This window comes from Raphanus sativus, chromosome 2 (assembly GCF_000801105.2).
Source record: "Raphanus sativus cultivar WK10039 chromosome 2, ASM80110v3, whole genome shotgun sequence".
NCBI classification, from domain to species: Eukaryota; Viridiplantae; Streptophyta; class Magnoliopsida; order Brassicales; family Brassicaceae; genus Raphanus; species Raphanus sativus.
Genome location: NC_079512.1, coordinates 8,968,009 through 9,040,097, shown reverse-complemented (window position 1 = coordinate 9,040,097; position 72,089 = coordinate 8,968,009). Strand labels below are relative to the sequence as shown.

Sequence of the window (72,089 nt, the reverse complement as noted above, 5' to 3'; positions counted from 1 at the left end):
CGATAGCCTTTTCTTTTGTAAAGCAGAGGCTAGCCAAGGTCAAGAGTTGATGAGGATCATTGACGTCTATGGGAAAGCCTCAGGACAACAACTGAATAAAGAGAAATCTTCAGTTTTGTTCGGTTCTAAGGTCATAGCGTCCTCAAAACAAGACCTGAAAAAGGTCAATTGGAATTAGAAATGAAGGTGGAATGGGCATGTATCTCGGTATGCCGGAAAAGATCTGTGGATCAAAGAAGCAGGTGTTTGCTTATGTGCAAGATAGGCTACACAACAGGGTTAATACGTGGGAAGCTAGGCACCTATCAAAGGGAGGCAAAGAAGTACTCATCAAGTCAGTGGTACAAGCGGTTCCAAACTACACGATGTCATGCTCTTTGTTACCTCAAGAGATTCACAAAAAGATCACGGGAGCTATCTCAAAATTCTGGCGGGGGACAAAAGAGAACAATAGAGGTCTTCATTGGGTGGCATGGGATCTCTATAATATTATTTGAGAAGTCAGTTTCTTATGTGTCGCACTCACGTTAAATCTTACGATGGTTGATTACACGGATACCCTTAATGAATTAAAATTATTATTGTAAATTTTTTTATTGATTTTTTGTTTAGTTTCCTTTTATAAATTTTCCAAATAACATATATAATAAAAAGAAAGATTTATAAAGTATAAAAGAAAATTTAAAAACGAAAATATATGTCTATATAATATTAGTTAAATATTTTTATTGATTTTTTATTTTGTTTATTTTCTAAATAAGATATATAATAAAAAGGAAACATTTATAAAGTTTAAAAGAAAATTTAAAACGAAAATGTATGCATATATAATATGATTTCATTAAAAAGGAAAGTTCAAAAAATAGTAATATTCCATTTAAAATAACATAAAATATACTTTTGATGTAATAAAATACTTTATTTATATCTATATTTTCATAGATGAAAAATATATATTTTTATATAATTTGATTTCATAAAATAAAATTTCACATAGATAATCTTGATATTAGTAAAATAAATATTATTTATTTTTAAAAAAATATTAAATAATACAATTTCAAAATAATAAAAATATTTTATATATCTATCTATTTTCTTAGATGATTACATAAAATAATTAAGTAACATAAACAAATATATGTTTAATTGGCTACAAATAGTTTATAATTAGTATTATTGAATTTTTTTTATTTTTTCATATATTTATTTGACTATAATATCTTTCAGTTACAGCAAAAAATATCTATAAATTATATTTTTCTCAAATACAATCACAATTGTTTTACTGTTTATTTTAAGAGATATTAGATAATGAAAAATAGATTTTAACAATAAACATCTTTTGACCAAATAATTACAAAATATTTAAAATTAAAACAACACGATATACTTTAACAAGGTAGATATATTATATTTTATGATTATACAATTACATGTCTTCTTAATATTAAATAATTATTACATTTGCTTTTAAATTTTATGTTTTTATGTTTGTCGAACTTAACATAACCATAATCTAAATACTCAAAATACAAAAACAAATCTAAATTCAGGTTGTTAAGATTATTTAAAATAAGTTTCAGTTTACCATTCAATAAATCAAAGACATAAAATAATTTAGAATTTATAAAAAAATTAATTACTGTAGATATTGATATATATTCATGAGTTTCCAAAAATATATCAGTTACTTATGTATGTAACTTCATATTGATCATTGATAAATATATGAAAGTACATGCACATTAAACGATAAATAAAAATAATTTGATGAGACTTAACTAAAGTAAAAATAATTATATGTCAGTTTGAATTTGAAGTAATACATGCAACTTAATATATTCACAACATGAGTAACTCGACTAATCCAACTTATATCTAATATAAATTAAACTACAATAAGAATATATAATTTTATGGTAATAATTAATTTTATAAATATAAATTATAGAATGAGTCAAAATATATTAACAAATGAAAATAAAATATTAGCCAACTATTACAATTTAGTTTTTTTTTTGTAAAATTTATATATATAAGCATGAGACTTCATAATATCATTGTTATATTAATTTATTCAATTTGGAATCCGACACTTTAGTTTATCTTTTATTTCATTCTAAGCACAATATATCTTAATTTATAAATAATCATCCTAAAATATATTTGCATATAAAAGATAGGATTTTTAACACTAAAACCCCTCAACTAAGTTTGTTTTGGGTAAAAACCCCTAAACTAAGTATTTAACGAAATAACCCCCAAACTAATTTTATTTAGTGAATTAAACCCTCTCAGGTCATAATTACCGGTACTACTGGTAAATCTTTAGTTTATGAGTTTTTACACTAATTAAACATAGTTGGGGAGTTTTATCATTAAAATAAAATAAAAATAAAAAATCTAAAATATAATAACACTATCTAAAAATTAGTAACTTTAATTTTCAAAATTAGTAACTTAATTTTCAATATTAGCATTTTAATTTATATAGATATGTGAGTCTGGTTTTTTTTTAAAAATCAACACTATATATGTATAAATTAAAAATGTAAAACCCCAAAAATAGAAAAAAAATTATCTAAAGCTTTACCTGTAATAAAAATTATCTAAAAAATTAAAAATGTAAAAGACAATAAAATATACCAAAAATTATATATTATTTAGTAATTTTAATTTTCACATTAGCATTCTTAATAATTTCTATAAATATATGAGTCTGATTTTTTTAAACAACATTATATATGTATAACTTTAATTATACATTTTTTATTTATACATATATAATGTTTATTTAAAAAAAATCAGACTCATATGTTTTTAGAAATTTTTTAAAATGTTAATTTTGAAAATTAAAGTTACTAGATAAGATATAATTTTTATTATATTTACTTGTCTTTTACATTTTTTTAATTTTTAGATAATTTTAATACAGATAAAGCTTTAGATATTTCTTTTATATTTTTTGGGGTTTTACATTTTTAATTTATACATATATAATGTTGATTTTTTAAAAAATCAGACTTATATCCCCTAGACTATATTTGAGAAGTGATTTTGCCACATGTCTTCTCTACAATCAGTTTCACAAAAAATAATATGACATAGCTACTAAAACTGATGACATGGTTTCCGAAAAATATGACATGGATGATTTCATTTAATGTTGCTTTATATTTTTGGTAAACTTTTTAGAATATGGTAATAACTCATACCTTACATTTAATATTGATATTTATTTCCGGTAAACTTCTTTAAATATAGTAATATCACATACATCATCTATAAAATAAATATATTCATATATAACATTAAAATTTCGAAATTATATTTTATTTTATTTTCTATAATTATACAATTTGTATTACTAAATCTTTAAAAATTGCTACAATTTAAAAAAAAAATTATTTCTAATCGTAAAATCATTAGATTCTTATATATCTACAGATCCTATAAATATTGTTAGTTCAAATTTTTTATAATTATACAATATATTTTTAAATAAAAAATCATTTTATCTTAATTTAATATTTAAATAAATAAAATCCATATTTAAATATCGGTAAAAATAATAAAATCTATAATATTTAATAAACCTTATTTTAAATATAAATTAAAATTTTAAAACAATTTTACTGCATATGGTGCAGGAAAACACCTAGTATCTATATATATTTTTTTAAAAAGCTAATTTTTAAAATTAAAGTTACTAATTTTTAGTAATGTTATTATATTTTGGGTTTTTGTAATTTTTATTTTTATGGTAAAACCCTCCAACTATTTTTACTTATTGTAAAAACCTCTAAACTAAAGATTTACCAGTAGTATCGATAATTATGACCTGAGAGGGTTTAATCCATTAAATAAAATTAGTTTGGGGGTTATTTCGTTAAATACTTAGTTTGGGGGTTTAATTCCAAAATAAACTTAGTTGAGGGGTTTTAGTGTTAAAAAACCTAAAAGATAACCAACCAACCGAGTAACCTAAATGAAAATAATAAAATTAATCAAAATTTAATATATTTAGAATAAAAGATATTATAATTGAATTCAAATAAATAAATACAAATTAATATATCAAAATGATAACTAAATCAACTGTAAAACAACAAAATTGACAACCTATAACATATCTAAAATCGTATGTCTAATTAAAGTAATATAATATTATTAATATAAACTATGCATACAATTATAAATTAATATAAAATTAAAAATAAATAACAATTCATTATTATAGTATTACTTTATAAATACTTATACCCGTGCATGAGCACAGGAAAATCACCTAGTAAGATTTGTATTCCCTATGATCAAGGAGGACTGGGATTTAGGGATTCCCGAGATTTTAACTTGGCTTTACTGGCGAAACAGGTTTGGCGGCTCCTAATCTACCCTGACTCGCTTCTAGCAAGAGTTATGAAAGGACGGTACTATAGACATGCTAATCCGATGACTGTTGGGAAAGCGAATAACCCGTCCTACGGATGGAGAAGTTTATGGACAGCACGTACAGTACTTGAGAAAGACCTACAACGAACTATAGGGACAGGTGAAGATATGAAGGTTTGGGAGGACTGGTGGATACTAGATCACTTGGCGAGACCAGCGATTCCAATCAGAGCAGACCTTGATCGAGACCTTAAAGTCCATCACTTGATCATCCATGAAACTAAAGAATGGAACGAACCGATCCTTCGTGAACTAGTAAGTGCAGCAGACGTAAGTAAGATCCTAAAGCTACGACCGAGCCGGTTAGGGAGGAAGGACAGCTATGTTTGGAAACGCTCAAAATCAGGAGCTTATACAGTACGAGAAGGCTATGTCGCGGCTAACGAGCAAAGGAGAGCAAGCGAAGAAGCTCAGGTCGTAGAACCTAGTAACAAGAGGATGAAGGAGAAGGTTTGGAAATTAAAAACATCCAGGAAAATAAAACATTTTCTATGGCAAGCTTTAGCGGGTTTTGTGACGGCGGCGAGCAGACTGTGTGATAGGCACTGTGCAACAGATAGATCATGTCTTCGATGTGGGGCAGAGGAGGAAACGATCAATCACATCTTATTTGAATGTCCTCCCGCATTGCAATGCTGGGCCTTGTCAGATATTCCTATTTGTCCGGGTATATTCCCGTGTAGTGCTTTGTATACTAATTTCGATCATCTTTTGTGGAGAGCAAAGGAATTGGGAGTTCCAGGAGAAACACTTGAACCTTTCCCGTGGATTTTGTGGTATCTCTGGAAAGGACGAAACGACTTCCTCTTTAATGGAGTGGATACTTCACCAGTTGATACGCTACAGTTAGCGATGGCGGAGGCGGGAAATTGGAAGGTGGCGCAACTTATCCCGAGACTTGAAGAAGAAATAGTAAAGCCGAAGGTGGACAGACCACAAGCTCGGATCCAATAGCGGAGAATGAGAGCCTCAGATGCCAAATGGACGCATCATGGATTCAAGAATGCGCTGTGTTTGGTGTAGGTTTTGTCTTAATGCGAGGCAACAGGAGGATACTCATGGGGACGAAGAACGGCAGGACGGTGCCATCGGCCTTATATGCAGAAGCGGAGTGCTTGGAGTGGGCGATGAAGACGATGATCAGAGAAGGATATACTTCGGTCCACTTTGAAACCTACTGTGTGCAACTAGTAAAGCTGGTACAGAAGGTGGAAGACTGGCCAGCAATGGCTGAGATTATAGAAGAAATCACGATCACCTCTAGAAGCTTTGTATCTTTCTCTATCACGCATCTACCTCGGGGTATGAATAAACGAGCTGACTGTTTTGCGAAAGCAGCCAGGGCTCGGTCTGATACTTTTTCTCTCGTTTTTGTCGAGACTCCTGTGTGGCTTGCTTCAGTAGCTAGCCTTTTGGAGAGCTAGTAGAAACAATTTCTTTTGATGTCAAAAAAAAAAAAGAAACACGCTTAATCCTTGAATCCTCAGTCATGCTCAAGCTTAATCCGCAAAAATGTACCCGTGATAAACCATGAGCAACATGACGGATTAGTCAGGAGAGCTTCGTTGTTGACGATCTCAAACTGCGGCTCCGCCTGGACAAATCTTTACAACAATCCATGTCAAATTCAAGTCATCGCTTCCCTACTGTGGTCGCCATGGTGAGGAACAGAGTTGTGGCTTTTCAGAGTAGCAGCAATGGTGAACTTTTCATTATTTACACATCTGGTCCTCTAACTTTTGTCTATTTTCCAATTTCTCTTAGACTTTTAATTGTGCAATCCAGACAATTTTGTTTTTGATTTTACAACATTGATCCCTGCCATTTTGTTTTATTTTGTTTCTGCCACATATGTTTCTGATATTCAAATAATTCCATTTTATTTGGTCTCATATTTCCAAATGTGCATATATATATATATATATATGTAAATGAATCTTAAAATTATTAATATGAGCTAAATGGGATGATAAATATCTGTAAAATGATAACATATCAATGGTGTATGAATAATTCTTGTGTACATTGTTTCTAATGAAATTTTGATGTGATCATATATGTACATGATACTATGTACACAATTCTTTATCCATATCTACAATAATCACATGTATACTAGTTAATTGGGCAATGATTCATATGTACACATTGTAAAAAAAACTCATAAAAACCATATATTGTATTTTTGTCAGAAACCACAAATTTTGTTATCATTTGACAGTATTCACATATTTAAGTGTGACCCACTCGTATGATGATTCTTGAAGATCTATATGTACATCTCATGGTGTACACAAACATTTAGGTATCCACATGTACAACAATGAATATGTACACGGTTTTTATGATAAAAACATGTACACGGGTTTATTGGTACATTGCCCAAGTTATGATATTTTATGATTTAAGTGTGATCCACTCGTATGATGACTCTTGAATATTTATATGTACATCTCATGGGGTACACAAACATTTTGGTACACATGTATAACAATGAATATGTACAAGGTTTAACGATAAATAACATGTACACGGGTATATTGGTTCATTGCGCAAGTTATGATATTGTTGTTATTGTACAATAAAACATAGAGACTGAATAATTTTTTAGATACATATGCAAGAAATTACATGTGCACCTAATAAATTTGTTAGAAACATTTTAAATTTGCAATATTTGCATGGTAAAAAGTTGTCATCGTGTACACATATATTTTGTATTGTCCACATGTACAACATTTCACCAAAAAGAACAGATGTACACCAAATTGGACATTGTAGAAATAATGATAATTTATGATTCGAAAGATTTTGAATATCTTGTTTTAGTTAATTTAGATAATTTTAAAATTCATTTATGTGTATATATCAAATTTAAATGGTTTTTACCATTTTAATTTAGTTAAATTTTAGACACTCTATTTGATTCTTCTTAATATTTTATGATTTAATGGTACTTACCATTTTAATTTAGTTTGATTTAAGTCATTTTAGGTTCTATTTTGTAATATACATTGCAATTGTGTGTTCATATGTATATACCAAGGGTAAAAATGCATATTTGTAAGTTTAAGGTCAAATAAATAGGACAAATTTGTATGTTGACGAGTTTGGGGTCAATTGACAATAAAACTGAATATGAAAGGCTTAAAATAAAAATTGAAAAAGTTGTTTGGGCTTAAGTTCATGTACCCACTTTTAAAATATTTCATCAAAGCCATGTTTTTTGGGCAGAACCATAAAATCTTATTTTGAAACTCAACCATAAACCCAATTTTACACTATTTTACATATAGGTGTTCACTATATTAAATTTATACAGTCAAATAACAATTACATGTACACATATTTTATTATCCACGTGGATATTATATTCGGATGTCCATATTTACACCAAATAATAAATATCCACATGTATACTGCTTTATGAAAAAGTGTACAAATATGAGGGAAGTGACTAGATTTTGATAATATTTGTATATATTTAATTTTCTTTTGAGTTCTTAATACCCGAACCGATGCAGATCCATTACATACTTGGAAATTATAGATATTTTAATTATATATCTGAATCAACCTGTATCCAAAAGGAATTGATCCGAACCTGAACCAAAAATATTTAAGTATGTAGTTTGGATTCAAATGTTTAGGATTCAAAAGACTCATACTCGAAAAAACCTGAATCGAATCGTATCCGGAAAATGATTGTCCATGCCTATTTAAATTCTTAGTGACCAAAAACATGATTTTCAAAGTTGGGTGTGTAAGAGTAAAACTTTTATCTTAGCCGCGATTCAGTTGGTCAGCATAAGCAGCGAGTTAATTGAAAATTAGAAATTAATTGGGTCTAGGTTTTGAGCTTGTAGGTGTTCGTATATCACTAAATATGTAATATTTTAAAGACACCAAGCCTCATCAGCTCAGATGGTTAGTGGTTTCGTTTTAGTTCAACAAACCAGAGTTCGAAGCACTGATATGCTCTTTTGGTTTATTTTTCTGCTTCTTTTTACTGAAGGATAAACTTGTAATTTCGTCGTCATCTCCTTCCCTATAACCTACATGCGATTAAAAGATGGCAGTATCCACCTTTTTCCAGATTTTTTCACTCGTTTTTATCCCTTTTTAGTCATTTTAGATGAAACTTTATAGATCTAAGTTAGATTCGACTTTTTTTAGGTTTAGTTGTATCAACCAAGAAAGCACCAGATTGATGAGTACAAATGAAACTTTTGAATACGAGTTAGATCCTATCAAGCTTGAAAATCTCAGATGAGATAAGATATATCATGTCTATTGCACTGTTTCTTACCTTAAGATGTCTTGTATACTCGTCGTCGATTTAGATCGGTAATGTCTCTCACCCAAAACTTAAGTATCTAAGAAATCTGGTGAAAGAAAAGAAACAAAGAAAGTTGGGAAAGAAGACGATAAGAAATAGAATGTGGGACTTATTAGTTATAACTTTGATTTTGTTTCAACTAAAAAAAGATTAAATCGAGAAAAAGTGTTGACAAAAAAAAAATCGAGAAAAAGTGTCCGAGTAGTGGAAATTGTCCTATCCCCTTATTATTATTTGAGGAGACGACTTATGAAAATAACCTTTTGCCCATGTGTTTATTACATGTGTGCCATTTCCTATGTGGCATCTTCACATTTCATCTCACACCAATTTTTCAAAAGCCCATCCTTGCCTAGAACATTTACATCTCATGCCATTATAGTGAACATATGTTATAATCAATGCTTTTGATGTGCTATACGTGATGTCCATATAGTTAATGTCCAATGCTTTTGATTCATTCGAAACCATGAACTACCTCTTATATGCATCTTTTATATTTTATGCCCAACAGATTTTCTCTTATATTAAACTTTTTTATGTTTATAAATTCTTGCTCGCAGGAAATGTTCTACGTATTATAAGTTTTATATTATACCCTATGCTTTTGTATGTTTATAAAAAATTCGATCCAAGAACATATATATATATATATATATTTTTTTTTTTGATCCTAGAACATATATATTTATATTTTTGATCCAAGAACATATATATATATATATATATAATATAATGCTCATATTTTCATAAACATCCATCATTTCGTGAAAAAAACTAATTTTTATACTTTTATATTGTTATAATACAATGAAAGCATAATGTAGAGGGACTAAATGATACAATAAATGTCATTATTGAATATGAAATCTCGGTTATGATTGATTTATGTTAAGTCCATAATCAGATCGTACATTATTATTGATTTATGTTTCTTGATTGATATGATAAAGCATGATTGATATGATTAGCGATTTTAATTTTAATGTTTCATATTTGAGGTTACCATATTTATAAAATAATGTAACATCCATCATTTTTATGTATATATATATATTTTATGTTAGTATCAGCTTTATAACTTCTATCCAAGAACATATATATATTAAACTTTTGTATGTTTATAAAATATTCGATCCAAGAACATATATATATATATATATATATATATATTTTGATCCTAGAACATATATATTTATATAACATATATATATATATATATATATATATTTGATCCTAGAATATATATATTGTTAATATAATGCTCATATTTTCATACACATCCATCATTTCGTGAAAATTAATTTTTTTACTTTTGTATTTTGTTATAATACAATGAAGGTATAATTTAGAGGGATTAAATGATACAATAAATGTCATTTTTGGATATGAAATCTCGGTTATGATTGATTTATGTTAAGTCCGTAATCAGATCGTACATTGTTATTGATTTATGTTTATTGATTTTCCTGAATATGAAATCTCGCAAAGCATGATTGATATGATTAGCAATATTTCTTTTAATGTTTCATTTTTGAGGTTACCATATTTATAAAAAAAATTTAACATCAATCATTTCGTCATTAACAATTATTTGATGTTACCATAATTAAAAAAATTCTTTGTCAAATTTGTTATAAAAGGAAAGCCAGGTGAGTAAATTATGTCTTATGTTTTCTTATAAACACTCTTTCTCACATTTCGTTCATACCCAACAAAAATGGATGTCTTTTGTTTTGTGCCTTTCAAAAATATTATAGATGGATCGTGTAATCCTCATATTCTGATTGGTAATTCAATTTTTTTCTGTTCACTCTAGCAGCGTATTTTTGTATAGTTGTCATACTAATCCATTTTGGTTATCATAGATGTCATCGGACATGTTGTGCAAGCGGGTCGCATTCAGATGTTTTCAGTTAATGGAAAAGTTATCCCGAAGATTTCATTGCTAATACGTGATGCAGAGTAAGTTCCGTTTAAAAATACGCTGTTAACAAATGTCTATAAAACTAATATAGACCAAATAATTTAAGTAAAATGTTTTTTCAAATCAGCCTAATTAAGTTCATGTTTTTTGGTTAGGTCAATATATTGTATAAACATATGTCTAAACATATATATAATATTAACATTAGTTGGGTTTTTGGCCAAGATAATATTGTATATATATATTTGTCTAAACATATATATACTTAAGTTTTACGTTAGTTGGCTTATAAGTTATAACTGATTGTACAATACTTTCAAAAAGAAGTCCATAAATTTCATGCAATCACTTAAATTAAGCACATTGACTTTTTAATTAAGGAATCAACATAACTGTTGACACTGCAAAATAATATTGGATGGAGTGAAAGTATCATTAAATAATATCCTATATTTTATTCCCTTTCATATAATACTTTCCAAAATCATATATTAATTAATTTTGTCTCCATTCGATCAGGTTAACTATATAGTCAAATATAATAGTCAATGTTTTCTAAATTTTTTCCCCTGCATATAATACTTTCCAAAATAATAAATTATATAAACTAAACTTTACGAATTTTTGGGGTTGTATTTTCGCGAATATTCGTTTGACACAAAACTTTATAAATTTTTGGGGTTGACACTAAACTTTATCCCTATGTGACTATATATATCATACTAAACTAATGTCTTTTGTTATTTTTCTTAATAGCATTCTGAGCACACTATGTTTATATATATATTTATATATATTTTTTAATAGCATTATGAGGACACTATGTTTATATAATAGCACTCTGAAGACACTATGTTTATATATATAATGAACATTGCGATAAATTTTGGAATTAATGGTTTGAATTTATTGTTACAGAAAATATACATATGTTAATAAAATCATATGATAATAAATATTTATATTGAAATATACTATATATCTATGTCAATTTCATTGAAATTTAATTATATACCATATAAATCATATAATAATTATTTTGATTTATTTACCATAAAAATATTGTAAATAAACAAGAAGTATTGTTTTATTTATGTGATTACTCTAATCCCATATATATATATATATTAATTGAAAAACAATTGATCACTCTAGCATGTGTGATTTATTAATTAATATTTTTTAAAAAATTTAAAAGAGATGGATACATTGAATATATATTTAGAAGCTATTAAATCATCTAGCGAGAATATGGAACAAGAATATGGATTGCAGAAAAATACTTATTTCCTAATTCTAATCCATGTTTCTTCGTCACAACACCGATTGAGAATAATTTGAACTTTAAAGTTTCGATTTTGAAAATCTGAAATGACAACGTTTTTATTTCAGCACACTGGTTTCCTTAAATGAGCGTAGAATATTTTTTAATATTTAACCAAATGGGCTACATACATAGTATAATGTGTTTTGGTTTAAAAATTGTTGCATACCCAAAATCAATGCAAACCATCATCACTTTAGATTAAAATTTTGTTACAATAAAAATATAGGATTGGGCAAAAAATCTGAATCCAAAATACTGAACCAAATGCAATCCGAAGAATTAGTACTTAACTTTAACTAAAATTGGTTAGATTAAAATTTTGGTATCTTAAGAATCGAACCAAATTCGATTTGAACCAAAAAAATTCGGATATCGTGTATATTCGAAGCAGATTTATATACTTAAATATATTATTTATTTTTAAATTTAATATCTAGAAGAATATACAAAATATATAAGATATTTTTAAGTTATCCAAATTCTTAGAAATATATAAAATTAGTTAAAAATACATATTTTAAAATAGCTAAACGGTACTCAAGACATCAAAAGTATTTAAAATATCTATTGATTTCCTATTCAAATATTTAAGATAAACCAATTTTATGTTAATATTATGTATTTGGCATATATTATTGATATTTATATGTTATATATTATTTTTATTTTTATATTTTGAAACATTTAAAGTATGTATGAACTTTAATATTTTTTAAATGATTTTAATGGGTTATCCGAACCAAATCCAAACCGAATCGGCAAAGATTTCAACCGAACAGAACAAAACCGAAGTAAATGGTACCCGAATGTCCATCTCTAATCAAATGTAAAAATGGTTATTGATAATAAAATTTGTGTTATTTATAATATTTAAGCACAGCATTTTTGAGAAAACTCATCCCGCGCAGGGCGCGGATTATCATCTAGTAGTGTTATTAAAAGAGAAATTTTCAGTGTAGGTCACTTTTTGACTTTATATTACAGTGGAAGTCACTTTCTGCTCTCGAGGTAGTTTATTGAGGCAAAATGACAAAAGCGTCCTCGACTAACAACTTTTTCCATCTATTCTTCCATCAATTTTTTTGTCTCGTGAGAAGGTATCTTTTCAAAATTCAAAAGCATCAAAGTATTTTAATTATTTAATTACAGCCACAGAAAAACATCTTTATCTTAATACTTTTTCCTTTCTATCATCTCTTTACTTTCCTTATCTCAAACTTCAACAACCACAAAAACTCTATCTCATTCATCCTTCCATGCCTGGTTTAAGATTTCGATGGACCTGTCACAATCCAGTTTGCAGAATTTCACCCGAGAGATACTCATCCATCATCAATATCACAAGTATTTCTTTTATTTTCTGGTCCCAACAAGCTTCTCTTTTTCCTCAGTCGTCGTTGTATCCGTCAGTTTCTGTATGTATCGAAAACTGTCTTCTTTTGTCTGATCAATTTCTTCTCTACGGTTATCACTCAGAGTTATTTGCTTATTTTTATTGATTCCCGAGTGATTGAGTTTTCTTGAATTTGCAGATAATGCCTCGACAACAGAAGCTTTTGTCATCACGAGTGCTTAAAGTGTGATTCGCTGAATCCATAGGTAAAGTTTCCGTTTAAGTTTATGTTTAGGGCGTGATTTGTTGATTGTGATTTGAAAGCTTTCTTGTGTGGATGCTAGAGCTTCTTTGATGCTGATATTGTGCTCGAAGCTGATTTGTTTCCAGTGATGCAGGGTTACCCATTGCAGGATCTACTGATTATTGGCTTGGCAGAGGATGTGAAATACAAGAATGAAGATTTGAGAGGTATTTGAATGGGAACCGGCTTGTTAGGACAATAAGAATGAAGTTTAAAAACATGGACAGTTCGTAGAAGAACCCCAGCAGTGACAAGCAGTGACATGGATAGTTTGTTAAGGAATCACATCAGTTACACATGGACATGTCTACAAGGTGTACGTGTGGACATCGTTAGACGATGTACATGTGGACGTGGACATAATGGTTTAGCTTCTTGTAACATAATGGACAACAAAAATTATTGTCTATGTGTATGCTTATGTCATGTACATGTTTTCATGAGAGTACTTGTACACCCTTTGTATTGGTTTTAAATTTTCCTAAAGCAAGACTAATGTGTATGTTTTTTTTTCAGTTTATGTGTGCATAAAAAAATAGTATCCATGTGTACATTTTTTTTCATGTACACATCATTATGATGAAACTACATGTACAGCATTAAGATTATCCATATGTACACTGTAAAGAACTATCCACATGTACGCCTTTCTTTATAGAAAAACAACACATTTAGCTAAATTACTACTCACATGACCCTTTTAATCTCTTTGTCCAAGTCATGGGGTATAAACCCTTTCTTCAACTTGAAGTTGGTCTCGAGTTTTTGCCTGGCTTTTGCTTTACTTTCCATCTTCTTACCAAGTAATTCAACTTGAAGTTGTATCTTTTTCATAGTAGCCTATACAAGACCTTGGGTTTATTTTTCCTCTTTTCTTGCTTGGTCGGTCTTGTGTTAGAAATCAACAAGCATAAACATGAGTGAGTCAAATCGTGTTATATAATGTACACCATTAAAATTATCCACATGTACACTATAAAGCTATCCACATGTTTTCTCCGTTTAAATGTACACTTTTTGTTTAAAGAAAAGAAACATATTTTAGGAGTTTTAAAGATGTGATTGTTTGCAATCTCTAAAGACAAGTGAGAAGTCAACTATAGGAACAAAATTGAAACATACACTTGATCAATATAGGAATAATTGTTTTCTCTCATTATTGTATCCTTCTTGCTGCTTCTTAGAACCAGAGACACAGAACACACGAAGGATTCAGAGGCCTGAGACTTGAAACCAAAACAATAGAATCTTATCCAAATGTATCAGAAGTACAACTATTTTGGATCCATGTAGCTTCAGTATCAACGAACATCTCAAAAGCATGGTGAACTTACCAAAAGGAACAAACTTTAATATTGAATCAAAACCCAGAAGTTGGGTTTCTTCCCTAACATGGAAGATTCCAACTCTATGCAACTACTAAGCTAGTTAGTCATAACACCTGCCACAAAACGGGAAATGATATAATCGAGAGAGATTGTTCAAAAAAAAAAAGATATAATCGAGAGAGACAAGTACAAGACCAATCAACCACAAAACTGAATAATTTCCTGTTTAAAATCGTTACTAATCGAAGAGACATCCACCAACAGAACGTCACGCCGTTATCATCATCACCACCAACGACACCGGTTCACACCGCAGCCGTCAGCCGCGAGAACACCTACCGTGAACCCAGCCTTTTGATTTATTCTCTCTTCTACACATTCCATCTAGATTCTCCAGTGTCGTATTCCTCTGTTTCTACATACAGTATCAAGATAAAAAAAATTCAGAAAAAAGAAAACCTAGCAAAAAATAAAATAAAATAAAAGGAAGTCATTTTGCCGACAAAAGTTTGCACTGCTAACTAAAACGAAAAAGGATATATTTGTCATTTGAATAAGCAATGTGCATGATTCAGCGTGCAAAAGTACCTTAGGAGTTAGGAGTAACAAGTGACTTACCGTGTAATATAGAAGAGGAAAAGTGACCTCAGGTGTAAAGTGACTCTCCGTTTAATATTTTCAATATATTATCCTCAAAACCGTAAGGAAAGTCCAAATACATCGAAAATAGTCATCATAGTCCAAGTCAGGTTTTGTTTTTTAAAGGATGGTCAGGCGTGGATCTTCATAGGACGACTAAGGTGATACAGTTAGTCGTAGATCGTCATAAGATAGGTAGTATTGTCGGTTGTCGAATCGTGTATGTAATCTTTCTAATAATTGTAATATCATAATAAATCATTGTTAAAAAAAAGGATAGAGGGTGCTTAGTTTTTTGTTTTGTCAATACATTATTTTAAAATTTCATTAACCTTTTTATACTTCCGGTCCAGATTTGGAGTGACATTTTCTATTTGATTTGGTATGGTTTGGTTTGGATATTTGCGCACGCTATTAAAATATAAAAGTTTTATTCCAAATGAATAAATTCCTTAGCCGAAAAAAACGTATCAAGCCATTGACTGACTATGGCTTTGTGGCGTCAAAAACTCGAGACTCTATCCAACGACCGATGGCTAGTGTTCGTGTGCGCCATGTGGATCCAGTCCGTCGCCGGCGTCGGTTATTTATTCGGTGGCTCAATGTCCCCGGCCATCAAGACTTCACTTGGTTACAACCAGAAACAGATCGGTCTCCTCGGCGTCGCTAAGAACCTCGGCGACGCTATCGGATTCGTCTCCGGTGCTTTATCGGAAATGTCACCGTCGTGGGCGGTTCTACTCGTCGGTGCTGCTCAAAATTTCGTTGGCTACGGTGTTGTCTGGCTCGTCGTCACGGGTCAATTACCTAATCTCCCCCTTTGGATTGTGAGATGATTTTCCGATTCGTATTTGTATAATGATTTCCTTTTATTACATGATGTATAAGTTACATACGAACATTAACAAGACATTGTTTTAGCAAAAAAAAAAAAAACAAGACTCCTGTCTTTTTGTGTTTATTTATCTTTTTAGGAGTATTTTTTTTTAAAAAAATGATAAACCATTTTCCAGAGAGAATGTGAAAATCACGGTGGTCACGCTTGTGGAAATCTGTGGTGCGGATTCGAGGGTCCTTTGGGATCCACGGAACGCCTTGACCACCCGAGACCAGACGCATGGTTTAGGAGTACTTTTTATGTTGGCTTTTATGTTTTTTTTAAAAAAAATGTTTTCTTACATAAGTATCTTGCTTTAGTAATTATAAGCATGTTTCTGTCTATTACACTCTCCTTGATTCTGGATTCTTGAATCTATAGAAAGTTAACAGTTTTGTTAATGCAGTTGTTTGTAGCTATCTTCGTGGGAACAAATGGAGAAACCTACTACAACACAGCATCCCTAGTCTCATGCATTCATAACTTCCCAGAGAGCCGTGGTCCCGTTGTTGGAATCTTGAAAGGGTTCTCTGGCTTGAGCGGAGCAATCTTGACTCAGGTTTACTTGATGTTCACTCCATCTCACGACTCTTCTGTTATCCTCATGGTCGCTCTTGGACCACCACTGGTTGTTCTTGCTTTGCTATTCGTCGTTAGACCCGTGGAAAGAAGCTCCAGAGCGAACTCGCGAGCTGATGATTTGCGTTTCTTGGCTATTTACGGCTTCTGTATCGTCCTCGCAGTGTATCTATTAGGAGTGTTGGTACTTCAGAGTCTTGTTGATGTAACTCAAACAGTTATCACAGCCTCTGGAGTTGTTCTTGTCGTTTTGATGGTTTCTCCGGTTCTTGTCCCTTTTGCATCGGTTTTCCTCTCAGGTAATAACAACGCCACGTCGGTGAAGCCCGAAGAAGGAAACTCTACTAGTGTGGATCCGAATGAGGTTAGAACTTTGATCGAGAGGAGTGAAGTATCGCAGGAAAAGAGAAGAGCCCCGTGTATAGGAGAAGATTTCACATTGTTGCAGGCTTTGGGACAAACCGACTTTTGGCTCATATTTATGTCTCTGGTTCTCGGTGTAGGTTCGGGGATAACGGTTATAGACAATCTTGGTCAGATTTGTTATTCCCTCGGCTATAGCAACACCAAAGTATTCGTCTCACTAATCAGCATCTCCAATTTTCTTGGCCGTGTTGCTGGTGGCTACTTCTCTGAGCTTATCATAAGGTACCACCAACCATTTCACTTTTGACATTATACATAAACGTTTGTAGTCAAATTTATTTTCTAACACTTTCTTCGTCTTTAACAAGAAAACTCTCACTTCCAAGAACAATGGCAATGTCTGCGGTTCAGGCGATAATGTTGTTAGGGCTCATCTACTATGCCATAGACTGGCCCGGGAAGATCTATGTAGTCACCATTGTAATAGGAATGGGTTATGGCGCTCATTGGGCAATCGCCCCTGCTTCAGTCTCTGACATTTTTGGACTAAAGTGCTTCGGTTCTCTCTACAATTTCCAGATTACAGCATTGCCTATCGGGTCGTTTGTGTTCTCAGGTGTGATTGCAAGTAACATATATGACTACTACGCCAGGAAGCAAGCAGGGACCTCCACGGAGACTGAGTCACTCACTTGCACAGGATCAGTGTGTTATTCGGTTACGTGTGGTCTCATGTCCGTGGTGTGTTTAATGGCTATGTTGCTGAGTCTGAGTGTTGTTTATAGGACAAGGAAGTTTTACTTGAGGCTTCATCGAGTGTCCAAGACTTGAAGATAATGTGCACACTGGACCTTTTTAACGTGCTGAAGGTTGTTCTTTTGACCTTTTGTAAGAAAAATGTTTGCAATTCTGAAATTAGGTTTAAATTCGACAAAATCTTACTAGAGTTCACTTGTAATATTAAAAGATTACCGTAAAGAGTTAGTAATATACATTACATAAGCATCCTATATTTTCTGTACACATTTTATTTCTTCTACCATTTATGATTCATCTTAACCGACTCTTAAAAATTATTATTGTAGTGGACACATACAGATAATTGAAAAAATCTTTCACGGAGAAGGGTCATCAACAACCGATGACCAAGCATAGGGTAGAGACATATGACTGCGTTACAAGGCAAGATAGCATGTTTCACCGGTTCCCAAAAACACCTTACTTCCAACCATAAAACAATTTAATTTCAAGCTAACATTTTTTTTTCTTTTCATTTCTTTTATTTCAAAACCAAAGTATTATAGTAACTTATCTTTAAACTAAAACACGAATAAAGAAAATAAGGTCTCGAATATCTGAAATCTGAGATGCAATAAATAAACCTAATTCCCAAAAAGTGGCATTATGCAGATTCCTACTCCTACACTTTTTTTTCCTCGCTTGTACCTGCAATTTGGAGGGATAAACATTAAATTACTCAAGAATGATAAGAAACTACAGACTCATCTCAAACTACATAACACAACAAGTAAAACTCACAAGCTAACAGAAATAAGCATGCAACAAACAACAATCAACCTAGACTTCTAGGACCTAGCGCACGTTCACATAGGTCTTACCCAGCCCATTACGGTATTTCTGCGTGGGCGCCCAAACCGAATTACGATCCAGCAGTTTCTCCCATTGTCTACCAATATTCACCTATGCCCAGACTCGGAATGAATTGGTAAGCCGATAACCTAACCCCCGCATTACCGTGGTCACACATCTCATCATCACATTCATTATTATACATCACTTTCATTCTCGACACAATTGTTTTATCGTTTATCATTAACTAGGTGCTTTTCATTACAACAACACAATCAACAACTAGATCTAAAGTTCACCACATTAATACAAACAACACAATCAAGGTTAGACAATATTAACCCTACACTAATTTCAATGGTATTACAAAACGTGACAATAATTCCCAGCCGGCTCCTCACCTTAGCTTGGTTCGACGGTGTAAATCTGGATCCAGGAGATGAAGGAGAGATGGTCACAATATCAGATTTGTGTTCTTAAATTATGAAAGATGAGATGGGGGTGTTAGGGTTATGATCGGTCACGTCCGATGATTTAGAGGAAGTGGAAGACAGGAACAAAAAAAATCTGTCCGTAAATTTTATCTGAACTTGGATCTGTCTTTTAACTCTGAAATTTTAAACGGATGTGTGCCCAAAAAGATAAGCGCATTTTGGTGATATATGTATCCAAATCAATTTTTCTTAAGACTTTGCATATATCACAACTCGAGATGTTACAGTTTATCCTCTCTCAAAGAATGTAACGTCCTCGTTGCACCCCAGACAGATGTCAAGACACCTCTCGGATCAGAACCGAGATGGCTAACCAGGCTCTGATACCACTTGTAACGCTCCGACCGTCTATGGCTAATGGGCCATCCACGCCCGCTTTATTTGTCTGTGAGCCCCATCCCATTTGACGGTCCGTTAATTTTTTCCAAGGCTCGAAATCATTGTTTACTGATCCTACAATCACTACATGACCTTTTCCCGTGCTTTGGCCTCACTCGCACGGTATCGCGAATCACCTCTCGATAGGTCACCATCATTTCACTGCTCCAGCTCAAGTACGCTTAACTCTGAAGTTCTAAACGGATGTGTGTGTCGGAAAAGATAAGCACCCTTTGCTGACATAGATATTTAAATTAATTCTTTTAAGCTTTTGCATATATCACAACTCGAGATGTTACAATCTGGTTAGAAGCAACAGACTAATTAAAGAAGATGATGGTTAAGGTTACAGGATCGATGGCTTGGGCGCCAGTGATGGTGGTCGGCGGCATGAAAGAGCAGAGATGGGCGGCTAGTTGTGGTGCAAGGCAACTACGTGAGGCTGGCTGGTGGGGCTGTGCTCCGGCAGGACTTCACATGGTCTCTTTCTTCTGTTTCTAACTTAAGAGGCTCCTCTTTTTTTTTTAAGGAACGAAAGGAGAATAAATAGAGTTTCTCCCTTTTGGGCGTACGAGTTTCCATTTGGGCCGGGGTCGGGACATTATAATACTTCAGGTCGGCGCCTTGTAGCTGCTCATCATTCTGAAAAAAATCCCCGGGTAGCTGCCTTTAAACTTAGTCTCAGTTACTTCAAATTTTGGCTCGAGTTATTTCGGTGAAAAGTTCTCATTATACTACATCACATATGGAGAATCTCCAAGTTCTTCGGGTGTCTATCCGCATAGCTTTTCTAACGGTCATGAGCATCCGTTAATCTCTCCTTGAGTAGTTTACTTGCTTTAAGTTTCCTTAATATTTTCCATCTCAAGGTCATGTCTTTCCCTCACTTTGTTCCAATAGTTTTGAACGGTGACATTTCGATGCTCACTGATAACTATTATTGTATGCAAGTTCTAACAGTGGTAGCTACTCTCTCCACTTACCCTTTCAGACCATGTCTTCTATGATTTAGGTTGTCCGTTCTGATTTTCGTCAGTCTAGGGACTTTTGGAAATACCTTCCAAAAGATTTATGTGAACTCTGGTCGATCCAAAACAATATTCACAACCTTAATATTGTATCCATTAATTATTTCTGAGTTGGAGAAGCATTAACGGTGGGATGAAAATGAGATTTTTAATTATTATTATATTATTAAATAGGAAAAGGTAAGAGAAATGAAACAAATGTACGTACAATAGCACCTCTATAAATTAATATTTTATAAATTAATAATTTTTAAATTAATAAATTTTGTCGATCCTAAATTGAGCTGATTCAAATTTGACACAAATAGTTAAAATAATAAGATAATATTTTTTAGAAAATTCTAAATATATGATCCCGTTAAAATTATAAATTAATAATTTATATGTATACATATTTTATATAAGTGAAAACCTATTATTATATTGTTCGTTTTATATTTATAATGGAGTTATCTTTATATTTTTAACACTTAATATATTTTGGATGAGATTCATTAATATTATATCCAAAATCATTTAAATTCTATGCAATATATATTATATACACCATATAATATAATAAAATTAATATAAATGTTAAATTTCAAAAAATAACAATTAATGTTTACACAGTAAATAAATATATCATTGAATAAATATATCTTCAACGAAAAATCTAAATAAAAAAAACTTTTGTAAATTAATATCTCTATAAATTAATAAAATTTCAAAATCCCAACATTATTAATTTATAGAGGTTCTACTGTATCTTAAAACTCAAATTTCCTGAACCCTTTTAAATTTTTAATTGCTTATATGTCCTTTTTCTATTGGTTTTAGTTGCTAGTTTTAATTAAATTATAGTTATCTAATAAAATATAACAAATATGAATACTTTGTAGCTTATATACCAAAGTTCTGTTTCTACCCGTTAATGCTGCTCTGAGGAGTCTGCTCTATCTGTTTTCTAAACAAATGTTTAGAATTGTAAAAGTAGAAGCCAAAAATTTTAAAACAAATATTTCCACCTAAATAATCTATAGATAGAAAAAAATCTTTCAATTGTTAGAAAAGAAAATAAGATCTTTCTTTCTGCGAGAATGGTCCACACTCCTCGAACTTGATTTACACTTACCTTTTAACTTCCAAAATAATAATATCCAAATGGCAATAATATGTCAAAGGACAAACAAAATCCAAAGACTTAAAACAAGGTCTTTGTTGAAAGTATTGTCTTCATCAAACAAAGAAGTAAATAAAACACTGACGACAAAAAATGATTTACTTCTATTTGGATCTTGGAAATGTATGGAAATAATTTGAAATTAAGGATAGAAGTTTTGACCTAGCACATTTGTGGATTTTAGGAAAATACAACTGGCATACAAGTTTTGTACTAATCCTTGACGTGTTATCACTGTACAGTGATGTTTGTTCTATATATAAGATTATCTTGGGATCTCTTACATTCATAACGAATATACATTTGATGATCCGTCATCAAGTAATTTGAAGCTGCTCGTTCTGATTCTCTCCACACAGAGGTAAGCATTACTTTCCAGTACACAACAGCATCTTGTTTATGTATAATTTGCTATCTGGTCTTTTAAATATGCGTTTTGTATCTAGTATTATGCACGGGTGATTTGGCATAAATTATACTCCCTCCGTTCGGTAAATGTTGTCCTTTAAGTGTTTTTTCTTGTATCAATATATTTGACGTTTGCAGAAAACCAAGCAAATTTTGACACAATATGACTTTGTTTACCCTTGCAATCGATAATTATATGAAGTCAATTTTTGCATTAAATCCTGATATGAAAGGTTAATATAGAGATTGCATCATTTTTCTTAATTTATGTGTAAAGAGCCGTGGGACGTCAAATAATAACGAACGGAGGGAGTATGTTTTAGATTATACATATTAGTGAGCTTGATTGTTGAGAAACAAGAGTATTTTTTATTCTTCACAAATTGAAATAATTTTCATTGTCAAACTTTATCTGAATATTGAGCACTCGATCTTGAGTTGTTTGTTATCACTTTTAAGAAGTTTGTTATTAATCTAATACTTCAATATCTGAACATCTAAGATTTAATATATGTTAAGGGAAACATATAGTTGAAAAGAACAATTATACTTGGATCTAACTGCTTAATATTTAACAAACGTTGGGAGCAAAAGTATCTATACAATGATACAAATATTTTTGTACTTTGAGATTTTTGCATTTTCTGCTCAAGAGTTTAGGATCAATTTTTAGCAAAGCTATTCTGGGTCTATGTTTCAGAATTATTCATGAATGGAAACTTATAGTATCTGTGTTTGCAGGGTTTGAGCTAAAAGACCTAAAAAGGATATATTTTGACGAAGAAATGTTGCAATCGGAACGCCTTAGAAACGCAGCTAGAGTACATAAAGAGGCCGCTATGGAGTGCTACAAAGCGGGAAGGTTAGGTAGAGCCAAATATATAGCATACGAAGCTAGTTTTTTCTTTCTCGAGCTTCCTGGTATTCGCCGGCTCAATGCCGTTTGTCAGGTGCTAAACGGGTATGATAAGAAAATCGACGGTAATGTTGACTGGTACGCTGTTTTAGGGGCTTACCCAACCGAGGATGTTCCAACAATCCAGAAACGTTACAGAAAGCTGTTTCTGGACATGACCATGGACGATGGCGAGTCTCTCGATGGCACTTATAAAGCAAACAAAATATTGTCTGACTCCTGGAAATTCTTGTGCAGTAAAAAGAACAAGAAACTCTATGACGAGAGGTGCCTTTACCAGCTCCAATTAAGAGAACAACAGCTCAGGAAATCGTTATTTGTTCCCGTGGTTTTGTCGGCACCTAAACCGAACATGTCTTATGAACCTAAACCGAACATGTCTTATGAACAGATGCTTTACCCTCCTCCTCATGCAGTCAGAGTTAGCGGCGGAGAAACAAAACGAAAGGCGTCATCATCAGCAACTGTCCCTCAAGTTAAGAAGGGAATATACAACATGAGTGAAGATGCTGCAAAAATTAGCTTGGAGATTAAGGCTTTCTTTGAAAAGAAGGAGGCTGTTAATGGCGTGGTGGGAAGTAAGACAAATGTTGCAAGCCATGATGATGAAACAATGAAGAATCTTGGAACGGAAAGTGCTAATGAGGCACAAGTGAAGGATTGGAAGATCAAAGACAAGAAGATGGATTAGATGGTAATGAAGACCAACTCTTTAGAACTCCTGTTTTCTCTCTAAACTTGATTTAATAAACTACAATGAAACTTTGAACCCAAAAAAAAAAACTACAATGAAGCTAAGTTAGTATTGGTATGATACTGATTCAGTGACTATCTCTGCTTGTTATTTTCGTTTTTAAAAGTTGATAGATGTTCCTAGGAACATGATTGTATCTCGAAGCAATGTAATCTTTTCGAATCTTCTATCATTTTGAAACTCATTTCTCCATCAAAGTAGAAGTAGTAATAACATGTGCATTACTTAATTTATCGAGATTACGATATATACTTGAATAGTAATTTTTTATTTAAACAGTAAGAATTTTTACCTGACTTGTATTTAATGTTAATATGATAAGTTGGCAAAACTAGTAACTCCAACTTATAATAGTATTAAGAAAATCATAAAAGCAGGTCCTAGTGTCCATATGATCTCCGCCGAGACTACGATAGTGTTCACTAAGGCTTGCGAGATGTTCATCGTTGATGTAATTATGCACTCATGGCTCCATACCGACTTGAAGAAATGTCATACACTTCAGAAATCGGATATCTCAGCCACAGTGGCTCACACTTTCTGCTTTGACATTTCTCTCGACGTCGTCCCCAGAGTTGAATCTCTCAATGCTGATCCGGCTAACATTTTCTTGCCTCATCCCGAAGATGCCATGCAGTATTTTTATCTACCGGTTATGGATGGAAGTGGAATGTACTCGCCCCAGTTGTGGCCGAGTCCTTGGCCAGCTGTTAATTTGTGGTGACGGAGAGGATGAGGGTGGTAAAAGCAGAATTGAAGTTTATGGGTTTAAGTTTTAGGGTTTGTAACTGGTTTTGTTGTGATTTTTTTTTTGGAGTTTATCTTTTTTTTCATAAACTCAAATCATGCTTTTCATTAAATTTGGACTGAACATACATACTCTTTATGGAGATCTTGAGTAATCATCATTGGAACATATATAATAATGAAACATGAAAAGATGATCATCTGGAATTCTTTGTTTTGCCAATGTGTCTGCAACTTTATTCCCTTCTCGGTTGATCCACTGGAATCTGACATCTTTAAAATTTTCCTCCATTGTATGACCTCTATTTTCCAGTTATATGAATCAAAATGAAGCACTTGATTGTTGATTATATCCATTGCATATTTGCAGTCATCCTTAATTATTATATTCTTATAACCTTGACTCCATTTGTGTTGCATTTCCATTACAATAGCTTGAAACTCACTCTCCAACGCACTCTTAACATGTTTTCTAACACCTCGCAAAGCACCTTTGTATAAACCTTGGTCATCTCGTAGAATCCAACTTGCCTTACTTGTCATTTCTGAATAACAAGTGAGCTATCAAGATTACATTTGATGTACCCTTCTGTTGGTATCTTCCATGTGTTATAATGATGATCAGAATGAATTCCTCGAGTCCTTATATTATCTTGGTGATCATCTTTATTATACCATTCTTTGGATCACTCTTTCCTTGTTGTATTAGGATCCTCCAATTTATATTCTTCTTTTGGAAAATTACTATGTTTCTGCTCTTCCATAATCTCCATAGTATCCCGGTAGGTAGGTCTTGTAGGAAAGCTAAACTTGCTTGTTTAATACATTTCAGACATTCTTCCATTTTTGCTTCAAAAGTAGCATTCAAATTTCCAATGACTGTATTAGAAATACCTGATGATCTCCATACAGCTTTAGCATAGTTGCATTCGAAAAAGATATGAGCCTTAGTCTTCTATGCTTGGATACATCTCTTGCACACTGAGTCTTGCGTAATATGCAGATGTTTTAAGTTACTCCCATCAGCCAGACTTTGTGATAATAATCTCCATTGAATATGCTTTATTTTTGGGGGAAGTTTTGTTTTCCAAATTCTCTGTTTAAGCATATTATCTCCTAGTATTGGTGATATATTTTGACAATACTGGTGGTGAGTTGCTAACCAATACTCTGACTTTACAGAGTACATATGATAAGTGACTATGGTTAGATAGATTAGGATATTTTACAATTAGAGTTTGATAGTTTTCTATTTAATAATTGGTTTTAAGTTTTCCAATTTATGTTAAGGTTTTCTATATTCTAAAAGTTGTATCCCTATATAAGGGTTTTTTATTATTAATAATAGAAAAGAAGCTTCCAAGAATTAACTTAATCTCTAAGAGAGATTAGGTTAAGAGGAAGTAAGCTTTTTGGTTCATATCAATTTGGTATCAGAGCCGAACGATTCGATGGGAGACAAAAATTACTGGAAATCGTTATCTGTGAGTTATAACAGCATGAAAGCACAACTTGGTGAGATAATGGAGATTACAAAGAGCATTCAAGCAACGTTGAAAGAGCTAGAGAGGAAGAAAAAAGAAGAAGCCATGTTAGAGATGGAAACTTTTGCTGCTGTGCATGAGGAAGCACCCGTGCAAACCAACGCAACAGTAGAGAAAGTTCATGAGAAGAATATGGAGGAACCTCGAAAGGATTATGTGACGATCACTCTGAAATCAGACATGCCGTTGAAGGTAATTTCAGAACAAGAAAACCCTAACCATAAGGAAAATAACGACATGGTTGGGAGAGGCATACATGAAGTTATGAAGTTCTACAAAGAAAAGGAGATTAGTATTACTTGTGGGAAGATGCATGAAAGCTGTCATATGCATATGAAGAGTTGGAGCTTGAGGGCAAGCTCCGAGTCGAAGAGGGATGTAATGATAAGTGACTATGGTTAGATAGATTAGGATATTTTACAATTAGAGTTTGATAGTTTTCTATTTAATAATTGATTTTAAGTTTTCCAATTTATGTTAAGGTTTTCTATATTCTAAAAGTTATATCCCTATATAAGGGTTTTTTATTATTAATAATAGAAAAGAAGCTTCCAAGAATTAACTTAATCTCTAAGAGAGATTAGGTTAAGAGGAAGTAAGCTTTTTGGTTCATATCAACATACCATCTTCATTGTAGTGTTATCCTTGTAAGTCCTACTTTGCAGTTGCACATACTTTAATGTTGAGAATTCTATCTACATCTTCTTCTAAAAAAGCTGGAAGTTTAATTTCATCCCACTCTGCTTCTGTGAGTAAAGAAATTACTACCCTTCCCATCATGTCTATCACCTGTAATTCTCCTCGGTGGTCGAGGTGAATGATAAGAAATTCATGGGTCTCTCCAAACATTAATGTGTGTTCCATCCCCTATAATGTATACGTACTCCTTTTAATAGTTCCATCCTATAAAGAATACATTTCCATGCATATGAGGATTTCTTTTTTTAAACCGCAGCAAGTAGAAATATCTTGCTCGTAATACTCTAGCCATTAAGCATTCATGGTTTTGCAGGATTCTCTATACATGTAATCCTAATAGTGTTTGATTAAAGGTTTCCAAATCTTTGAGCCCCAACCCTCTTTCTCTTTTAGGTAAACTTAGTCTCTTCCAACTAAACCCGTGAAATCTGTTTTTCTCCTAAGCTCCACCAAACCTTAGCAAGCACACAATTTATCTTCTCACAAATCTCTTTTGTTAGATGAAACACGTTCATTGAGTATACATGCATTGCAAGAGCCACCACTTTCAGTAAAAACCTCTTCCCCTCCCCCCCCATACAACAAGTTTCTTTGATGCCAACTTTGAGTTATCCTTTTCACCTTATACCTGAACATTTCACTTTTTAATCCAAATTTCTCAAGTAAACCCAGGGGCGGACGCATGTGCTTGATGGGTGTGGCACTTGTCCCACACTCATTTTTATTTTTGCTCAAGTAACTCAACACAAATTTATATAAAACCCTTAATCTATATATTTGTTTTAGTAAGTGGCCCATACAAAATATTTTTCAGGATCCGAACAGGGGCGGATGTACAGTGTAAACAACAGAGGCACATGCCCCGACTACTTTTAAAAACTTATTCAGTTAATTTAATCATCTTTCGTAGTTCAGTTGCTAAAAGTAAACAATCTATTCACTTTTTCCTTTCATCATACTTATTTCACCCTCTTTTTCCTTTCATCATACTTATTTCATTTTCTATCTTTCTTTACGTCCTTCAATTACATTTTCATCTTTAGATTTCTTTGTTCAATTAATATTTAAATAGTAAACAATCTATTCACTTTTTACTAAAACTTTAGAATTTAGTTCTTTCCGATATAAGGAAAATTATATAGTATAAAATGACATATATATTATATATACGACTTTTCTATATATTTAAAAAATATTTTTTTACAGTGTGTTATTATGATTAATATTATTAGTAAAAAAGTAAATTAAAGTATATGACAATATAATATTATGAGTCTAATAAAATTTATAGTTTATATTTACATTTTATAATAATTCTGTTTAAAATATATTATTTATTATCTTCTCTATTAAAAGAGAAGTGCCATTTTTAAAGCAAATACCATTTTTATATACTACAAAATAGTCGTACTAGGTCTATATATTCAGTTACATTTTCTGATTATTTATATTAGATTACTTAATATATAAAATTTCAAAAAATAAAAGGTTATTAATAAAAAATCTGTTTTAACTGTAATTTAGTTTTTGTAATAACAAAATATAATGAGAAAAAAATCTAACAAAATCGTTTTTTTTAATTAAATATTTTTTAATTAATTCACTGATTAGTTTCGTAATTAGTAGTATGATATTATTATGAATTAATTTTAATTAACATTTTATTATAAACAAAATAATAAAATTATATGCTAATTTTATAAATATAGTCTATATTATATTAAAATAGAAGTAATAAATGAATTAAATATTAAAATTATATTAAATTGTTAAACCGATATATTTTGAAATAAATAATCAGATGTAGAATAATAAATAAAATATCATTCGACTAAAACATCATTTACCTTTTAAAATGATTAAAATTCATAAATTATGTAATTAGTTTTACAAAAAATAAAATTGTTAACATATGTTAAATTTTTATATTTATAAATATATATTATCTATTTATTTATTTTTTAAATGACAGAAATATATTATCTAAAAATAATATATAAATTGTATATTTATAAATAAGGTTACCCGCACGGATTTTCGGGTCAAAATATAGTTTATTTTAATTGTAAATCTGTACTCCTATCTAATAATTTATCTAGATCCATCACTGGGTAGACTAGGACTGGGCAAATTAACCGAACCCGAAAATCCGAACCGAATCCGATCCAATAAAAACGAATCTGAACCGATCCGAATCCGACATAAATACCGAATGGATCTTGTTTTATGGTATTTTGGGTTATGAGTATTATCCGAACCGAACCCGAATTTAAATGGATATCCGATAGAATCTGAAACATCCAAAACCCCAAAAAAATCTTGTATCAAACATGATTTCAATTCCTGATATGTATCTAAAATACACTTAGATATATGAAACATCTAAATTATTATCTATTACATAAAGGTCGGTGGTTTTATAACATGGAAATTTATGGTTGAAGATTGCGGTTAAAGTTTGAAGTTTTTATATTTTGGTTTTGTGTTCATTTAGGCATGGGCATAAAATCCGAAATCCGAAATCCGAACCGAACCCGAACCGAAAAACCCGACCCGTTATTCGATCCGAAATGTAAAAATACCCGAACGGGTCTTGTAGGGTGGTATAAAAAATATCCAAACCCGAAGTGTTATTAACCGAACCCGAACGGGTAACCCGAAAAGGCCGAAACTAATAGTTAATATAAATATTTTGAAATATATATATATAAGTATTTCAGTTATTAAATTTAATATTCGTGGTAATATGATATATAATAATAATAAATTTTAACAATATTAAAAATATTTTAAGTACACAATTAGTTATAAATAAGTAATTTATAATTTATTCATTAGAATAACAAGTCTACTCTCTATAATATAATGTATGTTGTTACAAATAATGTTTGTTTTCATGCTTGATTTAACATTTTATTGTTATTTTAGCAATTTTAGGTGTGATAAATTAATTTTTATTAATTTAATTGTTTTTCTTTTTTTACTTTGGTTATATCCGAACCGAACCGATATAACCCGAACCCGAATGATATATGGTTACTTTATGGGTTTTAGAACGCAATATATTTTTTAACCGAACCCGAAGTGTTATTATCCGAACCCGATCCGTACTAATAAAATTTTACTATGGAACCTAGGAGCGTAAACCCGAAAACCCGAAAATCCGAAAAACCCGACCCGAATGCCAACGCATACCCGAACGCCCAGGTTTATGTTCATTGAACAATGCTTCTTATTTCATGAGAAATTGGTTTTCGTTTCATTTATTTGGTTTTATTTCTATCGATAGATATGTTTACTTTTTCGTTTGATTTTGAATGATCAAGGTTGATGTTCCTTTTTGATTTTTGAATCAATCTTACTTATGTTTTGCTTACAAAATTTATACAAATAAAATATTAAAAAAAAAACTGATTTTACTTATGTCTTGAAGATTGAAATTTGAAAAGTTTGTGGTTGAAAGTTGAAGATGGTGCTTACAGTTGAAGCTTGAAGTTTTATTTAAGTTTTTAGTTTTCGATTTCATTGAATAATATGTTTCTCATTTGGTTTTGGTTTTGGCTTTAACTTTCTTTGAATTCTCTCATTTGTTTTGTTTTATTTATATCAATAAATATGTTTGGTTTTCGTTTTAAATTTGCGGCGTTTTATAGTTGTTTTTTTTGGTCAGTTACAAAATTAATGCTTTTACTTACTACTTGTATTGCAAGTTACGATTTATTTAGATTTGTATTGGTTACATTTAGTATAAATGATATACTCAAAAACTGAAAGTCCGTTTGAACCCTAAACCCGATAGTATTTCGGGTTATACCAATACCAAAATAATTTACCAACCCCGACCCGAACCGAAGAGCACCCGAACCGGTCCCGAACCGAAGTTTTAAATTATCCGAATGAGGTTAGTTTTCGGTAACCATAAAAACCCGAACCCGATTAAAATAGAACCGATACCCGAATAGTACCCCGGTTGCCCAGCCCTAGGGTAGACCAAGGTATTTGTAAATGTTGTTTAACAAATCGAAATAAAAGATTTTTCCTCATTTGTTCCCATTTTCTAAAAAGAAAAGAGATAAAAGCTAAGCTCTAATAGACCTTGGGCCACAAATAATATAAGCCCAATAGTGGGTCCTAGAATGATGGCGAGCCAATACTAAATCTGTAAGGTAAGCTGACGTGGCAATTACGTCCACCTGTTATCCTGCCTCGCCTTGTGATTGGTCATCAGAAACTCTGTGACGTTTCTTTCATCGCTTCCTCCGAAGAAAGCACAACAAAAATAAATAAAAAAAAGAGCTGTGAGATTGAGATTTGAGATCATCGAAAGCAAAGCAAAGCAAAGCCATGGACGCTATTGATTCCGTCGTCGATCCTCTCAGAGACTTCGCTAAGGATAGCATTCGTCTCGTTAAGCGTTGTCACAAACCAGATCGCAAAGGTACCATACCTTGCTTCTTCATGATATCTTGCTCGATTTGTGTATTTGGCTTTCGATGGTTTTGATTTTGCGTTGTTTCTTGCAGAATTCACGAAAGTTGCTGTTCGTACAGCGATTGGGTTCGTTGTGATGGGATTCGTGGGCTTCTTTGTGAAGCTCATCTTTATTCCAATCAACAACATTATCGTCGGTGCCACTTAGGTATGTTGCATCATGATGATTTTCCTATTGATCACAATAGTTAATTTGATTGGATCACAGCATTACTTATTGTTTGTGTTACATTGTCAATAACAAGTAATTGATCGAATTAGCATGAGATTATGAATGTGAGAAACATACTTGTAAAGCAGACTTTGATGTTGGGTCTTTCTTGTTTTAGGCCTTAGCAGAGTACATTCTTTGTAACTATTTCAGTTGCTACTCCTGTGGTTCAGTCAATACTTATTTTTGGTTTCTGTTATTGTGTTCTGATTTTGGTTTGGAGAAGAGAGCTTTCATATGGTGTTTGTAAATTAGATAGAACCCCTAGTTTTATGGTATTTTGGGTTATGGGTATTATCCGAACCGAACCCGAATTTAAATGGATATCCGATAGAATCTGAAACATCCAAAACCCCAAAAAAATCTTGTATCAAACATGATTTCAATTCCTGATATGTATCTAAAATACACTTAGATATATGAAACATCTAAATTATTATCTATTACATAAAGGTCGGTGGTTTTATAACATGGAAATTTATGGTTGAAGATTGCGGTTAAAGTTTGAAGTTTTTATATTTTGGTTTTGTGTTCATTTAGGCATGGGCATAAAATCCGAAATCCGAAATCCGAACCGAACCCGAACCGAAAAACCCGACCCGTTATTCGATCCGAAATGTAAAAATACCCGAACGGGTCTTGTAGGGTGGTATAAAAAATATCCAAACCCGAAGTGTTATTAACCGAACCCGAACGGGTAACCCGAAAAGGCCGAAACTAATAGTTAATATAAATATTTTGAAATATATATATATAAGTATTTCAGTTATTAAATTTAATATTCGTGGTAATATGATATATAATAATAATAAATTTTAACAATATTAAAAATATTTTAAGTACACAATTAGTTATAAATAAGTAATTTATAATTTATTCATTAGAATAACAAGTCTACTCTCTATAATATAATGTATGTTGTTACAAATAATGTTTGTTTTCATGCTTGATTTAACATTTTATTGTTATTTTAGCAATTTTAGGTGTGATAAATTAATTTTTATTAATTTAATTGTTTTTCTTTTTTTACTTTGGTTATATCCGAACCGAACCGATATAACCCGAACCCGAATGATATATGGTTACTTTATGGGTTTTAGAACGCAATATATTTTTTAACCGAACCCGAAGTGTTATTATCCGAACCCGATCCGTACTAATAAAATTTTACTATGGAACCTAGGAGCGTAAACCCGAAAACCCGAAAATCCGAAAAACCCGACCCGAATGCCAACGCATACCCGAACGCCCAGGTTTATGTTCATTGAACAATGCTTCTTATTTCATGAGAAATTGGTTTTCGTTTCATTTATTTGGTTTTATTTCTATCGATAGATATGTTTACTTTTTCGTTTGATTTTGAATGATCAAGGTTGATGTTCCTTTTTGATTTTTGAATCAATCTTACTTATGTTTTGCTTACAAAATTTATACAAATAAAATATTAAAAAAAAAACTGATTTTACTTATGTCTTGAAGATTGAAATTTGAAAAGTTTGTGGTTGAAAGTTGAAGATGGTGCTTACAGTTGAAGCTTGAAGTTTTATTTAAGTTTTTAGTTTTCGATTTCATTGAATAATATGTTTCTCATTTGGTTTTGGTTTTGGCTTTAACTTTCTTTGAATTCTCTCATTTGTTTTGTTTTATTTATATCAATAAATATGTTTGGTTTTCGTTTTAAATTTGCGGCGTTTTATAGTTGTTTTTTTTGGTCAGTTACAAAATTAATGCTTTTACTTACTACTTGTATTGCAAGTTACGATTTATTTAGATTTGTATTGGTTACATTTAGTATAAATGATATACTCAAAAACTGAAAGTCCGTTTGAACCCTAAACCCGATAGTATTTCGGGTTATACCAATACCAAAATAATTTACCAACCCCGACCCGAACCGAAGAGCACCCGAACCGGTCCCGAACCGAAGTTTTAAATTATCCGAATGAGGTTAGTTTTCGGTAACCATAAAAACCCGAACCCGATTAAAATAGAACCGATACCCGAATAGTACCCCGGTTGCCCAGCCCTAGGGTAGACCAAGGTATTTGTAAATGTTGTTTAACAAATCGAAATAAAAGATTTTTCCTCATTTGTTCCCATTTTCTAAAAAGAAAAGAGATAAAAGCTAAGCTCTAATAGACCTTGGGCCACAAATAATATAAGCCCAATAGTGGGCCCTAGAATGATGGCGAGCCAATACTAAATCTGTAAGGTAAGCTGACGTGGCAATTACGTCCACCTGTTATCCTGCCTCGCCTTGTGATTGGTCATCAGAAACTCTGTGACGTTTCTTTCATCGCTTCCTCCGAAGAAAGCACAACAAAAATAAATAAAAAAAGAGCTGTGAGATTGAAATTTGAGATCATCGAAAGCAAAGCAAAGCAAAGCCATGGACGCTATTGATTCCGTCGTCGATCCTCTCAGAGACTTCGCTAAGGATAGCATTCGTCTCGTCAAGCGTTGTCACAAACCAGATCGCAAAGGTATACCATACCTTGATTCTTCATGATATCTTGCTCGATTTGTGTATTTGGCTTTCGATGGTTTTGATTTTGCGTTGTTTCTTGCAGAATTCACGAAAGTTGCTGTTCGTACAGCGATTGGGTTCGTTGTGATGGGATTCGTGGGCTTCTTTGTGAAGCTCATCTTTATTCCAATCAACAACATAATCGTCGGTGCCACTTAGGTATGTTGCATCATGATGATTTTCCTATTGATCACAATAGTTAAGTTGATTGGATCACAGCATTAGTTTTGTTTTGTGTTTCATTGTCCTATCATACTTGTCTTGTGTTGATTTATTACATTTGATTGATCAAATTAGCATGAGATTATGAATGTGAGAAACCTACTTGTATAGCAGACTTTGATGTTGGGTCTTTTTTTTGTTTTAGGCCTTAGCAGAGTACATTCTTTGTAATTATTTCTTGTTTCATACATAGCAGAAAATTTTCAATCCATACTTATTTTTGGTTTCTGTTATTGTGTTCTGATTTTTGGTTTGGAGAAGAAAGCTTTTATATGGTGTTTGTAAATTCAGTATCTAAGTCTGAAGCACTTCAAATAAGCGATTTGTAAATTAGATAGAAGCCCTAGTTGTTTGGTTGCATTCATAAGGTACAAGTCGAGAATCTGGTAAAAGTAGAGATTTGTGTTGAGAATCTGGTTTTACGTCTAAGTCTCTCTGTTTGGTATGTTTTCAGGGAGGAAAGGACAGAATGGGAGAAAGGCAAAAAAACTAGTTTTGAGAAATGACGACTAGAGCATTGCTGTTTTCAACAATTCGCACGTTATGTTTATGTGTAATCGGATTTCATTTGTTTCTATCGTTTTTTTTCCTTTAATTTTGTTCACGACTGAAAAAAATTGGACTCATCTTGAATGCAGATCAAACTAATCTAGAAAGAGTTATTCTTGAGTTCACCCCCTAGGGTTCATCAACCAATAGAAATTTGTTATCTTAGATGGAGCATCTTTTAAAAAAGGAATTTAGAAACTTGTGCCCGAAGATTTCATTGAAACGCCACTGTAATAGTGTCCAATATACAATCAAACAGGTTCGATGGATACAAATAAAAAGTTATTGCCAGCTCGAGTTCTTACTTTGGTTCGACCAAAAATAAATGATCCGTTGAGGAGAAGCCACTCTATTTCTATTTGAGTCTTTACAATATTACTAACAATTATCCTTGGAACCACAGTTATCAGCGTTTAGCCAGACCATCATTTTTCATTAGTTTTTCCTTTCATTTGCGATTTAGATCACATATACAACATCATGAATCTTATGTGCGTTTGATCATCTCTATAGAACTAGAAGCAGTTTTATGTTACTTGACATATAGATTCTTGAGACAACTTTGCGCATTTAAAGAAATTTGAGACAAGCATTTGAGTGATCGCATCCGAAAAAGAAGGCTTCGTACCATTGGATCTGTTTAAAATTTATTTAGTTTTTTACTTTTGACATCAAACGAAATATAAGTTAGTTTTACAAGTAGAAAATTACAGCTTTTATTTGGCTAATGTTTGGAAGCTGATTGGATCGTTGAGTTGTAGTAGTCTACAAGATGTTCATTTTAGTGATTGTATTTCAATCAAGCTATCAAAATACAATTTACCTAAGGTTTTTTTTTTTTGAGAAAGAATTTTTTTTTGCCAATTTACCTAAGGTTCCAAAATTAGTACATGTTTTTTTTTCTTTTTATTCTAGAGATTTTTCCGTTGATGTTGATGCAGCGGAACTTACGATAACGCAAAAATATTGTTTAGTTCAGAATTCCCAAAAACCTAAATTTTTTTTCTTTCTTTTTTTTCACAGAAAAAAGCTAAACTTTTTTTTATTTCATTGAAAACTGGCAAACTTGCGCAAAAAAACTAAATTTTCTTATTTCATTCAAAACTGGTAAGTTCTACCCGTGATGAAGATAAAAAGAGAATTTTAAATTTTGATTAATCAAATCATAAAATAAATAAAATTATAAGGCTAAGAGGTAATTTATGTAAACCTAAACCTCTCGATAAAAAAAACCATGTTCATATCCATGTGCACACCTATTACCCATATGTAACACTTTCACACATTATACACGAGTACTTCTCCATACGATATCCACATGTACTATGATATCCACTAGTAAACATATTTCATGATTTGAGGTACCACATGGTTAGACCTTCCACTCCCATTGTTCTCATGATAGCAAAGCGATCTAGACTATTCATTTTTCTTGTTGATTCAAGGTCAAATGATTCTACATATTCTGGTTTGTGTTGATGATTTTGTTATTGCTGGAAATGATCTATCTGCAATACAAAAATTCAAGGAGTATTTGCACACTTGCTTTCACATGAAAGACCTTGGAAGGTTGAAATGTTTCTTCCTAATTGAAGTATGTCGAGGTCCTGATGGATTCTGTTTCTCACAGTGCAAATATGCATTAGATATTATTGCTGAAGTAGGAATCTTGGGAGCTAAACCATCTTCCTTCCAGGTTGGGTCAATGATAAGGTCGCGCCATCGAAAGTCCAGAGGTAAAGAATCCTGAAAATATCATGTCTCATTGTTTGTTTGATTTATCTCACGATAACACATCTGGATTGAGTTACATCATTCATATTTTTTCTCAGTTTATGCAGTTCTCTCTTGACGCTCATTGCCTCATTGAGAAGCAGCCCTTAGGGTGGTTTGATACCTCAAAGGTTCTCCTGTTTAAGGTATACTTCTGCGATGAGATAGCGATCTCACTATCACAGCCTAATGCAACTCAGACTGGGCTGCCTGCCGGAGAATACAATTATCTCTATCTGCATTTTTCGTCTACTTTGGTGACTGTCCAATCTCTTGAAAACCAAAGAAACAAGACACAGTCTCTTACTCCTCTGCTGAAGTGGAGTATTACAGGTCGATGGCATAAACACTTCGAGAACTTAAGTGGTTAAAGGAACTTCTACAAAAAAAATCATTTTTCACATCCTCATCCTATGCCACTATATTGTGACAGTTAAGCTGCTTTCCAAATTGTTGTGGACAAGAGTATGTTCCAAGAGTTGGGCTCTTAAACCTTAAACCCTGAATTCTAAACCTTTGGATAAATTTTAAATTCTAAACTTTGGATAAACCATAAACTTTAAACCAAAAATAATAAACACTAAATGTTTAAAACACTAAACCATTATTCCTAACCCCTAAATATATCCTTGGATAAAAATAAATAAAAATAATAGTTGCTAAATAAATAAAAATACCTTAAACCCTGAATTCTAAACCCTTGGATAAACCTTAAATCTAAACCCTTAGATAAACTATAAACATTAAACCAAAACAATAAACACTAAATCTTTAAAACACTAAACCATTATTCCTAACCCCTAAATATATCCTTGGATAAAAATAAATAAAAATAGTAGTTGCTAAAAAAATTAAAATATTTTTTAAGCCATCTGCAAAATAGTAAACCATAAATACTAAACATTAAATCTTAAACATTACACTCTAAATCTTTGGATAAACCATAAACCCTAGGGTTTAAGATTAATCCAAAGGTTTAGAGGTTAGGATTAATGTGTTAGTATTTTTAAGATTTAGTGTTTTTGATTTAGGATTTAAGATTTATTCATTCACGCCGTCTGCAAAACACTAAACCATAAATACTAAACATTAAATCTTAAACATTAAACTCTGAATTTTTGGATAAACCATAAACTCTAGAGTTTAGGATTTATCCAAAGGTTTAGAGATTAGGATTAAAAGTTTAGTGTTTTAAGATTTAGTGTTTAATATTTTTGATTTAAAGTTTAGGAATTATTCAAGGATTTATGATTTATCCAAGGGTTTAATGTTTAAGATTTAGGATTTAGGGTTTTGTGCTGGCAGCGTTAAAAATATTTAAATATAATCTTTTTAACTACTACTATTTTTATTTATTTATATCTTTTTATTTTGAAAACATATTATAACTTGATGAATTTTTTTTAAAAAATATATTGAATATAAAATAAATAAATTATATTGGTTGGTGTCCAAGAATAACTCCTTTTGAACAGGTTCGAGAAGTGCTTTGTCAGCCACTGCAATACTCTGCCTTCAGAAGTGTCTGTGTCAGGCCATTAACAATCAGCTAAATGGGATTGGAGTATGGCGTCTCGAGTTAACAGAACAGAACGAAGCTGTTTCAGCCATTGACATTTATGTTAAGTGCAAAGAAGACACCACATAAGATAAACAAAGAAACAAAATAGATACAAATAAAACATATTGCTTTATTAGAAATTGCCTAAAAAATCTATTAGAAGACTTGTTTATCAGCTTTACACAACCTGTTAACACCATAACAGCTGGTACTGAAAGATTCTTAATTTATCCAAACTTGTCTCTCCATCGTAGTATACTTCAACAACTGCTTCAGCACGACCCAAAAATATGTAAGAGATTTTTAACCTTCCTTTATAATAATAGCCACAATGTCTTATGGAATACACACGACTCCATAACTCTTTTATAATGCTCTCCACGTTCATTAAATCCTAGTCTTCAAGGCAAGATGATATATGGACAACTTCCATATTAATAAATATACTTTCTTTTCTTGGAATTGTACTTATTCCTCAAGGCATAAACTTGTTCTCCAAGTTTATCTCTTGTCTTTTCTCCACGGTATAAACTTCATCTTCAAGTTTATTCTATGCCAGCTCAGCATTTTGCATCCACATGGTCTCCACCACTCCCCATGCCTCCTGATTCACTCTCTGACACACACTGCATCAGCAACTACTTAAATGATTACGTTAAGACATAAATCCTCAAGTTTATCTTTCTCCATCTTAGCATATCTTGCATCCACATGGTAACCCACCACTCCGCATGCTTATGTAGTAACGACTAATACCTCCATTATCAGTGACTTTGTCGCCTAGTTAATCACGGAAGACTATTGATATCTACAAGCTCCACTTGCATCTTCAGTTTAGACGTAATGCGTGATCGCCGGCACCAATCCTGCATTGCACCAGTAGGCTCAGTGTCGGACTAACCTTTTATTATGCCTCAATCCAAAATATAAAAATATGCTTTTATACAAATTTTATCAAAATCACAAAACAGTATTAAAAGAACTTAAATTTTCGTTAAAAGAAATCAAAGTCTATAGTCTGTAACTCTGTATATAAAAAATAGTCATATTAAGAAAATTTATTGTTGAAATATAGATCTTCTTACATTTTCGGTTACAAAATCATCATTAGACTTATATAGTCAAGTCTTTCAACCGTTCTGGTTTCAATTGATAACATAACCAATCCACATAACCTTTTTTGAGATATAATAGACCGCACATAAATTTTTACCAACTCCAACTTCAAAATATTTTATTCAGCTGTTGTGATCGTCACCAGAATGGTCAACAATATGTGTTAAGAAATTTATATATTTTGATAATAATCCTCTATTTTTTTCAAAAAACCGAGCACTTCAATAATTTTTCAAACTGTTTTGGAGATTTTCATAGAATCTTAATTTCCATAAAAACAAACATCAGCATTATGTCTGAATGCACATCACTCCTTAAAAATATTCCTTAAAGATTCCCTCAATATATTCTCATTTGCATTTGTTACCTTTTTAAAAACAAACAAAAATCCAAAAATTTTTTTCATATCTTTGGAAATATTCAAATCTGGATTCAAGGGAAAATTAAACTTATTCATGAGTGTGTTGAGATAATTAATCTTAAAGATACTAATATTTTTTTTCAAAAAAATATATCCCATTAATTTAAATGCCCCAATTTACGGTTTGGATTGTTTACCTTCTCGACCGGCCCTGAGTAGGCTACACTATCTGCTATCCTTGGACGCATAATCTAAACTAGATTTTGACCCGCGCTTCGAAAGCGCGGGTATTATTTTTCACTTTTATAAAATATATTATTTATTTGTAATGATTGAATTTATTTATTTTAATAAAATTTTCTTTATAATAAATTCGACACATAGAGTGTCTCTGATAAACTATATATTTCTTTAGTTTTGTTTTATTCTCTCTTCAATCAACATATTTATTTGGCTTGTTGTTAAAATAGATGATTATAGACTTTGAACTCTGCACCTCCGCGGATGTATATTTTTAAAATATGATGATATTTTTTTTTCATGTAATTATTAGGGTTTGGCAAAATGAATCCGAGGAACAGAACTGATACCAATCCGTAAATATAGTACCAAACCTGAACATAAATTGATTAAATATTCAAATTATTCAAAATTTTGTTAGTTAGAGAACCGAAGTATTCGTGTACCTGAATTTATCTAAAAATAGATTTATATACTTATATATTAATTATTTTTATACTTAACGTATATAAAACATCAAGAATGATACTTTTAAATTGGTTTAAAATACTTGAAAATATATATAGATAGTCAAAAACAAATATCTGAAATAGTTAAAGTATACTCAAATCACCAAAAATACTTAAAATAATTATTGATTTCGTATCCAAAATTTTAAATCAAACCAATTGATATGATAAACTTAGGTATTCTAATATATGTTATTTAAATTTATAGGTAATATGTTATTTTATTTATAGATTTTGAGAAATTTAAATTATATAGTGATTTAAAACTTTAAAAATAATTTAAATAGGTTATCCAAACCCAAATCAAACCCGCAAAGATCCAAAACTCAAACAAAAATTTAGAAACATCCTAATATGACTGAAATCTTTGACCTCGAAAACCCGAAACGCAAACCGATTAGAACCAAACCCGTATGGATGTCTGAAAATCCATCCTTAGTCATTATTATATATCGTATAATTTCATCATATAATTGATCGTATTTTATATGTACCATCATATAAGTAATCATATAATTAATAGTATTTAATACGTATCATCATATAAATAATTACATATATTATATTTTAAAAACTTAATATGAAATATAAAAACCATAATTTGAGTTGGTATTTCAAATTAGGCTTTGTATTGTATTTTTCTTATATATTGACAACATTCTTTTATAATGGACTTAATAACTTAAGCCCATTAATTTTTCTGTTTAATACTACTATCTTTGTTTTCAAACAAAATTAATTTTTTTTAAAAGACTAAAATCTATGTTTCCAAACACACCAAATTTTTTTAAAACTCTTATCTAAGTATCTAAACACACTGAAATTGTACTTCAGCTTTAATAAGATAGATAGTGGAGGAATTGATGTCCTTCCACACACCTTTGGATTGACTCTCCCTTATCATCTGCTCCATCTTCTCTTCTTAATGTCAACTGACATCTTTTCTTTATTTCTATGGCTTTGGTCACATTTTTCCCCGTGATTTTCCCTTTGTCACATCAGTGGGCAAGCAAGTTCGTGATGTAACAATATTTCAGTGTTATAAAATAAGCCATACATATTGATTAAAGCGATTTAAATCTTTGTTTTACTGTAGTTTACATCAGAGAGTTATATTGTTTCGTAATTTTTAAGATTTACTAACATCTCCAAAATTTTATTTTCTTCAGACTGAATTTTGTTGATTTTGGCCTCAAGTTCTATGAAATTTAAAAAATACAAAATTATTTGCAAAGGTTTTCGAGTCTAATTAATTTTCACAATAAGATGCATACTGGACAAACGCCTGGGGTTGGAATGTGATTCGTCTTTTTTACTTTTACAAATACTTAATCTTTGGATCAAATCTAAATGTAACTACATGCTTTCAGAGAGAGCTTTTTCTTTTTCTATTCAAACTTATATCAATACAATTAAAACAACAGTTTTTTTTTTGACATTCCCTTGATCTTTCAAAATATTTACAAGAGACTGTCACTGTATTTTAATTTTAACCCTATTTAATTTATTAATAACTCATTAACCTTTAACTAAATTAAGAAATATTCTGTAAAATCTAAAATGAATCACCTAAACTACCTAAATATACGGTCTAACTTATTTATTACTATAAATGATATTTTTCCCCATAAATTCCATAAGTATTGTGCAAACAAAACACATACGTTACAGTGTATCATATACTATTGTTAATATATATGGTACTGATAATTTAGTTTGTTTAGGTTTCAATTTTTGTATAAAAGGTAATTTTTCTTATGAATTTTGTATAATACAAGAGACCTTTTGAGATTTCCTTGATTTAAAAATTATTTACAACAATACTATTACTATTTATTAAAATCATATATCATTTTGTTCAAATTTAATAAAATTGTAAATTATATATAAAATCATATATCATTTTGTTCAAATTAATAAAATTGTAAATTATAAAATTTTAAAATATGTTTAAGTCAATGTTTTAAAAATTTAGGCAGACATTGTACCGAACTGCTTTAATCATTCGAATATTGGGTCGGCTGCGAGTAAAATGTATGACAATAGTTTAATCAATTCAATATATAATTATACATATCAATATTAAAATACTATAAAATCATGTTAAAAATTTAGTGAAAACTTTAAATAAATTTTATTTATTTTTGTTTCACATAAAATATAAAAATAATTAAACTAAAATGGCTAAGTATTTAAATATTTAATAAAAACATTGAAATTATATTTTAAATTAAAAATAACACGTTAAATCAAATTGGATTACATATCGATTACTTTTTAATTAAATTGGTAGCATCGGGTTTTAGATATTTTGCGAGTTTATTGAAGTTTTAAATAATAGTTATTTCTTAAAACCCAAACTGAATTGTATATCGGGTTAATAGATTTATCGGTTCAACCGCGATTATGGATTGAATACGGGTCTGGATTGAATCTTAGAAACGCAAATTTAAATGCAAAAGGTTAAATAAACATCATATCATGCACTTTATAATACCGTTAAAGAAATTTCGCATCATAAAATCCCGCAGTTTCAAACCGCGGGTCAAAATCTAGTTTGTTCTATTAAAGTAGAAGTCATGATTTATTTTAGGTGCAATTTTCTATTTGGATTGTTCCTTAGAAAATTACTTAAATGAATTTTTGCATACATATTTAAAATATTTTAATTTTTCTAAAAATATTAAATAGATATTCATATATTTTTTCTAAATTACATCTGAACAAAATCTTTTCATATCTTTTAATATAAACATATATTTAATTTTTCATTAAAACAAACATTTTAAAATATGTAACTACTTTTGTATTTATTTAAAATATAAATGTATATTTCATTTTTCACTTAAACAAACCTTTTAAATATTTAATTAATTTTGTAATTGTTTAAAATATAAATGTATATTCATTTTTACTAAAAAAAATTTTAACTATCTAATTAATTATGTAATTATATTAAAGTCATGTACTATTTTGTATTAAATTTATAATATTAATATAACTAATATTTTTCAATTAAATCTTTGATCTCTAAAATTTAAGATTTGTTAATTCAGAATTTTGTACCACATTGTAGAAAATATGCTATCAATATGAATGATTGGACTACAAATGCAATTTTGAAAGTGGATTTATATTTTTTTATAAAATATAGTAGCCGGTTTAATTTTATATGTCAATAATATAAGTATATGACTGCTTTGTTTACAAAAGATAATCAAGCTCATTTTTATATAAACCATATTCATTATTATTTATTAATATAATTGTTTTTTTATCCTGTACAATTTTGAAAGTGCAATAAGTATTGTACCAATTAGTGTCATTAACAAAAATGACATATGAATGATTGAAAAAATATATTTCATGTGACTATTTTAATTTTCAGTGTACTTATTATCAAATGTATAGTTGTAGGTTTAAGTGTTAATTATATGACATGATGCATTATAGATGAATAATTGCAAATAAAAAGTTTTAACATTGAAAAATTCAATGTACCTAATCCAAGATTTTTGGGGTAGAAAAATATAAATCACTAATAAACAATATAAGAAACCTCTAAAATGTAGATAATAAAGAGAAAATTTAATTTCAAAAAGAAACACAATACATTACAATTTCCGGTTTAATAATTTAAATGAAACTGACATTTTATAAATTACACTTAATATAAGGTTATTCAGTCAAAGATTTAATTCATAAAAATAATTCAGTCAATATATATGTATGACCAAACCTTAAAATACAAGTAATCTTAAGAAAATTAATATGTAAGTTAATATTAAATTGAACATAATTTTTCGTAAATATCACATAATGTAAAATTTTAGTTAGTGTTCATGTTTTAATAAGAAAAATATCACTAATAATTTGAAATAATAAATTAAATTATTACATGCAAACTATGAAATTGTTGTGTTTAAAACTGTTATATTAAACTATTAGTAAAATGGTAAATATTAAAATTATATACCACTAATCATATAAATCAAATATTTATATGTATAAAATAAAAAATAATCATCCACACAAGATTTAGTTTAACTTTATTTAAGTAAAGCACAGTGAGGCGTAAATGCAGTCCTAACATATAATTATGCGCTAAGGCATTTTTAAACACTAAATATAGAACGCGTACCGTTGATACTCAGCGAACTAAACCAAAGTTGATCCCACATGCAATTATGTTCATTGCAGTCCTTGCAAGCAAACTTTTTGTGTATAATTAATTATTCTACTTAAGAAAAGAGTTTGAACAAAAGATGATGATGGCATGCAAATGGTACAGTGTGGGAACAAAATGCGACACTCATTATCAACCAAACTCGTCGACCCTTCAAAGAAAATAAAAAAAGAGAATATATATTTTATAAGAAAAAAATCATTTTATTTCAATTTGATTTCTCTTGTTTCTGGTGGTGGTGAAAAGGATGAGTCTTCCACCAACTCCAATCTTCGATCTTCATCCTTCAAATCTTATCCACATGCAATCCTTAACCTGCTCATGTTCATCTAGTTTTATGGCAATCAATTTTAACAAATATCTCAAAAACAAATATCTAGTTGCTAAAAAAAACAAATATCTTTTTTTCATCATTAATTTATTGTAATTTATAAGAAAATGAATATATATATATATATATATATAATATTGTAATCATTTTCATCTACTTAGCTGATTGGTAACTTGTTTTTCAAAACTCTTTTTCCACTGCTTGTCTCTCAACTTGGACTATGCGTGTTTTATTTGAGGAAGCATGCTGCATCTAGATAAGGATTATGAAATTTACGATTTAGTAAAAGTTGGTTCCAGACTTAGAAATACTAACTAACAAAGGTATTATCCAAATACGGTTTGCTCAACTAGTTAGAGGGGTTCTAAAGTTTACTGGATCCGAATATTATTAGTAGCTGGTCTTTGGTCCATACAGTACATATTAAAAGTCCAGAATGTCTTCTTACATAAAAAAACTAACAATTTTATCATGAATCTTATTAACAAAGTTTTAAGTGTATTACAATCTTGGCTTCGATCGTTTTATTTGATAAAGATTAATTTATAGTGGGAGGCTGATAACCATTCGACTATGCTATATTTCGCATTATAATCTTGAAGTTTATGTCCTAATCCATGGGTTTAGTTTAGACTATTTGAACCCTTAGCGTTACATTTTAAAGAAGTAATACATAGGGATATTATATTCCGTATTCTTATCTGAAGAGATAACCTTAATGAAAGGTTGATATTGTTTTCTTAGTCTACATCCATATGTAATGATTAAGAAGCCCTTTTCTACAAGTTCACTCCAAAACTAGATAATTGTTGGGGGAAACAACAAATGAAAACGTGTTTAGTAACTTCGCTTACAATTAAACCATATGTGTTCGTATGTGACGGCCACATGATAAACAGTCTTCCGTACTTATTTGTCCCTCTTAGCCTTTGCTTATTGATATGATCTCCCTCCACATTAAGCTAACTCTCGGGTTGTAAAATTTTGACCAAACTAAGTCAATCTCATCATATTCTGAAATAAACCGAAATCAGGATGGTTGCTAGTCTCATTGTTTAGATTCTGAGATATTTGCAATGCGGTGAGCAAGTGGAGGAGAAGCTATGTAAAGAATGAAATTGCATGGATGAGTATAAAAAGAAGACATTCACATTCCATCTTACACACACACACAAAGAGATTGATTTCGAGCACTCGTTCCCTGAACACTTTGACCTCGTTTTATACCTTTTCTTTCACTAGTTTAGTTTGATTCATATTCATCAACACTTTAAACCCTTTTTGATATTAATATATGAAGGATGAAGTATAGTCATCAGATCAAGCGGGAAGATACAAGACTTTGAGCTTAGGTAGATTTATTCTAAGTGTTGTTAAGACTCGGGTAGAGTCAGAGTCTTTGTATAGGTGTGATAATCTTTAGACACGTGGACGGCTCCTAGAGCTAGGCGTGGGTTTGCACGTGTGTAAATGGTTAAGTATAAAACCATTAGCTCGTCTCTCTGGTTGTTAGGTTGTTAGACTTCACAGAGAGAGAGAGAGATCGTTCACGAGTCATAGGGTGTAATCGGAGCTCGCTTGTGAGCAGTTAGTGTTGCTGGTTCGATCCCAGCTCCAGAGAGTTATAGCGGCTTCTCCGTTGGTTGAGAGAAGTGCAGTGAACTCTGGGTCAACATATCGCCTTGTCTTGTTCGGAGTTCTTGATTGGAGAGTTGAGGGATTAGCGGTTAAGCTTTCACAAATTGGTATCAGAGCCAGGTTACTTGGCGCAAGATCAACGACGATTGAAGACGACGGAAGCCATTGCGATGGAGACAATCAAGGTTACGCCAAATCACTTTACGGTGACGATGTTCGACGGATCGGGGGATTTCGCGATTTGGAAGAAGCGGATGTACGCAAATCTCAGCGTACACGGCCTGGAGGATGTTCTAACTGAGAGAGTCAAGGAACCGGAGCAGACGGATCCTAGGAGGAAGACGACGATCCTGAAGCGAAGAAGAAGAAGGATGCAAGCGAAGCATCAAGATCGGAGAGAGATGAGAAGGCGATGAATCTCATCTTCATGAGCGTCGGAGATCAAGTTCTACGGAAGATTGACAAGTGCACGACGGCAGCTCAAGCATGGTCTCTCCTCGACAGACTTTACATGACTCAGAGCCTTCCAAACCGAGTCCATGCGCAGCTGAGGGTCTACTCATTCAAGATGCAGGAATCAAGATCCATTGACCAGAACATGGATGACTTCTTGAAGATGATTGCAGATTTGAGCAACCTCAGCATCGAGATTCCAGAAGAGGTACAGGCCATTCTACTACTCAACGCTCTCCCTAGCAGGTATGATTCTCTAAAAGAAACCCTCAAGTATGGTAGAGATGCTATTAAGGTAGAGGAAGTTGCTAGTGCTGCTAGATCTAAGGAATTAGAATTTAAAGATTCTGTTAGCTCTAGGCCTAGTGGGGAGGGTCATTTTGTGCGGGGTAGATCGGGTTCTAGGAATGTGAGTTTTGGCAGGGATAAGAACATGTCTCGTTCGAAGTCAAGAGAAGCAGGAAAGCGAGTCTGCTGGATCTGCGGTAAAGAAGGTCATCTCAAGAAACAGTGTTACAAGTGGCTTGAGAGAAACAAGGGAAAGTCAGGTACTTCAGAAAAGGGTGAAGCGTCTGCAGCAGTCAGAGATGATGCTCGTGATCTGGTCGGTTTAGTAGCTTCAGAGGTGAATCTGTCTTCAGAAAGCTCAGATCGAGAAGAATGGATTCTGGACACTGGCTGCACGTTCCATATGACATCAAGACTTGATGTGTTCCAAGACTATCAGGAAGGGGCTTCGGGAAAGGTTCGTACGGCGAACAGTTCAGTGTCAGAGATTAAAGGTTCAGGCTAAATTCGCTTCAGAAATCCAGATGGCACCACGTTTCTTCTTCGTGGTGTAAGATACATGCCTGGCATCACCAGAAACTTGATATCTCTAGGGACTTTGGAGGAGCAGGGCTGTGATTTCAAAGGTGGTAATGGCATGATTAAAGTAATCATGGGGTGCACGGTGATCATGAAGGGCCAGAGACGTCATTCTCTGTATATCCTGCAAGGTGAAGCTTTGGTTCCAGAAGTCAACGTCTCAGTCAGCAACGTCGACAAGCCTATGATCCTGAGTGAAGAGGAAACAAGAATGTGGAATATCAGGATTGTTGGGGTCAAAAACGGTTATCTCGAAATCAACGGCTAAGTCTATTTGTCATACGAAAGTATAAGGAAGAAACGGGAAGTGATCTAAGTTTGGATAGGCCGAACGACAAGGAATCCGCCTTGAAACTTCAAAGAGCCCGTTCTCTCAAACCGTGAGGACCCAGAGAACGATCAAGATATCAAATCGAAGCCCTCGTCGAGACGCACGTGCTGGTCCTGGCCGCCGGCGGCTAGCCCCCGTGCTGGTCCTGGCCGCCGGGCGGCTAAGCCCCCGTGCTGGTCCTTGCCGCCGGGAAACTTCAAAGAGCCCGTTCTCTCAAACCGTGAGGACCCAGAAAACGATCAACATATCAAATCGAAGCCCTCGTCGAGACGCACGTGCTGGTCGTAGCCGCCGGGCGGCTAGCCCCCGTGCTGGCCGTGGCCGCCGGCGGCTAGCGCCCGTGCTGGCCGTGGCCGCCGGGCGGCTAGCCCCGTGCTGGCCGTGGCCGCCGGCGGCTAGCGTCCGTGCTGGTCGTGGCCGCCGGGCGGCTAGCCCCGTGCTGGCCGTGGCCGCCGGCGGCTAGCGCCCGTGCTGGCCGTGGCCGCCGGGCGGCTAGCCCCGTGCTGGCCGTGGCTGCCGGCGGCTAGCGCCCGTGCTGGCCGCGGCCGCCGGGCGGCTAGCCCCGTGCTGGCCGTGGCCGCGCGCCCGTGCTGGCCATGACCGCCGGGCGGCTAGCCCCGTGCTGGCTCGGGTCTTCGGATAACGATCTTCGGTACACGAATCCCAGTCCCCGGCAGTCTGAAGTTTGTACTTTGAGTTTTTCTCAAGTCCTCGCAGGACGAATCATCGAGATTCCGTGTACGAAACTCCAGTCCTTACTCCAATCAAAGACCGTCGGAAACACTTCGGAAACTCGTAAGGTATCAACCGGAAGGAAGATCTTAAATTCTTCGTACGAAACAGCAATGGTTATCTTAAGACACCACTCGTCTCAACTCTACGAATGAATGAAGAACTTCCGGAGAGATCGTATAAAACCACGGAAGTCCTGGAAACGGCCCGAAAGGGACTAAACACGATCGGACAGTCCGTGTACGATTATCTGAGATAGATACGACGATTTACGTTTATCTTTGCATAGCGAGATAAATGCTAAATTTCCGGAAGGATAAATGTCAAGTTTCCCGAAGATAAATGTCAAGTTTCCCGATGAAAGCCGACGAAAATGGAAAGAAGCCCGCCTTGCGGCCCAGGAGGAGAATAGACCGTCATAAGAAGGAGTATATAAAGGAGCTTTGGGAGAGGAAGAAAGGCAGAGCGAAAATCATTAAGAGAGAGCAAAAATCCTAGAGGGAAAGCAGATCCGAGATTTTAGACTGAGGGAACTTAGAACTTAGGTGGTTAGACTAGCAAGGCATGACCTAGGACGTCTGGCCGCCTCTCGTTCTGCCTTCATCTTGTCCACAGACTTCTGTTCCTTCGGAAGAATCTAACAATTCTTTTACTCAGAGTTCCGCACATAGAAACCCTAGGCGTTATTCTCGACACGCCTGTTTCTATGACAAACGCTCGTACTAGACGAACTCCGCCAGGCAGTTCGATCTCTTGTTCAAATCTTTCTAACTGAACTACGTCCGACTTGATCCTCGAAAGGGGTACGTAGGCAGCCTTTCTCACGGTCCAGTCCCAACTCTTAACAAAACCCTTGTTGTACTTAGAGTTCCGCACATAGAAACCCTAGGCATTATTCTCGACATGCCCGTTTCTATGACTAACGCTCGTACTAGACGAACTCCGCCAGGCAGTTTGATCTCTTGTTCAAACAACTCCAACTGAACTACGTCCGACTTGATCCCCGAAAGGGGTACGTAGGCAGCCTTCCTTAAGGTCCAGTCTCAAATCTTAATAAAACCTTTCCGCATTTATTTGATCACTTGTCGTTGGTTGTCGCAGAGAATCCGGACCTTCAGGGAAAGTTAGGTTTTTCTTAGCTTTCCTCCGATTAACTTAACTAAAATCGACAGTGCGAATTTCGGTTCCCACAGTTTGGCGCTAGAAGGAGGGGAGGTCGGATTCTCTTACTCAAAAACCTACGATTGGTAACAACAGCATGGCCACATCACCTGTCCGCAACATCGTGTCATTCGGGGACAGAGCAACGGCTGGTCAAGCCAAACCTCACGACGAACTCCTCGTTATCAGACTAACGATCCAGGACATCGACGTAGCAAGAATATTGGTCGACACCGGATGCTTGACAAATATTATATATAAGAACACTCTCGAGAGGATGGGAATCGACCTAAGCGCTATCACGGACGATCCCAACCCAATAATCGGACTCTCAGGAAACATCAAAATTACCCTCGGCTCAGTCGATCTCTCGGTCAGAGCCGGGAGCGTCACGAAGATGGTGGAGTTTTTGGTAGTCGACGGTCCAGCAGCATATAACGCGATCGTCGGGACTCCGTGGTTAAATTCCTTGCGAGCAATCCCCTCGACTTTCCATCTGTGCCTCAAATTTCCGACCCTCCTCAGAGTTGAAACAATACAAGGAGATCGTAAAGCGCCGCAAGTCTGCTTGGCCGCTGGGTTAAAACGAAAAAAACTCTGAGTCCGAAACTAACCCAAAAAAGCAAGCAACTCACGTACCAGCATCGCAGGACCCTCCAGAAATCTTCTGGCAGTCGCAAAGAGCTGAGGTCCTGGAAGGAAAACGTGAGCCCACTTGCGAACCAGTAATTTCGGTCTGCCTCGACGAGACTAACCCAGAGCGGTGCGTGGAGATTGGAGCCAATCTCCGCAATCTATTGAAAGCAGAACTAACCGCATGTCTCAAGAAGAACCTTAACACGTTTGCTTGGGCTGCGGGAGATATGCCGGGAATCGACATCAACGTAACATGTCACGAACTACCCATCGATCCAACTCATAAACCCGTAAAACAAAAGAGGCGAAAGCTAGGCCCCGAATGGGCAACTGCGGTTAATGAGGAAGTCGAAAGACTCCTCAAAGTTGGATCAATAACAGAAGTAAGATATTCCGACTGGCTCGCCAATCCCGTCGTCGTCAAGAAGAAAAACGGGAAATGGCGAGTGTGCGTCGACTTTACTGATCTCAACAAAGCATGCCCGAAGGATTGTTTTCCGCTTCCGCACATCGACCGTCTGGTCGAGGCAACCGCAGGAAACAAACTCCTATCGTCCATGGACACAACCCCCCTCGTTTGGGATTATCTAAGAAAGACTTCGGTAAAATTCATAAAAAGACTTGGTAGTGGAGACGGATTCCTGCCTGCCGTATAAAACGGCTATGGTTAGCTTGAACACCAGTTGCCTTAACTATACGGGGAATTGAAACCTTTCGGAAAAACCAGCGTCACATCGACGGCTTTTTCTAAAGAAAAATCGTAAAAACATCTAAGGCCCAAGACAGCCCAAAAGGGGCCCGAATCACGGCTAAACGACCCACATACGATTTTAGGAAGGATCGAGCCCAAAGCTGATATGACGGTCTGATTACCAAGTAGAGTTTCGACTGAAAATGCTTTTTAGAATTTCTCCTGGAAATCGCGGAGAAACCCCAAACTACTCATGAAACAGAAAGCACGACTGATCGGGTTACCAATCAGCGTTTCTAATGATAAAATTCGATAACATTTTACGGAACACCTTTCGTAAAATAAATTCTCGAAAATATTTCACGAGACAGCTTTTGCATGATTAAACTCGACAACATTTTACAAAACAGTTTCCGTAAAATTAACTCGACAACATGTTGTGAAATAACTCTCGTAAAATAAAAGGTCAACAACGTTCTAAGAAACATTTTCTACACAAGGAAAAACCTACGGAAAACAAACAAGAACGCAAAAACACGCACAAGTCGAAGGAACCGAGCAGCCAACTCCGGTCGTGGCCGTGGCCGCCGGGCGGCTAGCCCCGTGCTGGCCGTGGCCGCCGGCGGCTAGCGCCCGTGCTGGCCGTGGCCGCCGGGAGGCTAGCCCCGTGCTGGCCGTGGCCGCCGGGCGGCTAGCCCCGTGCTGGCCGTGGCCGCCGGGCGGCTAGCCCCGTGCTGGCCGTGGCCGCCGGCGGCTAGCGCCCGTGCTGGCCGTGGCCGCCGGGCGGCTAGCCCCGTGCTGGCCATGGCCGCCGGCGGCTAGCGCCCGTGCTGGCCGTGGCCGCCGGGCGGCTAGCCCCGCACTGGCCGTGGCCGCCGGCGGCTAGCGCCCGTGCTGGCCGTGGTCGCCGGGCGGCTAGCCCCGTGCTGGCTCGGGTCGTCGGACGGCTAGTCTTCGTGCGTAAGTTCTAGGCCCCCGGGTCGTCAGAAATCCGTGTTTTGCGACTTTCCGAGATCCCGCAAAACAAAACTCCTTTTCTTGCTCCAAGATTTCGAAGAATCCATAAGACGTCAACGGACAGGAAAACTTCGTATAAAACGGTGATGGTTATCTTAAAACACCATTTCCCTCGGCAATGGATCGAAGATCTTCCGAAAGACTCGACATCCAAGTGTTGGCTAGCCCCCGTGCTGCCTCTAGGCGCCGGACGACTAGCGCACCCGTACTGCGCTAGTTATCGGGCGACACAACATTCGTCAAGCACGGCAAATCCTCGCAAAACTATTCCGACGATAGTCCAATCCAATACTTTGCACCTTTCGTAAAATAATCCTAGACAATACTTCACGAGACAGCTTCTGCGCGACTAAACTCGACAACATTTTACGAAACAGTTTCTGTAAAATTAACTCGACAACATTTTGTTGAAAAACTCTCGTAAAGTAAAAGCTCGGCAATATTTTACGAAATATCATTCGTAAAGAAAAACAATATCATAAGCTTCTTGACCTGACCAGTTCACTCATAGCTTGACGAAATATCAAGTCTCACTCAAGTGACGTCTTGCCAATCATTTTCGCTTGTCCGCCCACCTTAGCCTTCTTCGAGTTTCGCCTACTTCTCCTCCCTTTGCTTCAACGATTCTGCACTATTCCTTCGGGTACATGGTCGATTTAACCAGCAGTACGAGGAAACGAGGATATGAACTTAGGCGAAGACCTTTGACAATAAAACGTTAGAAGACAAAGAGGAACGAACATGAGGCAATCTCGAGTAATCAATGAGACTAAGGTATGTCCGACTTAGAAAATTTTATCATAGGAAAGGGATGGGAACGTCTTGTAAACCGCCGTAAAATTTAGGGAACTTAGGACCTAGGTGGAAAGTCTAGCTAGCTAAGTCTTAGGCATTTTCTTCCAGTTTTGTTCTATTGTTCCTTGACTGTTTAGGCATAACGCGCAAACCGATCTAATCTCTCGAAAAACCGAGAAACGATCGCCGCGCATCCTTGGCATACTCTTTCCGCTTCCGTGAGACTAATGGCACGACGGAGAGCTACAAAATTAACGAAATAACCTTCGGTAAAACTTCATGAGTAACCCGAAGCAACTTTCGCCAAAAAAAACGAAACCTAAAGTGGAAAATCGTTTCGAAAAGCCATCACCCATAACTTGGAAAACTCCTCTATGATTGGCATGTCTATCTCGACGAACTCTATTCGGCCCTCGGCCAACTACGTCTTTCCATAAAGCCCGAACATGCACTCGACATCGCCATTAAGGACAATCGTCAACTAAACACGATCTTAACGGTAACACAAAGGGTCATGGACTGGTCTTTTACCAACGACTTCCTTGGCTAAACGGCTGAAGTCAGCCTCCATGCCGATCCACAATACTTAGCGACCACCGCTCCAACCGTGTAACGGCTAAAAAAGACAATCCACGATTTGTCGTAAAACGCCAAACGGATATTATGCAAGCAGTTTGTCGTATAACCCAAAATCGGAAATCATACGATAACGAAACTTGATCCTAACAACCAAATGGTTAAACGGAAGATCTTAAACTTATCATCAAATCGATTAAGTTCTATACGCCCCATAAAACGCGGCACGAAAAGAAACGCTCGTAGCAAAGCTCCCAGAGCTATACGAGTCATTCTTACAAAAACAAATCTCAGAAGGCCAACACTTCACGAAACATAGTGAAGTTAGACGCTTCCCCCCCCCCCCCCCCCCGGTAAAATTTACGCGACCCTTCGGTCCTAAATCCTCAACACAATTCGCCAACTACTAAACGGCTGCGACAACGGATCCAGTATCCATGAAACGATTATCACATCCAGACACATGTCTCTCATCGCTTACACCTAAACTCGCTCTCTAAAAAGTAGCATACGGACCAAGCGACAAAATCACAATCCGAAGTGACTACTCGGATTCTATCCTTAACACTTGACGAAAGTATAAATCAAATCATAAGCGAAAGCCCATAATCCTCTTATGGCATGAGAAAAATAAAATCACAGCACTGCGAGACGTCGCTTCGTGCTCGGATAAACATTTTTCGATAACAAATTCATACGCCTTCAAAACGGCATCATTTCGTTGTTGCTGATCACAACAAACGAACTCTAACGTCCTAAACAGACAAGCCACCTAAGGGTAGGCTCTTTTACATCCGACAAGGATCCCATAGCGCGCTATACAAAAAATCCAAATTTGGTTCAGCACTTCGTAAAGGAAGTAGCTCGATTCGTGCCCAGACAAATCATATAAGCCGATACCACTTCGCGGATTTTAAAACGGTACGAATCAGGTTAAAATCACAAACAGGCAAAACGAAAGCCGATTTGTCATCGCACAGCCTCAGTCTGAGAGTAAACCTAGTCTTGCCCTAAACCCAGCCTTGCTGGTATCTTAACATCTCATAGGCAAAGCGTCAACGACGCGAGATCCCAAAACTTGTCTCTTCACTCAAGTCTGAACGTTTTCACGAATTTTTGCGTAAATCGTAAACCGCAGGAAAATCTCGCTTTGTACAAACTACGGATACGGTGATCGTCAGGGAGGCAGGAATGAGACGACAACTCACACCCTGCCCCTCTAACTTCGACAAACAGAAGTTCTAAACGCAAAATATTTTATAAATGCATACCGCGAATTCAATACAACGCCCTAAAAAGGGCAGGGACTCAAAGCCACCAACGGCCAGTCCTGAAATCATACATAATGGCCAACCAACGGCCGAAATGTAATCAAAATAAAAAATCTCTAAAGGGATTGATAAACCTAAACGCTCCCCGGAGCATCACCTTCATCCTCAAAACTCACCCAAAGTAGGAACGGTCTCACCGTCGCCTCCATTGGTCGCACCACCACTGCATGTCTCATATGCGCCGGCTTCGCGATCCTTGACTGCGTGGTCCTGGTCCTCCGAACCCTCCGAATGCAGGACAAGGGTGCACACGGATTTCAGACCAGCAAGAATCGAGTCGAAGTTGAGCAACGAACTCACGGTCTTCCCGACGTCACGTTCAAGATCGCCAATCAAAGGTGATGTGGATTTCCGCAATGAAATACTCTTAGCCAAAAATTTCGATTTTCAACTCATAATCTTCCGCCCGCAAGATCGCTCCCGCATCTTGCATGCTGGGGGGCTAACTGTTGGGGTCAAAAACGGTTATCTCGAAATCAACGGCTAAGTCTATTTGTCATACGAAAGTATAAGGAAGAAACGGGAAGTGATCTAAGTTTGGATAGGCCGAACGACAAGGAATCCGCCTTGAAACTTCAAAGAGCCCGTTCTCTCAAACCGTGAGGACCCAGAGAACGATCAAGATATCAAATCGAAGCCCTCGTCGAGACGCACGTGCTGGTCCTGGCCGCCGGCGGCTAGCCCCCGTGCTGGCCGTGGCCGCCGGCGGCTAGCGCCCGTGCTGGCCGCGGCCGCCGGGCGGCTAGCCCCGTGCTGGCCGTGGCCGCCGGTGGCTAGCGCCCGTGCTGGCCATGACCGCCGGGCGGCTAGCCCCGTGCTGGCTCGGGTCTTCGGATAACGATCTTCGGTACACGAATCCCAGTCCCCGGCAGTCTGAAGTTTGTACTTTGAGTTTTTCTCAAGTCCTCGCAGGACGAATCATCGAGATTCCGTGTACGAAACTCCAGTCCTTACTCCAATCAAAGACCGTCGGAAACACTTCGGAAACTCGTAAGGTATCAACCGGAAGGAAGATCTTAAATTCTTCGTACGAAACAGCAATGGTTATCTTAAGACACCACTCGTCTCAACTCTACGAATGAATGAAGAACTTCCGGAGAGATCGTAGAAAACCACGGAAGTCCTGGAAACGGCCCGAAAGGGACTAAACACGATCGGACAGTCCGTTTACGATTATCTGAGATAGATACGACGATTTACGTTTATCTTTGCATAGCGAGATAAATGCTAAATTTCCGGAAGGATAAATGTCAAGTTTCCCGAAGATAAATGTCAAGTTTCCCGATGAAAGCCGACGAAAATGGAAAGAAGCCCGCCTTGCGGCCCAGGAGGAGAATAGACCGTCATAAGAAGGAGTATATAAAGGAGCTTTGGGAGAGGAAGAAAGGCAGAGCGAAAATCATTAAGAGAGAGCAAAAATCCTAGAGGGAAAGCAGATCCGAGATTTTAGACTGAGGGAACTTAGAACTTAGGTGGTTAGACTAGCAAGGCATGACCTAGGACGTCTGGCCGCCTCTCGTTCTGCCTTCATCTTGTCCACAGACTTCTGTTCCTTCGGAAGAATCTAACAATTCTTTTACTCAGAGTTCCGCACCTAGAAACCCTAGGCGTTATTCTCGACACGCCTGTTTCTATGACAAACGCTCGTACTAGACGAACTCCGCCAGGCAGTTCGATCTCTTGTTCAAATCTTTCTAACTGAACTACGTCCGACTTGATCCTCGAAAGGGGTACGTAGGCAGCCTTTCTCAAGGTCCAGTCCCAACTCTTAACAAAACCCTTGTTGTACTTAGAGTTCCGCACATAGAAACCCTAGGCATTATTCTCGACATGCCCGTTTCTATGACTAACGCTCGTACTAGACGAACTCCGCCAGGCAGTTTGATCTCTTGTTCAAACAACTCCAACTGAACTACGTCCGACTTGATCCCCGAAAGGGGTACGTAGGCAGCCTTCCTTAAGGTCCAGTCTCAAATCTTAATAAAACCTTTCCGCATTTATTTGATCACTTGTCGTTGGTTGTCGCAGAGAATCCGGACCTTCAGGGAAAGTTAGGTTTTTCTTAGCTTTCCTCCGATTAACTTAACTAAAATCGACAGTGCGAATTTCGGTTCCCACAAGGATGGGTCACATCGGTCAAAGAGGGTTAGAAGAGCTATCGAAGAAGGGATGCTTCGATGGCAAAAGAGTTACAGACATCAAGTTCTGTGAAGCATGTATCATGGGAAAGACTCATAGGTCAAGCTATGGTGCAGCTCAGCACGTCACGAAGAACAAGTTGGACTATGTTCATTCGGATCTATGGGGATCACCCAACGTTCCATTCAGTCTCAGTAAATGTCAATACTTCATATCATTTACTGATGACTTCTCTCGGAAAGTATGGATATATTTCTTGAAGCATAAAGATGAAGCTTTCAGGAGCTTCTGCGAATGGAAGAGGATGGTTGAGACTCAATCAGAAAGAAAGGTCAAAAGGCTACGTACAGATAATGAACTCGAGTTCTGTAACATAGCGTTTGACGGTTTCTGCAAGCAAGAAGGCATTGTGCGTCACAGGACCTGCACGTACACGCCTCAGCAAAATGGAGTCGCATAAAGACTCAACCGGTCTATCATGAACAAGGTCAGATGTATGCTCAGCGAGAGTGGAATGGAGAAGAAATTTTGGGCAGAGGCGGCGTCTACAGCTGTGTACCTTATCAACAGATCACCATCGTCAGTTCTGGACTTCAAGGTTCCAGAGGAGATATGGACATCAGTCATGCCATCACTTACAGGACTGAAGAGGTTTGGGTGTGTAGTATATATACACTCAGATGATGGAAAGCTGAATCCTAGAGCCAAACGAGGGATCTTCACTGGCTATCCTGAAGGCGTGAAAGGTTTCAGGGTTTGGATTCTAGATGAACGAAAGTGTGTTGTTACCAGAAATGTTGTATTCCGAGAAGATCAGCTTTACAGAGATGTGAAGGACAAGGGTCAAGAGTCAACAGAGATGCAAGAGTCAGACATGAAGCTTCTGAGGTTTGAGGTCAGTGATGAAACAGAGGCTGCAGGCAGTTCTTCTCAAGGTGGAGCACCCGCAGATGTGGAGAACAACGAAGCGTTCAAGATCAGCCTACTACAGATGAAACTGAAGACTTGTCTGGTTATCAACTGGCAAGAGATAGGAGCAGAAGGCAGATAGTTCCACCAGCAAAGCTCAGCGAGTACGAGTGTGATTTCCTGAGTTATGAAGAAGAATTTGAAGTGATGATGTGTATGATAGTGGAGGATGGAGGCACTGAGCCTCGCAGCTATCAAGAAGCACTTCAAGATCCCGACAGTGACAAGTGGATTGAGGCAGCAATTGAAGAGATGATATCTCTTAAGAAGAACAAGACGTGGGTATTAGTCAACAGACCTAAAGGGCAGAAAGCAATCGGCTGCAGATGGTTATTCAAGAGGAAGCCAGGTATTGCTCGAGTAGAGGATCCACGGTACAAAGGCAGACTAGTAGCAAAGGGATACTCACAAAAGGAAGGAATTGATTATCAGGAGATCTTTGCTCCAGTCGTGAAGCATGTTTCAATCAAATACATGCTATCTGCAGTAACTCATTTCGACATGGAACTACAACAGATGGACGTGAAGACGGCTTTCCTTCACGGTAACATCGAATAGTACATCGTGATGGAGTAACCTGAGGGGTTTGTGGATAAGGAGCATCCAGACAAAGTTTGTTTGCTGAAGAGATCACTGTACGGTTTGAAGCAGTCGCCGCGTCAGTGGAATATGAGGTTTGATGACTTCATGCAAGTTAATCAGTTCCAGAGAAGCCAGTATGATAACTGTGTCTACTTCAAGAACGTGGGGAAGGGAAGTGGCATATACCTTCTGTTATATGTTGACGACATCTTAATAACCTCAAGAGACAAAGTTGAAGTAGAGAAGTTGAAGATATTACTCAACAGTGAGTTTGAGATGAAAGATCTCGGTGATGCTAAGAAGATACTTGGAATGGAAATTGAGAGAGACGGAGTAAAAGGCTGCTTATGGGTATCTCAGGAGAGTTATTTGAGGAAGGTCCTGAATAACTTCAAAATGGATCAGTGCAAGTCTGTGGCAACACCGTTGGGAGCACACTTCAAGCTTCGGTTACCCTCAGACGAAGAGAGCAAAGAGTTAGGAGATAGAATGGAAGGTGTTCCCTATCAAAGCGCAGTCGGAAGTATCATGTATGCAATGATAGGGACTCGCCCAAACTTGGCATATCCAGTAGGAATCATCAGTCGGTTTATGAGTAATCCGATGCCAGATCATTGGAGTGCAGTAAAGTGGGTTCTACGCTACATCCAAGGCACGTTAGAAACAAGGCTCTGTTTCAAGAATAAGGGAGAGTTCGTAGTCAAAGGTTACTGTGATTCGGATTATGGAGGTGACTTAGATGAAAGGAGGTCTAGCAACGGTATAGTGTTTACTGCTGGAGGAAACACAATCAGTTGGATATCACAACTTCAGAAGGTAGTGGCTCTGTCATCTACCGAAGCAGAGTACATCTCAATGTCAGAAGCCATACGAGAGGGAGTGTGGTTGAAAGGTTTAGCAGAGGAGTTGGGTTTTGGTCAGGAAACGGTGGAGATCTTTTGTGATTCTCAGAGCGCCATAGCTCTCTCTAAGAACGCGGTATTCCATGAGAGAACTAAGCATGTCGCTACTAAGTATCATTTGGAAGAGATCTCATCAAGAAGAGGATCGTTCGTGTACTGAAGATTGCTACAGCTTACAATCCAGCGGATATTTTTACTAAAGCTCTACCGGTCTACAAGGTGAAGGAAGCATTGAAGATGCTTCGTATTGGTAAGGAGTAAAGTTCTATTTGCATCCTGCAATGGGGTGTGTGGAATCCGGTGAAGGATTCAAGTGTGTGGTCAAAAGCACAAGTAAGGTATGGAGGTTGATCTGTGCCTAAGGTGGAGATTTGAATGATGAAGTATAGTCATCAGATCAAGCGGGAAGATACAAGACTTTGAGCTTAGGTAGATTTATTCTAAGTGTTGTTAAGACTCGGGTAGAGTCAGAGTCTTTGTATAGGTGTGATAATCTTTAGACACGTGGACGGCTCCTAGAGCTAGGCGTGGGTTTGCACGTGTGTAAATGGTTAAGTATAAAACCATTAGCTCGTCTCTCTGGTTGTTAGGTTGTTAGACTTCACAGAGAGAGAGAGAGATCGTTCACGAGTCATAGGGTGTAATCGAAGCTCGCTTGTGAGCAGTTAGTGTTGCTGGTTCGATACCAGCTCCAGAGAGTTATAGCAGCTTCTCCGTTGGTTGAGAGAAGTGCGGTGAACTCTGAGTCAACATATCGCCTTGTCTTATTCGGAGTTCTTGATCGGAGAGTTGAAGGATTAGCAGTTAAGCTTTCACAATATATAACCTATTTTCATCAATTTGTGTCTGATTACTTATAAGAATATTGTTGCTTACAAGTTCTTTGTTCCTTAATTTCATAAACACTGCCAAATTCATATTCTAGATTTTATGATCCACATATATTCTTAAGCAAACATATAAAGCTTCATCTTTTGGTATATAAAAGATAAACAGTTTAGCCATTAAATATGAAGTTTACAATCAACCTTAAATTTTTTTTAAACATATAAACTTCATCTTTAAAATTTAATAATGATTTTTAACAAAAAATTATATTTTCTTACATGAATTAAATTTCAAATTTTATTTATCATCATCTACTTTCTTATACTATATATATATACTAGTCCTTTTTAATTAAAATCATGGTTATATCATAGCTACAATTAAACCAACAAATTTAAATATCACAAGTTAGAACAAAAAAGAAGCATATGCTTAGGAAAGAAATCAGGAGGAAAAGATTTCATTAACAATACTTTTAATTAGTTGTTAGGGAAAGAAAATAATAAATTACAATAACAATTATTGTTATGATATTATTATGCAAATAGATAAATATCAGTTGTGATTTCTAGGAAATGGTCTAATGTGACTTTTAAATGGTAGATAAAATCTGTACTTCTCTTTTAATAGAGAAGATATATATATAGTATTTTAATTGTTAATTTTTCAAAAAAATATCCTGTATATATGTATAAATTAGTTTTAAACTATTGTAAATAATGGCAAAATAAAAAAGAATTTTCAACAACTTGCTAGATACATGTTCAATAACTTGGTATTTATACACAAAAAGATTTCAGTTTTATATAAAAAAACAATCTATGAGAATACAGCTTTACATATTTATTGTTATCACAATTTTTTCATTATGAGATACCTCAGGTTAATAACAAAAAATAATTTGGTTTGACAAATATTTTTGAAAATGATTGATTTATTCTTATATTCACTAATTTGGTATTTATTTATACACTAAACAAGGTCTAGTTGGTAGTTTGGCGGATCGTTAAAATATCAGTGTTTATAATTACTCGTGTTTAATCTCTATTCATCTTAATCTCAATTACACACTTACCATTCTGATCCTAATTTTCCGATAGACGTTAAAGCGAAAAGCCAGAAGCCAAAAATAAAATAAAAGATAAAGAAAAAGCCACGAGGCCTTGACGCAAAAAAGAGAACAAAAAAAACAGTTTCTTTTATAATCACGAGTGTGTTTCTGTGTGTATAAATGAAAGAAACACACATCTTCCTCCTCCTCTGCCTTCTTTCTCTCCACTCTCATCTTCGTTCTCCTCCAACGAGTTTAATCATTTCCGATGACGCATCTCAACAAAAAGCCCAAGTTAGAGAACCCCAAGGTCAACAACATCGACGACTTACCTGACGATCTCGTCATCTCTATCCTCCGCAAACTCAGTTCCTCTGCTTCTTCTCCCGCCGATTTCCTCACCGTTCTCATCACGTAAGTCATGCCTTTTCCCCTCCAAACCAAAGCCACCCGATTCTTTTATTTTTATTAAACTCTCTCTCTTTTTGTCGTTTCAGATGTAAGAGACTGAACCGATTGGGTTTTCATCCTCTGGTTTTATCCAGAGCCGGAACTCAAACCCTAGCCGTCACCGCGGAGAAATGGTCTGACTCCGCTCACAGATTCCTCAAACTCTGTGTTAATGCCGGAAACATCGACGCTTGCTACGTTCTTGGAATGGTTCGTCTCCTCTCTCTCTCTCTCCTCTCTCCTCTCTCTTTCTCTCTCTCTTGATTTTTTTTTTTGTTTTTTTGCGCAGATCCGATTTTACTGTCTTGAAAACCCAGTGAGCGGCGCATCTTTAATGGCAAGAGCGGCGATTAAGTCTCACGCGCCGGCGCTTTACTCGCTGTCGGTGATTCAGTTCAACGGGAGCGGCGGTAACAAATCGGACAAGAACCTACGCGCGGGAGTCGCTCTCTGCGCGCGTTCCGCATACCTCGGCCACGTGGACGCGCTTCGGGAGCTCGGTCACTGCCTACAAGACGGTTACGGCGTTCCTCGCGACGTGGCCGAGGGTCGTCGGCTTTTGATTCAAGCGAACGCGAGGGAGCTCGCGGGCTCTTACCTCTCTCTCAAATCTGGAGACGAAACGCTAACCGAACCGGTTCAGGAGATTCGTCCGGTTAACAGGTTTCTGAAGGATTGGTTCGGTTCGGGTCGGGTTGTTTTAGCGGAGGGGTTGAGGATGTGTTCTCACGGCGGTTGCGGAAGGCCGGAGACTCGGTCGCATGAGTTCCGGCGATGTTCGGTGTGTGGGAAAGTGAACTATTGTTCGAGAGGATGTCAGGCGTTGGATTGGAGAGTGAAGCATAAGATGGAATGTGCACCGTTAGATCTGTGGGTTGCGGCCGCGGAGATCGGTGAGGGTGACGTTGATGCTGTGGAAGTTGAGAATCATGCTGCTCGATAACTGCTCTGCCTTTTTTTTTAATTTTCAATATTAAATCAGAAAATGTCTAATTTGCCAACAGTCTGTCTCTGTAACCTTTTGACTTTTTTTTTGGTTATTGATAATCGATCAACTTTTCATGTTTTTTTTGTTCTTTATCTTCTTTACTAATATTCTTAAAATAACATTTATGATTATAATTAACATTTTATTTTCAAACAGTATAACAATTAATTAGATTCTATTTTTTTCAAAAATAAATTGGATTCTCACCATTATATTTTGTAAAAAAATAAATTTATGAAATTAAAATATTCAATTTTGGTTTTTTATTTTTAAACCAATTTAATTTATATTTTGTGATAAAACTAACTTAAAATTGTTAGGTTTCAAAAATATAATAAAGATAAATGGTCTTAAATAATTCTAAAACATGTTTTTTCTTAACTGATAAACAAGATTAAAAAGGACCAATATAACATTTATTAGAGGTATATATAAAACAGCTATATTCATATATTAAAACTAAAAAATATTTGTTTGGTTTAATGCAAATGAGGTAGTATCATCAGTTACACATGACCTTAGTATTAAAGAATCTTAAGGCTTAAACTTGGGTAATATTTGCATGATAAATAGATCATGGACATCTACGGTCTAATTTAATGGGTATAGATGAGTTTAGCTAGATAACTTGGGAAAAGTACAACTTATGGGGACAAATAATCATATTCAAAGAGAATCTACTTTACATTCAGAGGTGAAAGCACTAAGATGAATGATGGAGAATATATTTCAGCATTCGACATGTCAAAACTTTGGAACAGATTCCAAAAATTTGATTGTGATGATCAAGGAGTCTCATGTTTGGTCAAGCTTTGCAACAAAATTGGAGAGGATAGAGATTCTGAAAATATGCCTATAATCAAATATTTACTACATGATCTTTTCATAGGGTTCTTTATTTCATTGATTGTTCTATTCTAGTCTCATTACTCATATCATCTCAAGTTGGAGTAAAAGAATAGCCTTTCGATGAAAAAAAATTAAAAAAATTTGAATCATATGAATTTTGTTTTCACAATTTTCTTTCTTTTCGGATGAGAATTTTTTTTTGTAAAATAATTACTGAATATATATAATATTTTAATAAACTTAACTTTTTTATATTTATAAATACTACTGAATATATATAATACCTTAATAAAATTTTGGAAAAGTTCATAATGTTTATGAAGACTTCTATGAATATATTTAAGGAGGTTTTCTTTGTACCTTCACTTAAACACTTAATATATAACTATATTTATCAAAAATAAGAAAATTATTAAAATAAATGTAATGTATTTATTCTTGAATATATAAATAATAATTGTCAAAATTCTCCCCATATAATTCTCAATTATTTAGTTTGCCGATAGGTCTAGATCAACTGGCGTGTTAGGCGTAATTTTGAACATTTAATATATTTAGTAAGATATTTTAAAATATTTATATAATCTTCTTAAAGTTATAGGAAAATATTCTTGAATATGTATGATATCTTCGTAAATTTGACTTATATGCCTATTTAGGAAAATATTATTGAATATATAACATCTTCTAAAGTTTAAGAATATACTTTTAAATATATAATTTCTTTATAAATATAGAAAACATTCACAACAATAAATGAATATCAAAGTTTGTAAATATATACTTCAGAAAAGATTCTCTAATATTTTGAAAGATGTCATACAAATTTAAGAAAATCTTCCTAAATATATACAAGTTACATTCAAAAGTCTAGTTACACGTTTATAAATGTAATTCATATTTTTTTTACAAACTCAAGAAAATATTATATACATCCAGAAGGTTTTCCTAAACTTCTTTTTAAAACCGCTTTCAAAAGAAAATATCAAAAGAAAATTCTGACTTTTTCGTGAAAAAACAATTGGCAAAAATTGGCAAAATATTTTCAATTTTATTATTTGAATTTTTAATATTTATTATTTTCTAGTCATGATATTCACCTTGACTTGTTGTCCGATTGAGAGAATCAGATCCAATTCTTTGAATCCACTATTGAGCATCTTTATATATTTACAATTCTCAAACAAATCACGTTCCGCCATCTTTGCTTTCTGTTGTTCATTAGTAGCAACGTCCTTCAGCTTACTAATTATGTTCAAAAGACTTTTCTTCTCTTTTACAAAAGTAAGTTTGTCAACCAACTTTTTTCGCTCCTAACAAGGTTCATGAGTCATTCTCCGTTCCCGACTTTGCTCTAGATCATGAAGAAACTTCAGATTTCTAATCCTTGAGCTTCAACTACTTATCATGAACCACGTGATATTCCTCAGCGTTTGTATCAACATCTGAATCAAAGGATTTACCTGATCCATCCTAGTGTGCAACAAATGCAACAAGATTTGTCACCCTCTTTACACCATCATCCAACTCTTGATCATCAGACCATCAAGATGATCTATCTTTTCCCATATGTGCATTTGAATATTCACTCCTGATGTGTCCAAGTCCCTTGCACTAAAGACATACGAGCCCACTACGTTGTGCAATAAGGAAGTCATTCTTCATATGACCAAAGTTCACACACTCAAAGCATTAGAGTTATTCTCTTCTCCTGTCACTTTTACGATCACTTCCCTGAGTATTTTCAGTCATATGATGTCTATCACCACATTTGTCAGCCATAAATTTCACACTTATTAACGCAAAAAACTAAGCTATTGTATGTATCCATCTTCTGCCATTCACCAGACCCACAAGTTTGTCAAACTTGAGTTTATACATGTTCTCGCAGTCATCATCAAGACTGCCTTGTGATCTACAAACTTTGTTAGAAGAAAACGTAGCAATTTTTTCACCAGATTTTTCTCCTTTACTTCTTCCCAAGTACATATTTTTCATGTGACATAGCACTGAATTTGGCACCAATGCTTGCCACATAATTATCATCAGTCCACCTTATATTATCAAACTACGACGCAAGATATTCCAGGTGTGTCTCCTTGAGGCTGTCATCTCTTTCAAACAAATTCAGCAGGATCTACCACGCCTATATAGCTAACGTACTTTCCTGAATCAGTAGGAACTGATCTGCCTCAACAACACCAAAATTACTGCAGAGCTTTTGTGTATAAATTGACGCACCTTTCTCTGCTTCTGTTCATTCTTCTTTTTCGTGATCTTGTTCTTTCCATTTTCTGTGACCGTAGTAGGTTCTTGTCAGCCAGTCTTCCCAGTTGTCCATACAGCCTCATTGATTCCTTGAATCAATTGCTTCATGCGAGCTTTCCAATAATCATATATATCTTCCTTCAACATGATTGCTTCTTCATATAAACAATTGTGTCCATCTTCACCTTTAGATCACACCAATGATGCCGGTAATCCTTTCTGATATCAATTGTAAGTGCAAGATGCAACACAATATTATATGTCAAAATATAAATCAAGAGACAATGAGATTATCAAACACGTTTTTCTATATTAGAAATCACCTTTTAGATATTCTATTACAAGACTTGATTAATTACTTTTACATTATTTGTTGCACTTTAACAATCGATACTGAAAGATTCTTAAACTACTTAGCTTATGTCTCTCTGTTGCATGATACACCAGCGTCTAGCTCAGAACGAACCCAAGAACAATTCAAAGAGAAGTCCACTCTTCCTATATAAATATATCCTTAAGTGTTTTGTCGATTCCTCAATGACATCTTGCTATTTATAGTGGTCTCCATGTTTCTAAAGCCCTAGTCTAAGGATCATATAAGAAAACCATAGATATAGACAATTTTCATATTAACAAACACAACTTTTTTTAAAAAAAAATTGAACTTATTCCTTTTTTTTTTATAACTCCATCTTATTATTAGTAACATGACGAACATACATAGTCTTTATGCAAATGCATAGTAGCCAACCGAGGAACAAAATGATACGAAATAAAAGATGTATGAATTGGTAAATCTGCTTTTGCAAAGCTATCAGCTACCATATTCCCTTGCCTGCGTATCCATCTGAGTTCTATGTCTTTGAATTTTTTCATCCACCATCTGATTTCTCTTACCCAATTATACAGGCCAAACTGCAAAGTCTTTGAAGTAATAATATCAACCAGCTTCTTGTTATCTCCTTCAAATATTATCTTTGTGAAACCAAGTGACCAACAGAATTGTAGAGCCATAAGGTAGGCCTGAAGTTCTGCAGCCAACGCAAATTCAACTCTCTGGCCTTTTCCATGACCTGCAGTAATAAACACGCCATTAGAATCTCTCAGTATCCATCCCCCTTTTGCCGGTAATTCTGGGTTGATAAAAGATCCATCAAAGTTGCATTTGCTCCATCCTTCTTCAGGTCTTCTCCAGTTTACATGGCCCGTATTGAGTTCAGAAGTCCTTGAAACTGTTGCTTGTTGTTTGCAATTGACTGTTGACCATTCCATAACATCAGTTCTAGCCTGTTTTAGAATAACCCACCATTGAAGATTCTTCTGTTGATACATCAATAAATTTCTGCTTTTCCAAATTCTCCATAAGATACTAATAGGAAGGTCCTTGATAGTAGCCAAAGATGCTGTTGTATTTGCTTGAATACAAACTTCTATTTTAGCTTCCAATGAGGCAGTAGGATCCAAAATTGTATCATTAGCTACACCTGACGCACGCCATATCCTTTGAGCATAAGGACAGTCAAAAAGCATATGCTTCTCTGTTTCCATATCTAAGCAACATCTTATGCACTGATCAAAACGAGTAATGTGCCTTCGTTTTAAATTACTACCAACTGCAAGTGATCTAGAGAGAGTTTTCCAAAGGAAATGATTAACCTTAGGAGGAGAACTGCATTTCCAGATCTTTTGTTTTAGCAGTGGATCACCCCAAGTTGGAGAAATAGGTGTATTATTTGGTAGGTGAGTATTGAGCCAGTAACCCGATTTTACTGTGTAAATTCCATCATCAGTATAATGCCATCCCAACAAATCCAACTCTGCTCTAGAACTGATTTTCAACCGCAATATTATCTCAACATCTTCATCAACAACCTTTCCTCGAAGTTTATCTAGATTCCATCCTGTACCATCTGCTTGTATATAGTTTCGTACACTTTCTAGAGCTTCTGCATTTGCAATAGCTCTTGGTGCTCTCGGTGGGTGTGTAGGTAGCCAAGGATCTGCCCACATACTAACAGAGGACCCATTACCAATAATAAACCTCAGACCTTTCTTCAGTAGATCTCTTCCGAATAATAGAGATTTCCACGCATAAGAAGCCTTTTTCTTTAAAGATGCATTCAGTATAGATCCATCTGGAAAGTAACGAGCTTGCAGTAGGCGAGATAGAAGACTCTGCGGTTGTTGTAATATTCTCCATACATGTTTCCCCAATAATGCTTGATTAAACTTCTCAAGATCTCTGAAGCCTAAACCTCCTTCTTTCTTTGGTACACTGAGTCGATCCCAACTGTACCAATGCATACCCTTCTTATCCCCAGAACTCCACCAGAAATGAGCTAAAATACTGTTAATTTCCTCACAGGTATTCTTCGGCAATCTAAATACATTCATGGAGTAAATAGGCATTGCCAAAGCCACAGCTTTAAGTAAAACCTCCTTACCACCATGCGATAAGAACTTCTTATTCCATCCTTGAGTTGCAGCTTTAACCTTGTCAATAATATATCTGAATATATCACTTTTCTTTCTCCCAAACTGCTCGGGCAATCCCAGATATTTGCCATTTCCTCCTTCATTTTGTATGCCTAACAAGCTGCGCATTCTTCTCTTAACATCATCTGAGACCTTACTTCCAAAAGTAATAGAAGATTTTGCTAGATTAACAGACTGACCATATACTGATTCATAGAGAGATAGTATATGTTTTAACTTCCTACCCGCCTTAGGATTAGCCAATGAGAAGAAGAAAGAGTCATCTGCAAATAGAAGATGATTCACAGCCGGTGCACGCAAAGCTATTTTCACTCCTAGCAGAGAACGATCATTCATAGCTCTGTTCATAAGATGTGATAAGACTTCAGCACAAATTATGAATAGATACGGAGAGAGGGGATCTCCCTGTCTTAATCCCCTCTGTGGTATTATATGACCTTCAGGAACTCCATTAATGAGCACTGCATAATTCACAGAAGACACACAAGACATGATCCACTTGATCCATCGTGAATGAAAACCCATTCTTTTCATTGTTTCCTCCAAAAAACACCATTCTAGACGATCATAAGCCTTTGTTATGTCTGTCTTAACAGCCATATATGATGTAGCTTGTCGTTTACGTACCTTCAGACTGTGAAGAATCTCGTGAGCCCTTATTATATTATCAGATATCATTCTTCCTGGAATGAAGGCTGTCTGATTTTCTGTAATAATACCACTAAGATAGCTCTTGAGTCTATTGATAAGAATCTTAGAAATAATCTTATACACAACACTGCATAAAGCAATGGGTCTGAACTCAGACATACCAGTCGGCGGGTACACCTTGGGTATTAAGCAAATATTAGTTCGATTTAGAGCTTCATCAAAACCATCATCATTGAAAAATTTCCTTATCTCTCTCATGATATCATCTTTGACCAAATCCCAGTGTTGATGATAGAAAACAGCAGGAAAACCATCTGGTCCTGGAGCTTTATGAGGACTAATTTCAAAGATAGCTGTTCTCACTTCCTCTTCTGTGATATCTCTGATAAGATCCTCATTCATCGTATCACTGACTCTTTCAGTGAAATCTTGAAAAACATGAGGGAATAACGTACTGACATCACTCTGTGAAGCATAGAGATTGTTAAAATAATTGGTAGCTACCTGTGCTATATTCTTATGTCCTCTGTGAATCACCCCATTATCATCTTGGATAGAAGAAAGAGTACATCGTGTTCTCCTTGCTCGTGAAACACTATGAAAGTATTTTGTATTTTTATCACCTGCTCTCAACCACATCACTCGGCTTTTCTGCTTCCAAAAAATCTCCTCCTCAAGATAAGCCTGATTTAAGTCTTCTTTAATCATACTTGTTCCCACTCATAGCAGTATCTAGCTTCCCACGAAGAATTTTAATTCTTTCCTCTGCATTTGTTCTGTTACTTCTTTTCCAAGTAACTATTTGCTGTCGACATCTACTGATTCTCTGCATAAGAGGAATCTGAACAAAGCTTGATTGACCAGTTCCCTTCCATCCCCTGTGTACTGTTGAGCCAAATCCTTCCTTGTCTACCAGTCTACTATCATAACAAAACTGTCTTCTTGGTCTTTCTCTTTCAGCAGAAAGATATGTAAGTAGTGGTCGATGATCAGATTCTCCCAGCTCCAAAAATACTGTCTCTGATGCTGGAAATTCCGACAACCAAGTAGGATTAGCCATGACTCTATTCAGACAACATTGAACCACATCATCACCCCTTCTCCCAGCCCAAGAAAAACGATTTCCAACTGTAGGAAGATCAGTAAAAGCACAATTCCTCATCATTGCTCTGAAATCAGAAAAAGAAGCTTCAGGTCGTATTCTTCCTCCAGATTTTTCGTGATTACCCAATATTTCATTAAAATCTCCAAGAGCCATCCATGATTCATTCCTTCTGTTGACAGCCAAACGCTCTAACTTCTCCCATGTATGATGTCTGAGACTTGTATTTGGGTTACCGTAACAAAGGACAAATAGAAAATACTTTCATTGATTTGAACTTTACAATCGGTCAGATTAGGAGAATGAAAGAGGACTTGCAACTCTACATGAGATTTCCAATAGATAACTAAACCACCACTAAAACCCAAAGGAGGAACTGAAAAATAAGATAAGCAATCTAACTGAGCACCAACATCTCGAATGAGATCATCCTGCTGTTTTGTTTCCGAGAGGCATATTATGTCCAGGAGATACTTCCGATTTATCTCCTTAAGGCGTCGAACTGTCGAGTCATTGCCTAGACCTCGACAGTTCCAACAGGCTGTCCTCATGGTGGTAATGGTGGTTCAGGGCCCACCGCGCCTCTCACCATGTCAGTTGCATCATCAGTCTCCTTATCATCCTCCATTGCTTCTGCAGGAGCCTCAACCGGTGTCTCTCTCAAACGCTTTGCAGCACTGGTTCCACTAGTCTCTCCCTTTTCAAACTTAGAAGCATTACCATTCGCAGAGCGCAACCAATCTTTCCTTTTCAAACCGATATCAGCGTTGTTGTAGCCTCTGTTGAAGACAGCTGGATCCACAAGGTCTCTCTCCATCTCAGAAGTAAACATGGTTGTCCTTGCAGGTCCATTCCATAGTTCATCATCATCATTCTCTTCTTCTAGAGCAGCTACATTCCTCTCGTACTCCTCTTGAATCTGATCAGCCACGGGATCTGGTTCGGCAACCTCATCTTCATCACCTATTTCCTCTATGATAATCCCCTGATTTGGAACCATCTCCACTTCATCATCCGCTTCATCATTGTCCTCTGCACTATTGTATCCATCATCACCACCAGGACCAGGACCTCCACTGTTGATGACGCACGCTCCTGTGTCATGAGTGATTAGCCCACAAACTTCACAGAAACCTCGCAGTCTCTCACACTGAAAGCGTAGCAACGTATTAACTCCAGGAGTGAACTGAAAGTTTCTCTAAAACCTCAACGGTTGATTGATGTTCCAGTTCAGTCTGACCCTGACGAAATCTTGTCTCCCACCATTCTCTTCATTGTAGTCCATCTGGATGTATTGTTGTCGCATAGCACGCGC

The 72,089-nt window shown here is 35.0% G+C and overlaps 7 protein-coding genes and 1 long non-coding RNA gene across 8 annotated transcripts; 7 read left to right on the top strand and 1 right to left on the bottom strand.

Moving 5' to 3' along the window:
* Positions 1 to 5,435: 5,435 nt before the first annotated feature.
* LOC130508509 (uncharacterized) lies at positions 5,436 to 5,879 on the top strand. The gene has a single exon (XM_057004059.1). It carries the CDS (start codon positions 5,436 to 5,438, stop codon positions 5,877 to 5,879), a length of 444 nt encoding a protein of 147 aa, XP_056860039.1.
* Positions 5,880 to 13,302: 7,423 nt separating this feature from the next.
* LOC130505485 (uncharacterized) lies at positions 13,303 to 14,138 on the top strand. The gene is made up of 3 exons (XR_008941700.1): positions 13,303 to 13,463; positions 13,581 to 13,647; positions 13,780 to 14,138. It is a non-coding gene; the product is annotated as an uncharacterized LOC130505485 (long non-coding RNA).
* A 1,951-nt stretch (positions 14,139 to 16,089) lies between these two features.
* Positions 16,090 to 18,527, top strand: LOC108816930 (protein NUCLEAR FUSION DEFECTIVE 4). Its single transcript, XM_018589496.2, has 3 exons — positions 16,090 to 16,479; positions 16,936 to 17,756; positions 17,843 to 18,527. The coding sequence occupies exons 1-3, from the start codon at positions 16,141 to 16,143 to the stop codon at positions 18,303 to 18,305; spliced, it is 1,623 nt and encodes a 540-aa protein (XP_018444998.1). The 5' UTR covers positions 16,090 to 16,140; the 3' UTR covers positions 18,306 to 18,527.
* Positions 18,528 to 24,595: 6,068 nt separating this feature from the next.
* Positions 24,596 to 24,928, top strand: LOC130508508 (nuclear transcription factor Y subunit C-6). The gene has a single exon (XM_057004058.1). It carries the CDS (start codon positions 24,596 to 24,598, stop codon positions 24,926 to 24,928), a length of 333 nt encoding a protein of 110 aa, XP_056860038.1.
* A 6,439-nt stretch (positions 24,929 to 31,367) lies between these two features.
* On the top strand, positions 31,368 to 31,839 carry LOC130502598 (protein transport protein Sec61 subunit gamma-1). Its single transcript, XM_056997342.1, has 2 exons — positions 31,368 to 31,632; positions 31,718 to 31,839. Exons 1-2 carry the CDS (start codon positions 31,539 to 31,541, stop codon positions 31,831 to 31,833), a joined length of 210 nt encoding a protein of 69 aa, XP_056853322.1. The 5' UTR covers positions 31,368 to 31,538; the 3' UTR covers positions 31,834 to 31,839.
* Positions 31,840 to 34,162: 2,323 nt separating this feature from the next.
* Positions 34,163 to 35,301, top strand: LOC108840034 (protein transport protein Sec61 subunit gamma-1). The gene is made up of 3 exons (XM_056997337.1): positions 34,163 to 34,379; positions 34,467 to 34,582; positions 35,100 to 35,301. Exons 1-2 carry the CDS (start codon positions 34,286 to 34,288, stop codon positions 34,580 to 34,582), a joined length of 210 nt encoding a protein of 69 aa, XP_056853317.1. The 5' UTR covers positions 34,163 to 34,285; the 3' UTR covers positions 35,100 to 35,301.
* Positions 35,302 to 62,133: 26,832 nt separating this feature from the next.
* LOC108823900 (F-box protein At5g50450) lies at positions 62,134 to 63,487 on the top strand. The gene is made up of 3 exons (XM_018597212.2): positions 62,134 to 62,384; positions 62,468 to 62,630; positions 62,710 to 63,487. The coding sequence occupies exons 1-3, from the start codon at positions 62,239 to 62,241 to the stop codon at positions 63,361 to 63,363; spliced, it is 963 nt and encodes a 320-aa protein (XP_018452714.2). The 5' UTR covers positions 62,134 to 62,238; the 3' UTR covers positions 63,364 to 63,487.
* A 2,168-nt stretch (positions 63,488 to 65,655) lies between these two features.
* On the bottom strand, positions 65,656 to 70,930 carry LOC108833114 (uncharacterized). Its single transcript, XM_057004057.1, has 4 exons — positions 70,383 to 70,930; positions 67,423 to 70,267; positions 65,884 to 65,916; positions 65,656 to 65,730 (listed from the first exon to the last, which is right to left on the bottom strand). The coding sequence occupies exons 1-4, from the start codon at positions 70,928 to 70,930 to the stop codon at positions 65,656 to 65,658; spliced, it is 3,501 nt and encodes a 1,166-aa protein (XP_056860037.1).
* Positions 70,931 to 72,089: the final 1,159 nt, after the last annotated feature.

Coding starts and splice junctions, on each gene's coding strand:
- LOC130508509 (XM_057004059.1), top strand. CDS start 5,436: ATGGACGCATCATGGATTCAAGAATGCGCTGTGTTTGGTGTAGGTTTT.
- LOC130508508 (XM_057004058.1), top strand. CDS start 24,596: ATGATCTCCGCCGAGACTACGATAGTGTTCACTAAGGCTTGCGAGATG.
- LOC130502598 (XM_056997342.1), top strand. CDS start 31,539: ATGGACGCTATTGATTCCGTCGTCGATCCTCTCAGAGACTTCGCTAAG. Junction 31,633..31,717: donor TCACAAACCAGATCGCAAAG/GTACCATACCTT, acceptor TGTTTCTTGCAG/AATTCACGAAAGTTGCTGTT.
- LOC108816930 (XM_018589496.2), top strand. CDS start 16,141: ATGGCTTTGTGGCGTCAAAAACTCGAGACTCTATCCAACGACCGATGG. Junction 16,480..16,935: donor CTAATCTCCCCCTTTGGATT/GTGAGATGATTT, acceptor TTGTTAATGCAG/TTGTTTGTAGCTATCTTCGT. Junction 17,757..17,842: donor TTCTCTGAGCTTATCATAAG/GTACCACCAACC, acceptor GTCTTTAACAAG/AAAACTCTCACTTCCAAGAA.
- LOC108823900 (XM_018597212.2), top strand. CDS start 62,239: ATGACGCATCTCAACAAAAAGCCCAAGTTAGAGAACCCCAAGGTCAAC. Junction 62,385..62,467: donor TTCCTCACCGTTCTCATCAC/GTAAGTCATGCC, acceptor TTGTCGTTTCAG/ATGTAAGAGACTGAACCGAT. Junction 62,631..62,709: donor CTTGCTACGTTCTTGGAATG/GTTCGTCTCCTC, acceptor TTTTTTGCGCAG/ATCCGATTTTACTGTCTTGA.
- LOC108833114 (XM_057004057.1), bottom strand. CDS start 70,930: ATGGCTCTTGGAGATTTTAATGAAATATTGGGTAATCACGAAAAATCT. Junction 70,268..70,382: donor ACTGCTATGAGTGGGAACAA/GTATGATTAAAG, acceptor ATACTTTCATAG/TGTTTCACGAGCAAGGAGAA. Junction 65,731..65,883: donor TTGCACAACGTAGTGGGCTC/GTATGTCTTTAG, acceptor GTTGCACACTAG/GATGGATCAGGTAAATCCTT.
- LOC108840034 (XM_056997337.1), top strand. CDS start 34,286: ATGGACGCTATTGATTCCGTCGTCGATCCTCTCAGAGACTTCGCTAAG. Junction 34,380..34,466: donor TCACAAACCAGATCGCAAAG/GTATACCATACC, acceptor TGTTTCTTGCAG/AATTCACGAAAGTTGCTGTT.